The 52,839-nt window shown below is 34.8% G+C and overlaps 1 protein-coding gene across 1 annotated transcript; it reads left to right on the top strand.

Annotated features, from left to right (window-relative positions):
* Positions 1–21,557: 21,557 nt before the first annotated feature.
* Positions 21,558–49,545, top strand: LOC112835496 (transmembrane protease serine 11G-like). The gene is made up of 9 exons (XM_025886976.1): positions 21,558–21,636; positions 22,945–23,063; positions 27,117–27,184; positions 27,772–27,932; positions 41,650–41,688; positions 42,575–42,746; positions 43,949–44,208; positions 47,656–47,798; positions 49,384–49,545. The coding sequence occupies exons 1-9, from the start codon at positions 21,558–21,560 to the stop codon at positions 49,543–49,545; spliced, it is 1,203 nt and encodes a 400-aa protein (XP_025742761.1).
* The last annotated feature ends 3,294 nt before the right edge of the window (positions 49,546–52,839 follow it).

The following is a 52,839-nucleotide window of genomic DNA, read 5'->3' as shown; positions in this document are numbered from 1 at the left end:
TGTGTGTGTGTGTGTGTGTGTGTGTGTGTGTGTGTGTGTGTGTGTGTATGCGGTAAGTTAAATTCACGTGGTTTTCAGCAAAGTATCTCTGGACCAAAACAATTTTACAATTACAACAAACAACACCACTTAAAAGTATATCCATCTATATCTGGGGATAATTTTAATGAGGCAAACCTGCAGAGCTAGTTAAATTGGCAGTAATTTAAAGGCTTAAAATGGTATAAATTAAAAATCTATACTATTTTTAAATGAAGAGCAGCAAAAGATTTTGAATTCTACTAAAACAACAAATGTTTGTTTTTCTTTTTGCTCTTTTTACTGTCACATTAGAAAATCCGTTTTATAAACAAATATAACTACATAAAGCCCACTAAAAGGCAGCAAATTAAAATTTTTGATTAAGCTGTTTTTGTAAATACTTACAATAAACATTCTTTTACAGGTTTCAATATTTGCCTTGCCTTAAAGTTTTAACTATAGCTAATAAGAAATGAGAGCAATGCAATCATGTCTTACAATTAAAAGAAGAAAACTTTGCTTCCTACGGCCTTCAATCTGTGAAATGGAACGTTAATCTATCTACCTCATGATGTTTATGAAACTTTCCTGTTGAATAATAACATCCAAAAGTCAGAGAATGTTTAAAACCCATTTGAAAAGTGCAAAGTATATTACTGGGTACTGATATCAGCACAGCTGATGCCAAACTTGCTCTAAGATTATCATTAAGTTTTTATAGTGTTACCATTTTCATTTATCAATACTGTTGCTTTGTATATTTTGCAAATACTACTGTTTTGTTGAAATTATATTTAGCATTTTCTTGAAAAGAAATAATATATAATACAACTCCTGTATATTATTATTAATATTAATTTATTGCAAAAAGAAAAATAGGCAAATGAAATTGTTTTTCACTTGATAGCTTTAAGAATGATTATAATCCAGGGGCTCATGATTTCAGTTCAGGTCATGATCTCAGGGTCATGAGATCAAGTCCCCCACTGGGCTCTGCGCAGTCTGCTTGCCCCTTTCCCTTCCCCCACTTGCGTACTCTCTCTCTTTCTCAAATAAATAAATAAACAAACAAAATCTAAAAAAATAAGAATGATTATAATCCAAAGCATATTCTACTATAATATGTTGGAGAGCTCTATAATCAGTCTATTGGGAACATCTTTTTTTCTACTGGGAACATTTTAAAAGTTATTATGTAGTTGACTGTGGAAAATATCAAAATTAGTCCAAAGTAAACATTTAACAAAGTATATTTTAAAAACTCTGCTTTGTAATATTTTAGTCTATATTCTGGATTATTAAAAGTTCTTTAAGTAACAAAGCTATGTAATAAAGAGAATGCTAACCAGTTGTCATAGCTTTCCTGTGAAGTTCTATTTTTATACATTTTGTTCCATTGTCAGAATCTAATGCCCCACCTTTTATTTAAAAATGTAGTTTCAGGGCACCTGGGTGGCTCAGATGGTTAAGCGTCTGCCTTTGGCTCAGGTCATGATCCCAGCGTCCTGGGATCGAGTCCCGCATCGGGCTCCCTGCTCCTTGGGAGCCTGCTTCTCCCTCTGCCTCTCTCTCTCATGAATAAATAAATAAAATCTTTAAAAAAAATGTAGTTTCATAGATAAGGAGATCATCCTGTCAGATTTTCTTCTCTTTCAACCCCTAAAACCTAGGGATTCTCTGTAAAAGATGTTCAGATGCCCCCTTTTCAAATTTTTTCAGGAAAAGAAATTTAAAAAATGCATGGGACTGCCTTCTTAATGGTTTGAATCACCACCTCTCATCCTCTGTATTGTTGACTAAGAAGAAGAGGTTGTAAAGCAATCAAAAGTGTTTATTTGGGGTCTTAGGGAATGTAATCCAAGAGACACAGTGGACAGAAATTGAAAGTGTGCTCCAGATTGCAAGCAGGGGAGTGCAGTTACAAAGGCAAAAACCACAAGGTTGCATAACTTGTTTTGAAGGAATTATGCTGACAGAGTTAAACTATCTAACACATTTATTGACTATTAAGCTAACAGATGTTACATTATCTCTATTTTAGTCCAAAGTAGAAGGATGTGTTCCAGAAGGTGGTCCATGTGCAACTGAGAAGTTGCAATCGACAAAAGTAAAAAATCCATGGTATTCCAAAAATAGAAAGAGAAAGCATGCATAGGCCTGTTTTCTCAGTGTTTTCCTGACCCTATTTTGAATGACTCTATTAGCAATGCTTACTTCACCTTTGAAATCTTTCACAGTGTTCAAAACAAGCACTTTTGCTAAACCTCAAACATGTATTTTCCTACTTAGATCTAGGTGGAGATTACTGAATTCTTGGGTTAAGTGTTCAATCCACTAATGTTTGTCCTACAAGTGATAATCCTTAGGGGAAGAGAATTAGGAAGCTGAATGAACAGGCTGAGATGCCATGAAGAAAAGGAGAATTTAAACACGGAGAGGAGAGATCAATAGAATCTGAAAGTAAAAAAGAAACCTTTGGAAAGACAAATATTAAGCAGCAGCAACTCAATAGAAGTTTCAGAGAAAAGAAAAGAAAAGGAAATAGTTGGACTACTGAATAAAAGTAGTTTTTAAAGTAAAGGAAATGGGTGATTGATTGATTCTCTTAAAAAAATACTACAGGAAAATTATAACTAATACTTTTTGAAAGATAGAGGGCACACAATTGTATCAGCTTAACTATTTCTACATTTTTTATCTTCCAATCCTTGTGTATATTCTTACAAATATCTTACAAAGTTGATATACAGCATATATAAAATTACGTGTTTTTTTAATCTGAGATTATATTATATATTTTTCAATGACCATGTGGTTTGGTATAATCATTTTTTAATGGCTACCTTTGAGTTGTTACATCAAATAACTACACTACACAGACCTTGCCCAGAATGACAGGTTATCCTGCTATCAACTAAATTTTATACCAGGGTCATGAACTATAAACTAAGTCAGTTGACTTTGAATTAATAAAAAAGGAGATCTTCCAGATAGGTCGAATCTAATCTTTTAGAAGTAGAGAATTTTCTCTTCCTGATTGCAGAAAAGTCAGAGATTCTTAAGCGTGAGAAAGTGCACTGTTGCTGGCTTAAAGATGGAAAGAACCATGTATCAAGGATTGCAGGTAGCCTCTAGAAGCAGGGCAGCCCCAACTGACAGGCAGCAAAGAAACAAGGAATTTAGTCTTTCTGCAAGGAACTTAATTCTGCCAATGGCCTGAATGAGCTGGGACATGATTTTTCACCATCGCCTCTACAAAGGAAACCAGCTGAGCTTACACCTTGCTTTCAGCCTTTGAGATAAAAAGCAGAGAACAAAGTTGAGCTTGCCTGGACTTCTGATGTGCAGAATAAAAATAGATAATAAGTGGCTGTTGTTTTAAGTGGCTAGATTTATAGTAATTTGTTACACATTAATAGAAAAATTGACAAAGATATAGAACTTTTATGTATTAGCTAATTTGAACATTTTGTCCCTATGTTCATTTATTGATTGTAAATATCATGTGTTCCTGTCTTGCCAAAAATTCTTTTCAAAATGAAAGAGAGATGGAAATATGAGTGAATGTGGATTGTCAATCAATGAAAAGAAAGACTTAGTAAGTACTGAATGTCAAAGTGTTTGCACAGATTCTGGTAAGTGCATTCATTCAAAGACATCAAAGTTTCTGGCCTCAGATCTTTCACTCTCCAACAGGGGAAATGGATCTATAGACCTGAAAATAAGCAAAACTAAAACTAGATGCCTGCCTAAGGAAAAGCATGGGTCAGGGGTTATTCCGATAGTATGTGAGCTAGGGAAATTAGATATCATCCTGGAGGAGTCATCTTAGAATGCAGACTTTCAAAGTCTATGGACTCTATATAGACAGATTCTAGTTAAATTACTTGAATCTTACAGCCAGGTGAATTTGAATTGGGAACTGTGCTAGAAAGAAGGGAAAGTAAATTTTAGGTGTGTGGGCAAACACACAATGGGAAAAAAAAAAAGGACTGGATGGACAGAAAAGAAAACTCCAAGTCCAAGAAGGTAGATGCCTCTGTATCTACAAAAAAGAGTGTATGGAGAGAAGATAATCAGCTGGTGAAGCGCTTTAACATGGCAGTTGGCACAAATATATTTTCATTTTCCTACCTTAAGGCTGGATTCCCCTTTAGAGCACACAAACTGAACTACTAGGCCAGATATAGTAGTACAGGTACTATTGGACTAAGAAAAAAAGTTAAGGGCTATCAAAAGTTTCATGGAAACCTCTGATCTTGTTTCACACTTGCCTTTTGAGAGGAATGGCAGGGCCGGAAGACGAGACTTGTAGTGACTCAGAACAAAAAGTGACACCCCTTGAAAGACAAAATCCAAGTTTTCAAGGGTGTTGCTTTGGTTTTGAACGCAATATTGTTTCTCATTTATTTTCATTAGCTAGAACCAGGAAATTCTTACTTCCTGCAACAAAGACTTATCAAGTGATTCTTCACTTCAAGCCCTACTATTGGCTAAAATTTACCCATCCCAACTTGTTAAACTAGTTTATTCTAAATCCTTAAGCATTCTTTCTTTAGTGAGCTTACAAATCTGAAGGAATGCCCAGGATTCTACTCCTTTGACGAGAAAGCACAAGCAACACGGAGGTGGAGTGTGAATTCCCAGCAGTGTATGATGTATCAGTAAGTTTAACTTGATTTCATGTGTGAAAGAGTTGTTTCAGGTTGTGATTTCTAATTCTGAACATTATCATGAGTTGAGAATTTAATAGTTTTTTTCTTTTTTTTTTATGATTTTATTTATTTATTTGAGAGAGAGAATGAGAGAGAGCACGAGAGGGAAGAGGGTCAGAGGGAGAAGCAGACTCCCCGCCGAGCAGGGAGCCCGATGTGGGACTCGATCCCAGGACTCCAGGATCATGACCTGAGCTGAAGGCAGTCACTTAACCAACTGAGCCACCCAGGCGCCGTGGTTTTTTTTTTTTTCTTTACTGTTAAAGAAAATTGTAACATAGTAGTGGTAATGTTAATGCTTTTTATTTCAGGAAACTGTGCTAACAATTTCATATTTAGGACTTGAAAAGTTTAATAAGTTGGATTTTAATTGGAAATTTTAACGTGAAAATGGGATAATCACAGAGAGAGGAAGGGGAAACAGAGAGCCTGAGGTAACATTGTGTAAATTTGTAGGAGTGGAAGGATGTGGCAAGGAAGAAAGTGTTTTCTCACTCTTATCCAGACTCTACAGTATATAATACTGTTTGTGATCTTTCTAAAGTATGTATTTAATTGACACATTGAAGAGAGAGGAGGTATACAAGTTGTATAGTAAGTATTGTATTTTACCCTGATTCTGAAATTGATAAACATCCTTAAAACTCCAAAAAATGAATAAGAATTTTCATGTCTTTTGAGAAGTCCTTTGCTTTTTAAAATAAAACTTTAAAGAACAATATAAGAACAATCTATACCTAAGAATATAAAAAGCAGGTAAGAGCAAATAAATATCCCTAAGGTTTTATATTTTAATAGATGTGGAATGAAGTCTATAGAAAATAAATCTTAGACATTTTTTACCTTCCAGTCCCCATCTGATCCATTCTGCATTTTTCTCTATTTTGAACATTAATTCTTTATGTGCAAATATGAGTCAATTAGTACAAATTACTCAAGATAATGAGGGAATTACAAATCTCTTTTCTAATGATGTTTAACTAGAGTTGCACTATATCCTTTGTTGGCAGTAATTGGATATTGTGTATAAAACTCAATTAAGCACACGTGGATTTCTGGATCACAATCCCCCAACAGATTTTATTCTCTACAGTCATTCAAAATGTTCCCCTTTCTGCCTGCTCACTGTAGAGCCACACATTAATAGGTTTAGGCTGTTTAAAAGGCAACACAAAACAAAGGAACAAAAACAACTTTTCACGTTTAATTGATCTTATTTTTAAAACTGGTACACATTAGGATTTACTTTTTAAATAGAATGCAATAGAAGTAGGATGATGATCATTATTGATATTATTTTTATTTTTACTTAAAAATATCTCCGTTCCTTCCATAGGGAAAAAAAAAGTGGTGATCCTATACGAAAAAGATAGATCAATTAATCCTATTTTTTTCCTCTTTTTTGCTCTTCAATTTCATTAATAGTCCTATATTTACTGGAGAATTACTATGTACTGGGGCACCTGTGTGGCTCAGTCAGGTAAGTGTCCAACTCTTGATTTTGGCTCAGGTCATGATCTCAGGGTTTTGAGATCGAGCCCTGCGTCAGCGTCCATGCTGGGCATGAAGCCTACTTAAGGTTCTCTCTCTCCTTCTCTCTTTGCCCCTTCACCACCCTCTCACTCTCTGTCCCTCTCTAAAAAAAAAAAAAAAAAGAATTACTCTGTACCGGTCACCATTTGGGGCATCAGAGGCATAGGGCTAGGGATGAATAAACATACAGTTTTAATTCAGTTTCTTTTAAAGCTTATTAAATGTCAGTTGTGTATTACAGCTGGCTTAAGGCAAAAGAAATCTACCAGAAAGGTAAGGAAAGAAATGAAAGTGACATAAAGAGATGCAGACGGGAAAAACAGGCTGAAGTAAAAATCTGGGAAAAGCAAAAGACCTACCTCTGATCAATAGACTAAGAAACCATTTAGACCTCTCCATTCCTACTCCTTGCTGTTCTCAAGATTTTCAAAATTTTCCCCTCCAGGTCCAACATCCTTACAAATTCTTGTGTCCCTATTCAGATAAATCACTATGTCTGCTTTATAGAGTTTTGCCATATTGGTTTTGGTTTTTCTTAGTTTTGAGGTTCCCAGGAATAGTAAGCGGTAAGGGAGCTTGGATGAGTGGGGGCGGTGCTGAAAACTGTCCCTACTCTTCCCATTGATAATCCATGCCTCAGTGTAGTTAAATCCCAGAGCGTTTTCTCCATTTGAAATATACAAATAAATCTTCATTAGTTTTTGTCACCTGTGAGTATTGTGAAGAAAATATACCTGTTCTTTGTTGTACATGTTAGTACCTAGTAGAATTCTTGGCACATAATATGTTAATCGAACTGTTTAATTGTTCTTCAAATTTATATGGGACTAATTTCCAACTAACAACTCATCAGGTATTGGTTATTTGGAACTTCTCCATTTGACTTAACTGGATTTCATATTTCTTTCAAAGACTCTTTTTTACACAGAAATATTTTGTTTACTCTTCTAGTAAGCCACTCTGTATTAGTGATATAAATTAGATATAGTGATATAAATAGGTGTAAATACATTTATAATTTTAAGTCATTGTTTTCTTTCCTAAAACTGAGTAACTATGAAATAGATTGCTTGGATTATCTTATTCCTACAATGAGGTTTTGAATAATTCTACATTTCTCTTTGCCTCACACAGAAATATTAGTCTCTTTTTTTAAAATTGAAATATAATTGACCTATAGTGTTGCCTTAGTTTCAGGTGTACAATATAATGATTTGATATTTGTCTATATTATGAAATGATCACCACAATAAATCTAGTTAACATCCACCACCATACAGTTATAATTTTTTCTTGTGATGAGAACTTTTAGGATCCACTCTCTTAGCACCTTCCAAATATACAATATAGTTGCTTTGCTGTACAGTGCATCTCCATGACTTAATAATTTTATAACTGGAAGTTTGTACCTTTTGACCACTTTCACTCATTTCTCCCTGTCTTCCTTACTGCCTCTGGCAACCTCCTCGAGTCTCTTTTCGTGTAGTAACACCCATTAATAGATTTTAAGTTCTTTCCCACGTTGATTATTAAATCAAGTTTGGGTTTTATAACAATAGGCATAAAAAGACTGTCAGGTGATTTTTAATTTGGAAACCAAAGTTGTCATTTAAATGAGAGATTTCCCTCATCTTCTGTAATACTCTAGGAATTCAGCCCTGTCAATGTAGGACTAGGAGAAGATACAAAAAAAATGAGACAACAGTTGGCCCTTAACCTGAGTAGGAGTGATAATTATCTCTGAAGTAGCATAATTCCAAGCTTAAAAAGGCAATTAAAGTCTTATCAGAACACACACACATTATACATGGATATACATTTGTATTTTCTTTTCTGTGTATTTTTTTAAAATAAGACTTAACAAGATACAAACATCTGTTTTTCTATGGTTAAATATTTGTATAGGCAAATGTCATTCTAGATTATCTTTAATTTAAAACTTTTCTTTTTTTTTAAATTTTTCAATCTTGGTAAAATGGACACATATATTGTAAACAACACTGTAATAATGAACATCCTTCTGGCTGATTTTGCACACGTTCAAAATTGTTTCCTTAAGATAAGTTATCTTCTGCACTTTCACAATTTCTGGAATGGAATTCCTTGATTAACAAACTGCTCTATATCCTAACCTTTTTCTTTGCATATTCTCTATATCCCTGGAAAACTGAAATATAGTTTTTGCTAGGGACACATTATTTTTTACAACCATCTCAACTAAGGGTTTATTATTGAAGATTTAGTCTTTGTTCTGACTCCCTGATGCCTCCTGGGACCGTTGCTCTCCACACCCATGTAAACTGGCTTGTTCCTCTGAGGCTCACACAGTTTACTCTCTGTCCTCTTTACTTCCTCAAGTCCCACATCTACCCTAGGTAACATCAGTGCCCATGTGCTTGATCTGCAACATCTTAGGCATGTATTTCCTTGATGTCCTCATCTCTATAATATTCTCTTCAAATACTACTCTCATGTCTACACCCTAGACTTTGTCATGACTTGGAATTACTCTTTCTGAATCATAACTTTGGACAACTATCCCTATCATAACTTTCCTTCTTAAAGTCTTAGTTACTTCTAATGCATAAGGGTATTGTTTTCATTCATTGTTTCTTCTAATTTGTAAATTCTTTTTTGAAGATTTTTTAAAAATAATCTCTACACCCAGTGTGGGGCTCGAATTTACAATCCTGAGATCAAGAGTCGCATGCTCCACTGACTGAGCAAGCCAGGTGCCCCCATAATCTGTGAATTCTTCATACCCATCAGTTGCCACCATCACACACACACACATGGTTTTTTTGTTTGTACGTTTTTCTTATGATCCTTATGTTCATCATTTCAACAAATTTTTTTATAGAGGTTTTACTTATTTGAGAGAGAGAGAGAGAAAGAGAGAGTATGCGAGAGAGCACGAGTGAGGGGAAGGAGGGAAGGGAGAGGGAGAAGAAGACTCCCTGCTGAGCAGGGAGCCTGGTGCAATGGGAGGCTCAACTCCAGGACCCTGGGATCATGACCTGAGCCAAAGGCAGACACTTAACCAACTGAGCCACCCAGGCCCCCCCCCACCAAACTTTTAATGATGCCAAACTCCATTAAATTCTATTTTCCTGTGTTTTTCATCATTCATACCTGGATAAATTCTAGAGAGACTATGACTGTCTGAACAATGGCTCACCCCTGCCCAGACCACTGAGGAATGCTACAGAAAATTCACAAATTTCCAAGAGGTGCCAATTCGTCTGAGGACTGAGCTCTAACCAGCATTCCTATTACATCCCCTTAGTCTGTACTTCCATTTTCCACAACGACCATCTCCACCTCCTCCAGCCTTTTCAAATTTCTAGTTCTTACCTACTGCCCTCTCATGTTTCTACTAATGTGATTGATCAATTAGATGAAAATTCCTTCAACTTCTTGACATCAAACCAACAAACCTATCTGTATCCATTCATAACTCTAAGAGGATGCCTATAGTGTGTCCAAGTTCTCTAATCTACTAGGTTTAACCACATGAACCATCAATTATGACCACTTTTGACCCCCACAAATGGCAATTTTATGTGTGGGAACCTAAATTTAGAATCCAGGATCCTTCAAATATCCTCCCAATCTCGGGATCTCTGTTAGCTAGTCAACACCGTTGTAAGCATACTCAAAACTGTCCCATTCACAAGGGGAAGAAAATTCCTCCATCAGCCCCATATGCCTTGCTGACCTATCTCTCCCTTTCATCCATAGTCAAACTCATAGGAAAAAAAAGCTTATATCTGCTGTTCTTTCTTTTCACTCCAATTTTTCCTCAAATCCACTGACATTTGCTTTATAATGCCACTACTCTGTTCCTTCTCCTATTGTGATTCACTACTGCTTAACCCAATGGGTTTCTGAAATTTTCATCATATTCGATTTCTCAACAACATATGACACTATGGATCAATCCTTCTTAGAATATCCTCTATCCTTCATTATCATATAACATTTTACTTTCTTCCTTATTTCCCTCTGTGGTTTTCAGACTTCATTCCTTGCCCATATCTTAAATGTTAGTCTTCTTTAAGATTCTTCTCAAAGTCTTCTTTCCTTCCTATTATTTCAACAGAGAAAAGGCTTGAGCACTGCCATATTCTAGGTGCTAAAAATACAATAATGAATTTGACACAGTACCTGGCTTGTTCACTGCTATAATATCAGTTACTAGAAGTAACTGGCATTAGTATAAATTTAGTGATCATTTTTAAATGGTAAAGTAAAACTGCTAGATTAAAAAGAATGCATATTGAATGTTTTTTTATTCATGTTTGTAAGTTAACCTACCTATTCCTTTTCATATTTGTAACATATAAACTTCCAATTTGCCATTTGACATTCATTTTACTTATGGAAAATAGATAAACAGAAGATTTGATCTATCATTAGCTTTTCCCCCCCCTCCTTTTTTAAAAAAAGTTGTCAAATTACTGTTTCCTTTGATGATGTCTAGTTCTGCATGTCATTTTGTGAATATCTCATCCAAAAATACAAAAGCAAAAAATGAAAATCATCCAAGATCATGTGGAACTGATTTATCTAATTTTCTTAGCTCCAAGAAGTTTATAAGCAAAGTTATCATTTTTTTATCAATGGTTATTATCAAATAACTTAAAACAGTGAAAAAGACAAAATTTATTCCAACAAGGAAGTTTTCAAAAAGGAGAGTTCTCCTCCTGGTGTGGCATTTAAGTAAAACATAATGTTTTGTTTTGTTTTGTTTTTAGTTCTTTTGAATAGTGTTGGCATGGTACAATATTTCAAATGTCCCTGTAGGAATAAGTAGTGTGCAATAATTATTTTATTTTATAGACTTATGAAAGAACAGTTTGTAGCCTGGAAGTACTATTGCCCAACGCATCCACAGTTAATCTTATTTCATGAATTCACACCATAGTCTGAAGAAAAAACACCTTCCAAATTTCCTAGATATTGACATATTACTGAGTTAAAATGCACTCTTGATCCTCAGTTTTAGTAAATGAACCGGACATCGAATTTCAGACTCATACACAGGGATCATAGTGAGTGGATACTGAGAATATTTCTTAAGCAAACCAAGACCTGCTTTTACCACTGTACTGATATTTGAGATAAACACCATGAAAACTATAAAAGATTACAAAGGTAAAAGGTTATCATTGTTAATGGGCTCAATGAAGGTGCCACTGAGAATGTATTAGTAGGATTTTATAATGACTCTAATGCCAGACGCATCTTATAACAAATGACCAGGTGATTTTCTAGAGGTTTGTAATACTTCTTTGACTTGGATTCCTACTCAGGTTTCGGAGAACAGAGCCAATATAACAGTTCATTGTGTCCGATTTATAAGTGAATTGTCTCTTCCCCGAAGGATTTTAGGTCTCTCCAACAGGAATAATCATTTTCTGTCCTCTCCCTCTTTTTGGGGTGTTCTGAAGGTCACAGCCCAGACAGCCAGTGACCTCACTATCTTGAGACATGTGACTCAGGCATGCCCTCCTACATGGTCTGCTGACCAGCTCCACTGTAAGGCTGTGGTTGCCATGGTTACTCCACAAAGTACTGGAAGCTCTTAATTGCTGTCAGGTACTACTTTTCTGATTCTTGGGGTTCTTCCAGATCCTTGCACTTGGGCTGAAAATAAAACTGTTTTTTAGTACAACTCTGCTCAGTAAAATTTACCTCCTTGTTCCCAAGTTTCTGTTTTACTAACGTGCCCCTTTAGTCATTGCTGTAATAATTTTGGATTAGGACCTGTGTTCCACAGAGGAAAATGCTCATAAGTAGAAAACAAGGAACTTAAGTGGGCTCAAATAATTAGTACTTTTATGTTCTTGGGTAAATCCTTACAGCCTCAAGTGAAAGTGGGCAAATCATATTTACCATGTGAACCTTACATAGATGTGGGGTGGATCAAGTGTTATGGGGTATGCTCTTTAAAAACTCTAAAGTGCTATATAAATGGAAGCTATTATCATCATCATTATTATTGTTAAGTTGACCTGTGCCTCACCTTTCTACCCTTCCACTTCACCCTTTGTTCTCCCAAACCTGTTTGAAATAAGGTGGGGCATCTTTGAGTAAAGGACCACTCCCTTTCTTCTCAGGGACCCTAAGACTCTAGAACCACCCCCATGAGGCTCTGATTATACTGTGTAAATTTTATCAAACACAGACAGAAAGAACTTCCAACAATTAAGATAGCTTATCAGATACATAGAAATGCCATTTATATTTAACTGAAGTAATATAGTCATCCTCTGGCAGGTATTTTGCCACTGAAATGTGAGAATGAGTAATAGGAAACTGGAGACAAAGAATTGTCTTCCAAATGAATGTGACTTCAATGCAGTGGCTGGACTGCCTTGTCAGAGCAGAATGTTTACACTTTTCTTTCTTTCTTTCTTTTTCTTTTCTTTTTTTTTTTTTTTTACACTCTTCAAACCATCCCATTTTGTTCAGCAGGGTCAGCACTGGCCTTCATTCAAGCACTTCTTCATTCAAGCCTGATAGCAATAGCTAACATCAAGTGAGCACTTGCTCTCTCTTCATTCTCATATCTCTGTAGGGGTTATCTGCATTTTCCAGATTAATAAACTCAGGCTGTAATAAATGAGGTGAGGTTACATGACTAATGAGTGCAAAGGCATTTTGTCTGAAAACAAACAGGGCTCTTTTCCAACCCACACATGCAACCAACCTCTCTTCAGAGAGCTGGTGAGGCTGTTGTGACTAAAGCCACCTTTTTAAAAAAAAAGTAATGTGAGAAAAACATTGTTTATTTTCTGTTGAAGACTATGTGACACATACAGAATTGGCTAGAAGAGGTGGAATATCATGTAAAAATGCATAAAATAGTGTAACACTGTGTTGTCCTCAAACATCTTCTTAAGAGCCTGACCCATAATAGTGCATGATGCATGCATTAAGATGCAACCGAATAAATCAGCTATCAGCTTCTTTCTTCCTCATGAGACAACATCAACCCAGAGAACTTCTTAATATGTGACAGACCCCATACAGATCAGATTGGACAGATGAGTGGGATATTGAGAAAACCATCTGGGCAATTAAGAGGAAGTGGGAGACTGTCCTCTTAATTATCTAGATAATGTCTTAATTCTTTTCCAAGTGATTCTGACAAATTGTAGGAGGACAAGACTAGAACCCAATGTTTTCACTCCTTATTCTGTATGCCCTTCACTTAAATTTCATTGTCTCTGCAGAAAGCAGAGCAATATCAGTTCAATGAATAAACCAGAATTTGTTGCCCACATTGGGTCAAACACTGTGTTGTAAGTAGAAGAAAGGCAGAGAACAAAGGCATAGAAATAAGAGACTAAAAAAAAAAAAAGCATACTGGCAATGGCAGATGGGTTAATAGACGCTATCTTCTGATTATTTCTGTTTTCTCGGTGAAATAGTCTTAAGGCCATCAGCTGAGGGTGAAGATGAAAGAGGAGGTATTGAAGATTTGAGAAGAGAAGGTATGAAATAATCCTCTATTTCTCACAGTAGGAAAAGAATAACTAAGGAAGTATGATGGCTAGGAAGCACTGAGGCCAATTTGAAGTTAGTGCTATTACAATTTAAAATGAGACTCATCAGCAAAATTGAGTATTTTTTTCCCAGCTGTATTTGTATAAACACAACGTAGGTGAAAATTTGTTTTTAACCAGGGTTGGAGTTTTACTATTATGACATAAAGAGAGAAGACTACAGGATTGAAAGTGTATGCCAGGAATGAGTATAATTAGGGACCATGGGTTTTATGTCAAGTAAGAGAGCAATGCCAACGTGAGGGTGATGGGAGACAATGAAAAGATAGTAGGATGGGTGGTTTGTAAGTCCCAGTGAGGTTGAAGTCAGGGTACTAAGGCAGTGAGCTGAAAAAGAGTGGTGGTAGTTGCAGAGTTGGATGATTAAAATTTAGATTATGGAGAAATTGATGCTCTTGCTAATGACAAGACATAGAGCAGAGTATGAAACTGGGCAGCTGAGGTAGGGAGAAGGACAAAGTGGCACAGATAGCCAGAACATGAAATAGAGCATGACCAGTTTTGTTGTAAATAGTGAAATAGAGGAAACTTCAAGGTTGCTTCTAACTGGAATGGGATTGCTGTGAAAGGAACTGGCCCTTAAAAGAGGGAGAAGGCATTCGAGTAGCGCATTGAAATGTTTTCAGAAACGGAAATGCCAGTAGCTGCAAAAAGAGGTTAGAAACACAGAAGAAAAGAGAATATTTGAGGCAGAGGGGGTTTGTAAATAAAACAGAAATGGGTGAATGTAAGGAACAGAATAGCACATGTGAAGGGAAGTAAGAACACAAAAGTAAGACACTACCTATATTTAAAGTTGTCCAGTGGGTTCCTATAACCCTTAGAATTATCAACACTTTATCATCACCTTCAGAGGCCCCATGATTTGGTCCTTGCTTGTCTCTCTGGCTGAACCTTTTCTACTCTTTCTTGGAACCACCATGATCCAGCACCCTGGCTTGATTTCTTTCAAGGAACTCAGCGAGCTTACCCTTGTTCCAGCTCTAGGAACTTGCTGCCACCTGGTTGCTCTTTACCCAGTTCTTCTAGAAGCTTCACAATTCACTTCTCAGTTCATCTTCACAATTCACCTCTCAGCTGAAATGACATCTCTTCAGGGACAACTCCCTGCTACTCAGTTAAGCATCCTCTCCCCTCAGCCTCCATTCACTCTCTTCTCATTAATATGCTTTGTTTTCATGAGTTGAAACTTATTCTTTGGCTTGTTCTATTTTTGGTCTCCGTCCACTAGCTTGTGAGCTCCATAAAAGGAGGGAACTTGCCAGTCTTGTTTGCCACAGTTTTTCCAGCAGCAGAATCAGTTCTTAGCACATAATGAGATCTCTCTAAGTATTTCCTCAATGAATGATTGGATGAATGAATGAATACTAACCCAAAGAGTTTATGGTCTGCATAATGAGAAATATCTAAGGGTTTCTGAATGAGAGAATCACACTATTAGAACTGGAAGATAATTCTGGCAGCAATACTGTAGAATGTATTTGAGGGGAAATTATCTAGTGATAAAGAGATATATTAATGGCTACTGTGATTGCCCAGATGAAATACATCAAATGCCTGAAGTAGGATGGTGTTAAGGACATGAAAAGAAGGGGTCAAATGGAAAAGACAATTCAGAAGTACATTGACTTTGTGAAGCAGTTGTGCAGACGGAGATGTCCTATGATTTTGAGGTTCAGAGAGTGGGTAATCTAGAAAATTGTGGATAATCTTATTAACACAGGTATTTGCTTTTTAAAAATGTGATTTTAAAAAGTAGAGGGAAGTAAAGAAAGGGTGCAATAGGAAATGAACAGATTAAGGTAGAAAGAGGGTGATACAATAAGAACAAAGCAAAGAAATGAGTAGAAGGAAGAAAAGAGAAACAAAAGCCACTATGGAAAGGCAAAGAGAAAAAAAGAAAGATTAATGAAGATGTGGAGACATTATAACATTTTTACATTGTTGATAGGAATATAAAATAGTGTAGACACCTTGGAAAAGTTTAGCAGTTCCTCTAATTGTTAAGCATAGAGTTATCATATGACCCAGAAGTTCCATTCTTAGCTCTACAGGAAAAAGAAATGAAAACACATGTCCATACAAAAATTTGAACATGAATGCTTAGAGCAGCATTATACATAATAGCCAAAAAGGAGGAACAATCCAAATGTCCATCAGCTGATGAATGTACAAATAAAATATAGCATATCCATAAAATGGAATATTATTTGGCAATAAAAACAAATGAAATTTTACCTCCCACTATGGAAAACAGTATGGAGGTGATACATGCTATCACACTGATAAATTTTGAAAATATTATGCTAAGTGAAAGAAGACAAATACAAAAGACTATATATTATATGATTCTGTTTATGTGAAATGTCCAGAATAAACAAATCTATAGAGACAGTAGGTAGATTAGTGGTTGCCTAAAGCCAGGGAGTTAGGAAAAAATAGAAAGGGACTATTAATGGGTACAGAGTTTTTGTTTGGAGTGATAAAGGTTTTGAAAATTGATTTTGGTGATATTGTACAACTTTGGGAATATACTAAAAACAGTTGAATTGTACACTTTAAATGAGTGAACCATATGGTATATGGATTATATCTCAATAAAGCTGCTAAATATACAAAGGAAGGAAGGAAGGAAGGGAGGAAGAAAGACACCAAAAGGTTATGGAAGCTCAAAGTATGTTTTGATTAAATGTAAAAACTCCTGACAGTTATTGTTCACTGAAACTGTCAAAGTCGCCTGTCTATCATTACCCTTCCCTTTTGGGGGAGGTCATGTGACTTCTCCAGCAGTATCACACCTTTCTTTCAATAGTTCTTTCTGACTCAAGGAAGACTTTACTTCATTTTTTTCACATTTTAAATTTTACTTTGTTTTGTTTATTTATTTTTATTTAAATTCATTTTAGTTAACATATAGTATAGTATTGGTTTCAAGGGTAGAATTCAGTGATTCATCACTTACATGTAACACCCAGTTCTCATCCCAACAAGTGCCCTCCTTAACACCCATCACCCATTTAGCTCATCCCCCCACCTACCTCCCTTCCAGCAACCCTCCGTTTGTTCTCTATATTTAAGAGTCTCCTATGGTTTGCCTCCCTCTCTGTTTTCCTCTTATTTCATTTTTCCTTCCCTTCCTGTATGTTCATCTGTTTTGTTCTTAAATTCCACATATGAATGAAATCATATATTTCCCACTGGTCGATATAGTGACAGTAGAACTTGTTCATTAGAAAGGATTTGTAGCTAATATATCTGTGCATGCTTCAGTGTTCAAAACAAGCCCTGCTTTCTTGTGGAGGTCAAAATTTGTTGTTAAACAGTAGTAAGAAAAGAGATAATTAAGGATAAATGATGCTTAATTAAAAATATTAGTAAGAGTGGGAAAATGTACCAATAAAACTGAAGCAGTATTGGCCAAAGTGGGTGCAGTACTGCTCTGGTCAATCACCTTATCTTCAATAGCCCAGGTCAATGGCCTATGCATTCTTTTTGGTCCTCATCAGGTTTTAATTACCTCAGTACTCTAAATTTCCTTCTAGGAATAGCTTCTCATGGAACTTCACCATGTAAATTTGCATTAATGACCAGAACTTTGAAAAGTAGCACTCTCTGACCTTGATTATCCCCTTTTGAACTCTTATCAACTAAAATACTAGTTATTTTAATTATGACATCGGTCAACTTTATTTGCATTATTGGCATAATGTGGAGTTATAGAAATAAGACACACAGCTTGTCAGAACATGAAACATAAAAGGAAGGACAAATCTTTTCATTTAATCTTTTGCACAACTTTTAGTTAGTATTTCTACTCACATCACAGATTTTTATGTAAGTCTCATCATATCTGGTGGTACAATTAAAATCATCATCATCATCATCACCAACACCGCTGATATTTTCCATCACCATCACCGTTGGTGAAAAACACCATCACCTCCTGATATTTGCATAACAACAGCTTTCTTCCAGAGTTATTCTGCCTTCCCTGGGCAATGGATTAAAACCCCAGCCACATGAGTCACCCATCTTGTTTTGTCTTAAATTTTCTCATACCCATTATTGTAATTTTCTCCCTACTGATGCTCCAAAATGTGACAATCTGATAATGCGTGCTTCTGAAACTTGGGATTTCTCTTGAAGGCTCTGGTAGCCCCCCCTCCTCAGAAAGAAATCCCTTTATCTCTCATCTTTGAATCACTGAGGGACGATATTTCAGTTAAATAAAGCAATTAAAAAGCTCCAGGAAAAAATAATAGATGCTAAGAGAGCTATCTAAAGGGAAGGACTTGAATATATACCTTGGTAAAAAATTGTGACATTGAATGGCTGACATTGATAAGAGCAAGAGTCCATTCCTTTCTGCTGAGTTTTGGTTCAGGAAATACCTCCGCATGAGAGTCTGGATAATGAACCACTCTGAATGTAACCAAAGGTAGGGGAGGGATCAAAAATGCTTTGACTCTTTGTGAAAGTTTTCTAGATTGACCTGCTGAATGAGTAGCTTTTGTCACTGCTCATCTTTGTTTGGCATAAATACCTCAAAGGTGAGGTCACTTATATTTTTTTGTTTGTTTGAATGTCAAAGGCTTCTCTAAGGCTGGATTTTCCTACACTACAGTGAATCTGTTTAGTCACCTGGCTGGGATAAGTCTGACCAAAATCAAATTATTTGAATTGGAAAGATTAGGGGGAGGGAGAAGCTAGAAAAGAAAGAAAAGAAGAGAATTGTCCTTTAGAGATTTTTAAGTGCAAAATTTGTAATTGTATCTTGATCCCAGGTAAATATTTAAGCTCATTTTTTCTCCTACCATATTTGAAGAAATTCAATCTAGCAAAACTCTCTGGTAAAAATAGTTTTTGTGTTACAAATAGTTTGTGACACATTATTTTATTTAGTAGACAAATATTTATCGAGTACCTATGAGGTGCAAGCCCCACTAATCTGGAACTGCCACTGATATCAGCCATTGAAATTCATCAATGTGTAAGTTAAAATTAGATTAGTACTGAAAAAATCAGTAAGAAAAAATTATTTTATATTTTTTTAAAACTTCTAGGAATGAATATTTAGGGCATGTCTACATAATTAAGAAAATGTACTCAAACAATTTTCATTTGTGACCCATACATAAGACTGTAATTCAGTCACAATGATGTTCTGGTGTTAGAAGTTCAACAGGAAACCACACCCTTTTGATGATGAGTTCTGTTGTGAAATAAACTTCCTCTCTATGAATGGTTTTTCATATCTGACTCAGAAGAGAAGACAGTGAGAACATGGGCCCAGCATTTTCAAGCTTTAAAAAATTGTCATTATTTTTCAAGCATTATTCCCTCCAAAGAGAAATCATTAGTCCTTCTCGGAAATTCTCTTAGAAATACTCTACAACTCTAGTAGCAATTTGTGTACATTGTATTCCTTCCCTATAAAACAATAAGTTCCTTGAGAGGAAGATCTATTGATGATTCTTCATTATATTCCCATTTTTACATAAAAACGCTCAATAAATGTTTACTCAGTTAACTAATGAACACATGCATTAATTAGGTTTACCTCTATTCTCATTCATAAATTCTACTTTCTCACGTATGTCCTTGAAAAATCCTTGTCCTTGTCTCATGTCTCCTTGTCTTTGTTTATGCTGCTCCTTCTTCCTGTTGTACCCATCATTCTTGCTGATTCCTCCTCAGCCTCCAAAACCCAGTTCAAAGGATAAGTTCTCTAACCAAAACCATTCATACCCACTCATCTCTCATAACTTATTGAACATAATTACATCATGACATTTATCACTTGTATTTTACTAGTTACTTAGTGTGTCACTAGATTACATGTTCTTAAAGATGGGAGACTGTCTTATTCATTTTTGAATCCCAAGCAGAAAGTGTTTGGCACACAGAAGAGACTTGATAAATGTTAACTGAATGAGTTCATGATTGCCCATGATCTTCTGTTAATAAAGGTGGTGAATGTTTTTGTCAGCTCTTTCCTTGCCCCAGCAGGACCCCAGCTCTTCTAAAGATACTTCAGATGTTTGTAGACTTTAATACTCTTATCTTGCTACCAACCAAAGAGTGGCAAGCCAGAGTAACTTTAGATCCTTCCAGAAACACAGCAGAACTCAGAATTAGTGCTACCTGACTGAGATACTTATCAGAGCTCAGGCTGATGGTTCTGGGATGAGGAAATTGCCTGTAGCTTCTTTGCCCAGATACAAGGATACAGAATTATCCCCACTTTTTCCAGATTGTTGATTCCAAAAGGCCCCCCTCAGTTGATATCTTCAATTATTTAGTGGGGGTCTACTTTCTACTTTTCCACAACCAGCTACCAATCCAGAGAAGGTAATTCTTTCTCCTGCTTTTTCATGTATAATTTTAACAGAACGATAACTGGCTTTCAGAGACATATTCTTGCGCAATTCTCCTGTAAATTAGATCTTCCTGGACAACCTATACCAGTCTCATTCTAGCCTGCCTCAACTCTGTAATTGTTCAGATTTAGTCTTTAGGTTGTGGGCTCTGACTCTGGGATAGGGACAGAACTTTGTCACATTTCTCTGCCTCCACATAGGTTTCCCAAATGTCAGTCATTTACATACAACTTTCATGCTTTTGCCATATTTACATACTACTGGTACTATTATTGCCTTAATATTTTTCTTTAAATTGATTCATTATTTACTCAAGTAAATATGGCCTTACCTTATCCAATACCATCTATTAAAAATCACAGGTCTGAAATCTTATAACACTATGAAATAGATATTCATCAAATACACCAATGGTTCTCACACCATGAAGTTCCTGGGTCCAAAGCTCTGAGCTGTCACTATATATTTGTTTGTTCATTATATTGATGATCTCTTTTTGGTTTACTTATTCTTTCTTCTTTAGAGTTCTATTTTCTTTTCTTCAACCTGTTTTATATTAGATGCTCTTCTTATGCATGATAGATTACTTGTTATAAAACAAGTGGATTTTAGGATTAAGTATAGAGTTCTGAAAAAAGTCCCCAAAGCCCAAAACCTAGTTCCAACTCCCTCAACATCCAATTTTGAGGTTTTATCTTTATTATTGTTTTTTATTTGAGTATAGTTGACACACAGTGTTATATTATTTCACATATACAACTTAGTAATTTGACAAGTTTATACATTATGCTATGTTCACAAGTATAGCTACCATCTCTCCCCACTACATTGCTATTACCATATCATTGACTGTCTAACTCCAGGGTTTTAGTAATCACTCTGAACCTCTATTGGTTCATGCTAGAATGAGAGGAGTGACCCAGAAGCCCTCATTCTTTGAGGCTTTTTGGATCTGAAGCACATGAACCAACTATATGTTGTTAGTTCATTTACAAAGAAGAAAATATTTCAGAACACTAGCATGATGAACCAGGAAGTACATGAAGGAGTAGTCAACTGCAGTATAATTCTGACTTTTTAAAACCAAAATATAAAGTCAAATGTCAATCAGTGATATTTTTCATTGACAATATTTTTCTTTTTATAGAACAATATATTTAGATGTTACCAAATGCAATATGGGCTAACCATGAATTCTAGAAAAAAAACCATTCTATATCAAAGCTATGAAAAACTAAGATTTTAGAATTTAAGTTCTGTTTCACTTTAATATACAACTCTCTCTCAAAAGGCCAGCAATACTGGGTAGAAGGACAAGTTCACTAAGACCATGGATGACAGTCTTCATTGTCGCCACTGTTGTGTTGGTTCTAGCAATAATCATCGGTCTCCTTGTTTATTTTTTGGCATTTGGTAAGAATATATCTCATTGTATTCTTTTGAAAATTTGAAGATTTACTGGATTTATTTCCAAACCTAATATTTTGGAGTGTAATTTTCATTGCAACAATAATTTGTTTAAGTGTATGTAAGCTTTGCATAATGCAGTATTAATTTGCATAAACATATCTACCTTTGGGAAATGATCATCCTTTATAAAAATTAATTCTAGCATTTAAAATTTGAACTGGTTCACATAATATTATCTCTTGAACAAGCAATACATCTTATGTTATTATATGGTTTAATAATATTTAATGTACTGAAAGTAAAAACATTACTTTAGTAATAATTCTGACTTCCAGGTTAACTTATGAGAATATATTACATTCTATCATGATCTAATTAACAGCTTAAATTTATGAATTATCACTAACAGGTAATAATTTTGTCAGAAAACAACTGACGACCACATGACTATGAGAACATGTAATATTAAAAATGGGTTAGAAATACTTGCAAATCATATATACGATAAAGGGTTAATATCAAAAATATAAAAAGAACTCAAATAACTCAATAGCAAAAAGCCAAACAATCCAATTTAAAAATAGGCAGAAGACCTGAATAGACATTTTTTTGAAGAAAGGATACAGATGGCCAATAGGCACATGAAAAGATGCTCAACATCACTCATCATCAGGGAAATACAAATCAAAACCACAATGAGATATCACTTTATACCTGTTGGCAAGGTTAGTATCAAAAAGAAAAAAAAAATAACAAGTATTGGCAAGGATATGGAGAATAGGGTAACCTTGTACACTGTTAGTGAGAGTATAAATTGGTACAGCCACTATGGACAACTGTATGGAAGTTTCTCAAAAAATTAAGAATAGATCTACCAGATGAGTCAGCTAATCTACTTCTGGGTATTTACCTGAAGAAAATAAAAACACTAATTTGAAAAGATATATGCACCCCCAAGTTCACTGCAGCATTATTTACAATAGCCAAAATACAAAAACAACCTAAGTCCATCTATGGACAAATAGATAAAGAAGATATGATATATATGTATATATATCACATATATACACACATATGGAGTATATACAAATATCAAACTATTATGTTATACACCTGAAACTAATATAATGTTATATATCAACTTTACTTCCAAAAAAAAGTTAGAGGGAAGTATTGGCCACAACTATTTCATGTTTAATTCCCAGGAGCTCATCATTATAGGACTTTTTTGCAAGTTATTCCTTCTACTGTGATATTTATACAACTCAAATGAACTAAAGAGAAACTATCCATTTTTGTTCTCCCTTCCAGATCAGAAATTTTACTATTACCAAACCTCCTTCCAGATCCCCAGTATTGAATATAATCCTGACTTTTCAGTTGAACACTCAAAAATGAAAAGAGACCTGAAACAAAAAGTCAATAATGAGGTAAGTCTGTCATCATTCCTACTCTGACAATACTATGGTGAAGAAGAAGGCTAAAATAAAGTTAGGGGTAAGTTGAGAACATATCAAATTGTACCCAGGTTGGGGATGCCAGATAAAATACAGAATTCTCGGTTAAATTTTAATTTGAGATCCTCCTGAAGACATATTTCATTCAACATTTTAAACATGCCTCTACTAAAAATTATTCGTTGTTTATCTGAAATTAAAACTTAACCATATTTTTGTTTGTTAATCCTGGCCACTCTAACCAACAGTATCTCAGGAAAATTGGAAAAATACATTGGGCAAAGAATAATTGCACTGAAGACTGAATAATAGAAGCCCAAGAGAAAGATTAAATAACTCAAATACAAAACGTAAAATTATTTGAGTTATCTGGAAACATAGCTCAATCATTTAGGCATAAACATTACCATGTATCACTTATGAAGCACCTAATGTGTGTCTGACCCTGATACATTTCCCACTAGACAGCTTACACAAAACATTTATTCCTGAAAATATACCACAGAAACATACAGACAAGGTCTTCCACTGAAGACTTCAGTTGTGTATACAGCTTCTACTGAGCCTAGTACTGACCAAAGATGACAGATCATTCTTGCCAGGTTCAGAAATATTTCTTTATCCATTTCCAACCAAAATGAGCTGATGAAATGAGTTAAAGGATGCAACTGAGTGGGGTTGGCATGTCTTTTCAAAAATACATCTGAAGGAAATTTTGATATTGATCAGGGCAAGGTGTATTTTGTTGTAGGAAGCAATATACTGAATTACAGACAGTCTAAGCTTTGAAGTCAGAACATCTAGATTCATATCCAAATTTTACTTCTTGACATTTTATGAGCTTTGGAAAAGCTACTTGAGCCCTAGGGCTTCAACTACAAAATAGGATAATTTCACCTACCTCTCTGAGTTATTCTGAAGACTGGTTTATGTTATGAATAAAAAGTATGAAAAATTATGCCTGAATAAACATTAGCACCTGTTTCCTGTGCTCTCACAGAACTTTCATACACCTTTGTTAATGCGCTTACCACCTTGTTACATCATTATTATTTTGTAGGTCTATGCCTCTCTGACTTCGTGAGGGGCTAAGTCTACTTATTCTTTTATTTCTGGTGCCTGTAACAGTGTCTGCTATATGGGAGGACTATAAAAATACACTTCAAGGAGAAGACTAGTAAATAAATGGCCAACTCCCTAGAACTGGCTCTCTCCTCTAGAGTATAAATAGAGGCAACAGAAAGAAGGAAAGTACTAATTTAGACCAGAGGTTGGCAATTTTTTTTTCTAAGACGCCAGATAATAAGTATTTTCAGCTTTGCAGGCTATGTGGTCTCTGCAACTATTCAAATCTGTCATTGTAGTGCAAAAGCAGCCATAGACAATACATCAACAGATGAGTATGGCTATGGTCCAATAAAACTTCTTTATGGACACTGAAAGTAGAATTTTGTTAAATGTTTAGATGTCACAAAACAGTCTTCTTCTTCTGATTCTTTTCGACTATTAAAAAATGTGAAGACCATTCTTAGATCATGGGCCAGACAAAAACAGTGGCTGTCTAGATTTGCCCTATAGGCTATAATTTGCTGACCCCTGATTTAGATTATAAATCACAGTCCTAGGAAATATTTTCCTAGAAGAAATGATTAAAACCAGTGCATAAAATGAATTTTAGAAACTTCTTATAGAGTTCAATAATCTAAACTTTATATGCTCAATTGCCATGAATAATACATGGTTCACAAAGCTGTGATTTCAAAAGAAACAACAACAAAATGATGAAGTTGGAAGGAAAAATGGAAGGAGGCAGGCAGAAAACTTATAATTATATATAAGATATATAAAGATCATATATAAAATATATATAAATGAATGTAGAAAATCTGGAAGTATACAACCAAAAATGTAAATAGGAAGTTCACTATGCAGTGATTTGGAAATGATTTTAATGCTTTTCATTTTACTTTGCTCTATTGTTTGCTTTTTATAACTTTCTACAATGAACATATATTTGTTTTGTCAAATACATGTACATGTGTATATAAAACTATTTCCTTAAAAAACAAATTTCCCTCCAAATCAAAACCTCAATGAGATACCACCTCACACCAGTCAGAATGGCTAAAATTAACAAGTCAGGAAACGACAGATGTTGGCGGGGTTGCGGAAAAAGGGGAACCCTCCTTGGTGGGAATGCAAGCTGGTGCAACCACTCTGGAAAACAGTATGGAGGTTCCTCAAACAGTTGAAAATAGAGCTACCATACGATCCAGCAATTGCACTACTGGGTATTTACCACAAAGATACAAATGTAGGGATCCAAAGGGGTACGTGCACCTCAATGTTTATAGCAGCAATGTCCACAATAGCCAAACTGTGGAAAGAGCCAAGATGTCCATCGACAGATGAATGGGTAAAGAAGATGTGGTATATATACACAATGGAATATTATGCAGCCATCAAAAGGAATGAGATCTTGCCATTTGCAACAACGTGGATGGAACTGGAGGGTGTTATGCTAAGTGAAATAAGTCAATCAGAGAAACACATGTATCATATGACCTCAATGATATGAGGAATTCTTAATCTCAGGAAACAAACTGAGTGTTGCTGGAGTGGTGGGGGGTGGGAGGGATGGGGTGGCTGGGTGATAGACATTGGGTAGGGTATGTGCTATGGTGAGCGCTGTGAATTGTGCAAGACTGTTGAATCACAGATCTGTACTTCTGAAACAAATAATGCAACATATGTTAAGAAAAAAGAAAAAGAAGAAGATAGCAGGAGGGGAAGAATGAAGGGGAGTAAGTCGGAGGGGGAGACGAACCATGAGAGATGATGGACTCTGAAAAACAAACTGAGGTTTCTAGAGGGGAGAGGGTGGGGGGATGGGTTAGCCTGGTGATGGGTATTAAAGAGGGCACATTCTGTGTGGAGCACTGGGTGTTATGCACAAACAATGAATCATGGAACCCTATATCAAAAACTAATGATGTAATGTATGGTGATTAACATAACAATAAAAAATTTTTAAAAAGCACCACCACTAAAAAAAAAAAAAATTCCCTTCATAATCAGAAGGAAAACACGTGGTCATTCATTTTTTAATAACTATTGATTTTTCAATAAGCATTCTCACCAAACTATGCAATATGACATGGCATTTTACCAGAAAAAAATTGATAAATCAAATTAGTTGAGTGAAATGTATTTGTTCAACACATAACCAGTTTCAATTTTGGCAGCTCTTCTGATTTGTGAAACTAATTATTGAGATTCGGGTTCACTTAAGTTTTGGCATGTGGTCGGTCCTTTTTCAAGAAGTCAACTTGATGAATCAATGGTAAACAGGTTTGTAAAACCACAGATTCTGTAATAAGTTGTGGTTTTGGTAAGAAATAATTTCTTCTAGGATCTTATACTACAGAGAAATTATCCCATAAAGGAAGTCTAAAATGACATACGAATGCCACATATAGTTTTTTTCTTATTCTAAGTTATCATTTCATGTATTTTTCTTGATAAGTATATTCTTTTTAAGGAAGTACCTGATAAATACACATTCTCCTCCTCTCCTCCATTTACTATAGGATCAAAAGATGGCCTAAAAAGTTTCACTAAAGCCTACAGAAATGATCCTTCAATCAGAGCCATGATGATGATAACTAAGCTTGAATGATAATGGCTGATAATTCCATACACATCAAATTTTCAGAGAAATTCTGTCTCAGCACCTCCATCCCCATGTATGGTTTATATTGGCTGCTGAAATATATAGCTTAATTCAACTCTTGATATATATCAGCCATCCTTGATCATGTGACAAGTTCAAATATCAACATCCAATTATAGGGGTGACCTTTATGACAAGAGGATTATGTCCAAATGAGCTTTTTGACAATAGTTGCAAACAAACTTAGAAGTAAATGCTCTTCCTGCAGATTTTATACAGGCATTTTTGTGATATGCTGAAATGTGTGAATTATTTTAAAAAGGTCTATACTGTTGTTTTTTTTCTTTTCTCAGATAGATAAGATATTTCGAAGATCCAGTTTAAATCATCATTACATCAAGTCTCATGTTGTTGACCTCAGGTAATCACAACTAATTATTTTTTATGATGAAAGGAAACTTTGTATTACTTAGTTATTTTTCATTGATTTGTGGACAGGATCTAAAAATCTTAGATTTATCAAGAGCAAAAATATTTTAATATTATTACATTTAATTGTTATTCCTGCTTTACAGAGTACCTATAGGGAGAGAATTTCTCAGCCTGGGTAGTGATACAACATATTCTACTGGTTGTCCTCTTAAAGACTGTTGCATTTAAAGAATCTTACAATCCTTGAATACTCTTCTGTTTTACTTACTTTACACACACATACACAAAGCTGATGGATTTAACAAGTGTTTTTTATGTATTTTGCCAGAAAAAAAAATTATAGAACTCTTAGATACTCAGCTTTCTCTGAATATGATCAAGTTTTACAAGCAGGGGATAATTCCAGTATTAACACCTATATGATACAGGAAGGAGGGAAATCCATGACAATAAAATATATAAAATATTTATGTTGCATTTTCTTGAAGATATAACTAATATTTAAATACTAAAGTATAAAATAATCATAAGTATGGCTATTACTCACTCATTGATTCTGGTGTTTTTCTTTTTCAGGTCAAGTAATGATGGTTTGAAAACAGATGTATTGCTTAAGTTTCAGTTTGTTTCTAACAATGCAAACACGATAAAAAGGCAAGCTGACAACATTTTGCATCAGAAGTTGAAATCAAATGAAAGCTTCTTGAAGATAGATACTTCATTACCTTATCTTAAAGGCAAGAGATCCCATTTTCCTTCCCTTGTTAAAGTTTATCATTTTAACGATCTTCTCATTTACAGAGAAAGCTTTATTTCACCATAAAATGAAACCGCTATTCATTTTTAAGTTTCTCATTTACTTGATAATAAATCTCCACACAATCAACACCAAAGATTATCTTCCTTTGATTAGTATGGAAATAATTATGAAACAGAATTTGTATGATAACGCAAATATAATATTTCTTTTTTTTTAAGAGATCTTGGTGGAGTTGTTTGAATTAATTAAGCATGTATGAGATAAAAACCTACACTCTGTAGTGCCTGGCTCTTTCTGTTGCAATACTCTCTCCAATCAGAATCCAGAATGTAAGAGTGGTATGAGCACAGAAATCATATGTGGGGCGCAAACCTGATTTGGCTCCTGTGAAAGGAGACACGTCATTTTTTTCTGACACTACCATGAGCCTTCCTAAAAGCATGCAGGATAGGATTGGCCCAGGGCATGGAGGAGACAGAAGAAGAAAAATGCGAGACCCTGATGATACCTTCCCTGGCATAAAGGCACAATGTCGTTTGCCACGCAAGCATAAGGAACTAGGTGATAAATATTTGGGGTATGAGATTAAACAAAGCTCATTATAATTCCAAGGTTATTTTTAGCCTTGCATATATTAACTTTGAAGTTGCCATGTTTTACAAGAATTTGTGTAAGCTATGAAATGAGACTCTAAGGCTGACAGGTAATTACAGTTACTAATAAGTTTTCCCTTGGTACTTTTCCCCCCAAAACTGTTCCAGAGGGCTAGAGCAGATATATTATAATATGCTAACAGAAGACAAAATTGCATTATAGGTTTGGTGAAAGTCAAAAAGAAAAAAAAATAGCTTGAAGAACTTGAAGTTTCTGTGAGTAATGCCCAACATTCAGTTCTGTTAATCATGCAGTTAGAACAGAGTAGACTCTGAATCCAATGCACTGTGCTTTAGATAGCAGAAGTAAGACTTTCTGAAGAAAACATTTTGTTGAAGGATGTAGTGGTATGTGCGAAATTTTGATTTTATAAAAATAATAATAATTTAATCTTGAACTCCCATTAAGCTAAATGTTACAAACTTAAACTCCATCATTTCTGGATCTATCTGCCCACCCTGACCCGCACTTTGTGGTGTTAGGGCACTTAGGTCCTTCATAGCGTTGCTGGATCAAGGTGAGGGGTTGGCCCATTCAGGCATCTGCTGGCAAACCATATATCATCAGATCTTCTGTTGCCTATCAGAGCAAGTTACTGTTAAGACATTCCTCATTCCTGTGGAAAGGTCTCCTCAGATTCATCATTCATCCTGAGACTTCTGTGCTTACCAAGGGTATTCAGAAATAAATTTGTATATTTTTTATTTCATCTCTTTCTGCAAAAGACTGATAATTCCTTGAATACAGGAAATACGTTTTCTGTACTTACAGTCATAACCCCAAGATTAGCACAGAACTCAGCACAGTGCAGGAACTTGGTATTTGTAAAATGTTCTGTCTTTAACTCTGTAAACTAACTCATTCTCTTGAAAGTGGGCAGGAAACAAAAGCAATCTTAAATTTAACAAACACCACAGAACACTGAGGAAACTAGAATCATTCCTCTTTCCATATGGAGTTTTAGGACTACACAAAAATACATAAAAATTTTAAAAACAAAACTTGAGTTTCATAGGGTAAGAGTAATCATTTCAGTATATACAGTAAAAAGAAAAATGCATGGAATGCATTCCAGTGGAAAGTCTGCAGGTAGTGGTGGAAAGAACCCTAGACTAGAGCTCAGGGGATCTGTGTCTTAGCAATAACCATAGTAGTGCAGCCTGGGGTAAGTTGCTGAAACTGTCTTAGTTCCTGTTTTGCAAAATGAAAATAGTAGCAACTATGAAACTTATCCTTTGGAAAAACTTAAAAATGCTTTGAAAGTACAAGTATAAACATATTAATGTAATGTATTATTTTATGGACTTTCTCAGATATTTTTAGCAACCCAGATCCTAGGGAGTTGGAGAATTGATAACATGTCTTGAAAAAGGTAGCTGAAAAACTAAAACACACACATGGCTCCAAACCACAAATATTGGGAAGCGTTAGTTGGCTAATATCTTAAGTCTAACACAGAAGAAACAATGCAGAAATGTATTGGGTATAATCTTTCAAAAGCAATTTATACAAGATTATAATAAAGCTCAACGGGAAGCTTTGAGTCTAGCTTTCAGAATTAATAAGTTCAAGTTTGCTAAATAGTTGTCTATGTAGATCTTCTTTTTAAAAATTGCTGAATTTAAAATGCTCATGGATAATTAGGTGAATTTTTTTCTAAAATTTATAGCCTTGTGAACATTCCTTCTCAGAATTCTCTCCAGTGATTCCAAGGGACTAGGGAAGGGAATGGAAGGGAAGGGAAGAGAAGGGAAGGGGAAGGGAAGGGAAGGGAAGGGAAGGGAAGAGAAGAGAAGGGAAGGGAAGGGGAAGGGAAGGGAAGGGAAAGGAAGAGAAGGGAAGGGGAAGGGAAGGGAAGGGAAAGGAAGAGAAGGGAAAGGGAAGGGAAGGGAAGGGAAAGGAAGAGAAGGGAAAGGGAAGGGAAGGGAAGGGAAAGGAAGAGAAGGGAAGGGGAAGGGAAGAGAAGGGAAGGGGAAGGGAAGAGAAGGGAAGGGGAAGGGAAGGGAAGAGAAGGGAAGGGGAAGGGAAGGGAAGAGAAGGGAAGGGGAAGGGAAGGGAAGGGAGGAAGGAAGGAGGAAAGGATGGAGGGCAAGAGGAACGAAGGAAAGAAAAAGGAAAACAATTAGTTAAAAGAACAAATTAGCTAAGATTGTCAGTGTCTCATAAAAATGTGCTTTTAGTCTTTCATTTTACTCTATGACAACCTTTCATGAAATCATTAAGTGATTCTTTTATGATCCCCAAATATGTCTCTATTTCTGTTTCCTTTCATCATTTAAATACAAAAAAATATAAAGAAAAATGCATGGAATTTACTTGTAGGGAAGAAAAATAATTTTCCCTCTAGCCTTTTGAGTTCTTGACTATAATAATAGACCCCTGTAATAAAAGATGGTTAATAAGAAAAAAAGAAACAGAAGTTTATTAACATGTATACATGGGAAATAACTGGAGGGAAATGAGTAACTCAAAGATGTGGCTTAGAATTTAGCATATAGCATCTTTATCAAAGAACAATAGGGGTGCCTGAGTGGCTCAGTCAGTTAAACGTCTGCCTTTGGCCCAGGTCATGATTCCAGGCTCCTGGGATCGAGCCCCACGTCAGGTTCCCTACTGAGCAGGGAGCCCACTTCTCCCTTTCTCTCGACCTGATGCTCCCCCTGCTTGTACTCTCTCTCTCTCTCTCACATCATTGCAAATGGCAATGGCAAAATAAATTTCATGTTTTGATGACTGAGTAGTATTCCATTACATATATATATATGTATATATATAGCATATCTTCTTTATCCATTCATCAGTCAGTGGACATCTGGGCTCTTTCCATAGTTTGGCTGTTGTGGACATTGTTGCTATAAACACTGGAGTGCACATGCCCCTTTGGGTCACTACATTTGTATCTTTGGAGTAAATACCCAGCAGTGCAATTGCTGGGTCACAAGGTAGCTCTATTTTCAACTTTTTGAGGAACCTCCATACTGTTTTCCAGAGTGGCTGGACTAGCCTGCATTCCCACCAACAGTGTCAGAGGGTTCCCCTTTCTCTGCATCCTTACCAACATCTGTCATTTCCTGACTTGTTAATTTTAGCCATTCTGACTGGTGTGAGGTAATATCTCATTGTGGTTTTGATTTGTATTTCCCTGATGATGAGTGATGTGGAACATTTTTTTCATGTGTCTGTTGGCCATTTGGATGTCTTCTTTGGAGAAATATCTGTTCATGTCTTCTGCCCATTTCTTGATTGGATTATTTGTTCTTTGGGTGTTGAGTTTGATAAGTTCTTTATAGATTTTGGATACTAGCCCTTTATCTGATATATCATTTGCAAATACCTTCTCCCATTCTGTTGGTTCTTTTGGCTTTGTCGACTGTTTTCTTTTCTGTGCAAAAGCTTTTTATCTTGATGAAGTCTCAGTAGTTCATCTTTACCTTTGCTTCCCTTGCCTTTGGCGATGTTTCTAGGAAGAAGTTGCTGTGTCTGAGGTCGAAGATGTTGCTACCTGTGTTCTCCTTTAGAATTTTGATGGATCCCTGTCTCACATTTAGGTCTTTCAACAATTTTGAGTCTATTTTTGTGTGTGGTGTAAGGAAATGGCCCAGTTTCATTCTTCTGCATGTGGCTGTCCAATTTCTCAACACCATTTGTTAAAGAGGCTGTCTGTTTTTCCATCGGATATTCTTTCCTGCTTTGTCAAAGATCAGTTGACCATAGGGTTGAGGGTCCATTTCTGGATTCTCTATTCTGTTCCAGTGATCTATGTGTCTGTTTTTGTGCCAGTACCATACTCTCTTGATGATTACGGCTTTATAATATAGCTTGAAGTCTGGAATTGTGATGCCATCACCCTTGGTTTTCTTTTTCAACATTCCTTTGGCTATTCAGGGTCTTTTCTGGTTCTATACAAATTTTAGAATTATTTCTTCCAGGTTTGTGAAAAAAAATGATAGTATTTTGATAGGGGTTGCATTGACTGTATAGATTGTTCTAGGTAGCATAGACATTTTAACAATATTTGTTCTTCCATTCCATAAGGATGGAATGTTTTTTCATTTATTTGTGTCATTTTAATTTCTTTCATGAGTGTTCTATAGTTTTCTGAGTACAGATCCTTTGCTTCTTTGGTTAGGTTTATTCGTAGGTATCTTATGGGCTTGGGTGCAATTGTAAATGGGATCGACTCCTTAATTTCTCTTTTTCTCTCTCATTGTTAGTGTATAGAAATGCAACTGATTTCTGTGCATTGATTTTATATAGGATGCTTGATTTTTAAAAATATATTGAAATAATTATGGATTTACAGGAGGTTGCAAAGTAATTTACAGAGAAATCTTATGCACTTGCATGCTTCCCCCAGCCTTTGGTAATGTTAACATCTTATACAACTATAGCACAACATCACAACCAAGAAATTGGTGTAAATACAGTCCATAGAGCTTATTCAAATTTCACAGTTACATATGAGCTCATTTGTGTGTGTGTGTGTGTATGTGCATGTGTGTGTATGTGTAGGTATAGCTCTGGGCCATTTTATCACATATGTAGCCTTGCATAACTACTACCACAGTCAATATATTCAACTGTACCATATCAAGATTCCCCTGTGTTACCTCTTTATAACTACACCCATCTTCTCTACCTATCCCTAGCCTCTGGCAACCACTAATACATTCTCCATCTCTATAATTATGTTGTTTCATGAATGTCATGTAAATCACACATTTTGTATCCTTTTGAAATTGACCTTTTCCACTCAGCATAATTTCCTTGAGGTTTGTCCATGTTGAAGTGTGTACCAATCATTTGTTCTTTTTCATTGCTGAGTAGTATTCCATGGTATTCCACAGTTTGTTTAACCACTTATCCCTTACATTTGGATAGTTTTAAGATTTTGGCTATTACAATGAAGCTGTTATGAACATTCATATACATGTTCCTATGGGAAAATTAGTCTCTATTTCTCTGGGATATGTCTAAGAGTACAATAGCTGGGTTGATAAAACTATTTTGGATTTTGAAAGGAACTACCAAACTACTTTCCAGAGTAACTGTATATTTTTGCATTCCCATTGGCAATGTATGAGAGACCTAGTTTTTCTGCATCTTTGCCAACACTTGGCGTTATCATTATTTTTCAAGGTGGCCTTCCTGATAGGTGTATAGTGATATCTCATTATGGCTTTAATTTTATTTCCTCCAATAGCTAATAACATCAAACATCCTTTTATGTGTTTGCCATCTATACATCCTCTTTGGCAAAGTACCTGTGCAAGTGTTTTCTAATTGAGCTGATTTTTATTTCTTAAATGTTGAATACTGAGAGGTTTTATATATTCTACATACGAGGCCTTTGTCAGATATGTAATTTGCAAATAATTCCTACTAGTCTGAAATTTGCCTTTTCATCCCATAAACAGAGTCTTTCAGATAGGAAAAGTTTAAATTTGATGAGATTCAACCAATTGAACTCTAATTTTTATGGATCTGTTACTGGTAATAAATCTAATTCTTCTCCTAGTACTGGATCCCTGACAATTATCTCCTATGTTCTTTTATGTAAATTTTATAATTTTACATATTATACTTAGATTTTTTAACATTTAAACTTATTTCTATAAGTTTTATGGTTTCACATTACATTATGTCTTACATTAAAGCCTAAAATCCATTTTGAGCTCATTTTTGTATAAGCTGTGAGGTTTTTTTGTCATTGTTCTTGTTGTTAATATATATTCAATTGCTCCAGCACTGTTTATTGGAAAGGCTGCCTACCTTCCACTGAATTACTTTTGCTCCTTTGTCAAATAGTAATTGGGCATTTTTGTGTGGACCTATTTTTGGGTTCTCCATTCTATTTCATTGATTTATGTGTCCATCCTTCCACCAGCATCATACTCTCTTGATTACTGCTGCTATATAGCAAGCTTAACAATAAGAAGAATGATTCTCCCACTTTATTCTTCTTTATCAAAATTATTTTAAATACTCTAGTTCCTTTCTAAATAAATTTTAGAATAATCTTGTCTATGTCTACAAAAAACAGATTTTGATAGAAATTTTGCTAGATCTATAGATCAATTTGGGGAAAATTGACATCTTTACTATGTTGAGTATTTTTTTTAGGTAAAATTCACATAACATAAAATTAACCATTAACCATTTGAAAGTGTACAATTTGGTGGCATTTAGTTCACAATGTTTTGCAACCATCACCTCTACCTAGTTTCAAGACATTTTTATGACCCCAAAGGAAATCCTATACCAATTAAAAAGGAAATCCCATACCAATTAAATAGTCACTCATTCTCCCTTCAGACCCAGCCCCTGACAACCACTAATTAACTTTCTGTCTCTATGGATTTACCTATGCTAGATGTTTCACATAGATGGGACCATATAATACGTGACATTTGTGTCTGGTTTCTTTCACTTAGCATATTATTTTCAGAGTTCATCCGTGTTTTATGATGTAGCAATACTTCATTATTTTTATGGCTGAATAATATTTTACTTTATAGATATATTACATTTTGTTTACCTAATCATTAGGTGATGGACATTTGTGCTATTTCCATTGTTTGTCTATTGTGAATAGTACTGCTATAAATATTGGTGTATAGTATTGATTTGATTACTGTTGGATAGATACCTAGGAGTGGAATTGCTGGGCAATAGAGGAACTCTATGTTCAACTTGTTAAGGAACTGTAAACTGTTTTCCACAGTAGCTGTATCATTTACGTTCTCACCAGCAACGGATAAGGGTTCTAATGTCTCCCCGTTCTCATCAACACTTGTTATTTTCCAATTTTTTTTTATTGTGACTATGATAGGTTGGTGTGGTGGTGTGATAGGTGCCAAATTTTATCGAATACATTTTCTGTGTCAATTGACATAATCATACAACTTTTTTCTGCAGCCTGTTTATATGGTAGATCACCCTAATTGATTTATAAATATCTAGCTATCCTTATATACCTGGAATAAATCCACTTCTTCACTGTATTATTCTTTATATACATTGTTGGATTCAATTGGTTAAAATTTTCTTGAGAATTTTGCATCTAAATTCATGACAGATATTAGTTCATTTTCTTGTTTATCTAGTTTCAATATCAGGATAATACTGGCCATATCAAATGAATTAGGAAATGCTCTCTTTTCTTATAGTTCGAAAGGATTGAGTAAAAGTGGTGTTCTTTGAATGTTTTGCCAAAATCTCCAGTAAAGCCATCTGGGCCCAAAGTTTTGTTTTGTTTTGTTTTGGTTTGGTTTTTTTTTAAGCTTTTATTACAAATTCAATTTCTTTAATAGTAGGGCTATTCAGGTTATCTATATCATCTTTGCTGAGTTTTGGTAGTTTATGGTTTTCAAGGAATTTGTCCTTCTCTTTAAAATTGTCAAATTTATGAATGTAAACTTGTTCAAAGTATTCCTTACATTTTTTTTCAAGTTTTTGTGTGAACATTCATTTTAAATTCTTCTATGCATATACTCTCAGGTCAGTGTGGTAACCCTATAACTTTTTTTTATTAGTTTCAGAGGTAGAATTTAGTATTCATCAGTCACATATAACACCCAGTACTCATTACATCAGGTGCCCTTCTTAATGCCCATCACACAATTATCCCTTTTGCTCCCCTACCTCCCCTCCAGCAACCTTCAGTTTGTTTCCTAGAGTTCAGTGTCTTTTATGGTTTGCCTCCTTCTCAATTTTCATCATATTTTATTTTCCTTACCTTCCCCTATGTTCATCTGTTTTGTTTCTTACATTCCACTTAAATTCTGACTTATTTCGCTTAGCATAATACCCTCTAGTTCCATCCAAGTCATTGCAAATGGCAAGATTTCATTCTTTTTGATGGCTAATATACCATTGTATATACACGTTACATCTTTACACAGGCTCTTTTGTGATATCCCCTCAATTAATTCCTGATACTGGTGATTTGTATCTTCTCTATTTTTATCTTTGTCAATCTTCCAAAATTTATCAATTCTATTGATTTTTTTCTTACAACCAGTGTTTTTGTCTCATTGATTTTTCTATATTATTTTTCCGTTTTTAATTTTGATTGAAATTTTGATCTTCATTGATTTTTTTTCTTCACTATTTCCTTCCTCTTCCTTACTTTAGGCTTACTTTGCTCTTCTTTTTCTGTTTGTTTATTTGTTTATTTGAATTAGGAACTCAAGAATATTGATTTGAGATCATTTCTCTTTTTTAACATAAGCATTTAGTGCTACAATTTCCCTTTCTGTAATGCTTTATCTGCATCCCATAATACTTGCTATGTTGTACTTTCATATTCACTCAATTCTATGTAATTTTTTTTTAATTTTCTTTGGGAATTCTTCTTGGACCCATGTATTATTTAGTAGTCTGTTGTTTAATTCTCAAGTGTTTAGAGATTTTTCTCCTTACCTTTCTGTTATTGATTTCTAATTTGACACCACTATGAACAGAGAACATATTCTGATTTCAATTCTTTTAAATATGACTCAGGATATGGTCTATTTTAATGAATGTTCCATGGGTGTTTATAATATGCTTTCTGTTATTGTTGGGTGGAGTGTTTTATAAATGTCAATTAGATCTTGTTGATGGTATTCTTTAATTCTATATCCTTACTGACTTTCTGTCTAGTAATTACATCAATTGTTGATATTGGAAGATGTTGAAGTCCCCAGCTATGATTGTGAATTTTTCTCTTCCTTCCTTCAGCTCTCTTAATTATTGCTTGGTGTATTTCGAAGCTCTTTTATTTGTAAACATACATTTAAAATTGTTACATAGTCTTAGTAGATTGATCTTTTTATCATTATGTAATGTCCCTCTATGTACCCAGTAATTTTCTTTTCTCTGAAGCCCAATTTATCTGATATTAATAGAGCCACTACTGCTTTTTTTTAGATTCATATTTGTAAGATCTTTTTCCATTCTTTTACTTTCAATTTAGAAATTTCAGTGTAAAAAGAAAATAGCTGAGTCATGTTTTCCAAATTACACTCTGCCATTCTCTGTCTTTTAATTGATGTATTTAAACCATTCACATATTAAATATTGACATGTTAGAGCTTAAGTCTTTCATTTTAATATTTGCTTTCTTTTGTGCTGTTTCTTGTCCCTCTGTTCCTTTTTTTCTCCCTCCCTCCCTGTGGGTAATATGAACATTTGTTTTAGAGTTCCATTTTGATTTATTTGTAATGTTTTTGAGCTTATCACTATGTATAGCTGTCCTAATGGCTATACTAGATATTAACACACACACACATAATATCACAGCCTACTGGTGTCAAGATTATACCACTTCAAATGAAGTGTAGAAACTTTACTTCCATTTTGGTCTCTTTGCCCTCCCCATTTTTTAGATAAATTTTTCTCTATATATATTTTGCACATCAGATTAATATTTCCTCTCTATATATTCTGCACATCAGATGGTGCTGCATCTTTTGTTTCAACCATAAAATATGTTTAAAGAAACCTATAAGGTGAAAAATAGTCTATTATGTATATTTGTGTTTTTATACATTCTGTCTCTTTCCTTTCTGAAGGTACTAACCTTCTTCTATTATCATTTGCTTTTTGTTTGGAGAGCTTCCTCTAGCCATTATCCAAGAGCAGGTCTTTTAGAAACTAAAATTCTTTTCATTTCCCTTCATCATAGAATACCTTTATTTCTAAATATAGTTTCAATGGATACAGGATTCATGGCTAATAGTTTTTTCTTTCAGAACTTGAAAAGTGCTATGCCACTTCCTTTTGTCCTCCACGGTTTCAGATGAGAAAACTGCTGTTATTTGAATTGGTGTTACTTTATAGGTAATGTATCATTTTTCTGTTTTTGAGAATTTTTTCATTGTGGTTAGTGTTTAGTAACTTAATTATAATGGGTCTTGGTGTGGATTTGAGTTTTTCCTATTTGAGATTTTCTCAGCTTCTTGAATCTATACATCTCTGTCTTTAGCCAAATTTGGGGAGTTTCCAACCATTATTTCCTTGAATACTTTTTCAGTCTCACACTCTTTTTCTTCTCCTTCTGGAACTCTGATAATATTAATGTTAAATCTTTTGTTATTATCCCACAAATCTCAGAGGCTTTGTTAACTTTTATTCGATTTCTTTTCTCTCTGTTCTTCTGAGTAAATGCTATTTAATTTCATTTAAATTTACTGTGAACCTATTCCCCATCTCCACTCTGTTATTAAGCCCATCCAACAGGGTTTTATTATTATTATTATTAATTATATTTTTCAGTCCTGTAATTTTCCTTTTTTTTGAAATAGGCTCCATGCCCAGTGTGGAGCGCAAGATGGGGCTTGAATTCACAACCCTGAGATCAAGACCTGAGCTGAGATCAAGAGTTGGAGCTTAACCAACTAAGCCACCCAGGCGCCCCTTTATTTGGTTTTTATAACTTCTATTCTTTGCTTAGATTTTCTATTTTTTCACTTGTTTCAAGAGAATTTGTAGTTGACTGCTAAATTATTTTTCTGGCATCTGCTTTAAAATCTACATCAGATACTTCCAACATCTTATTCATCTCAGTATTGGCATCAGTTGGTTGTCTTTTCTCATGTAGATTGTGATTTTCCTGGGTTTTGTATTGCAAGTAATTTTTGTATTCTAAACATTTCAGTTATTATGTTAGGAGACTCTTGATTCTATTTAATTCTTTTATTTTAGCAGGTAGTCCACTTATTTAGATTTGGAGTGTAGATTCTCACTTACTTTCACTGTTTCAATAACAATTTAGTTTTCAGAGTCCTTGCAGTACTATTCTAGTCTCCTGGAGCTTCCTCTCAACCCTTGCTGCCAGCAACATGTAGGAGTGGAAAAAGCTTCTCTAGGCTGCCTTGCATCCCTGGGCCATCCCTTGTGGAGGGGTGCAGTGGGCCTGAACCCATTTATGTCACTGCGTATATAAAGGTTGATGTTGTCCCTGTGGGTGTCATTCTACAAGCTGGTACCCTGGTTAGGAAGTGGGGATTGGGAAGGTCAAGGGCTTGTTGCTATCACTACTGCTGGCAAAATGGATAGCCAGCCCTGTGTTGTGAAGCAGGAGGTTTGGGATCCTCACTAGGTCTTTGTTGTGCTTCTTCTTTTCCAGTATTTGGATGGAGAGAACAGACTATTCTTAGGATTTTTTTGTCTATGCTTATTGATGGTTCCAGACTGTAGGCCTTCCTTGGTCTCCAGTCCAGAATATATGTGAGGTGAACATAAAACTAGGAAACGCACCACATTTTCCTTAAAATACTGTAGTCTCTAGCCATTTTGCCTTCCACCTTCCAGCTTTCAGAGTTCTTTTATTATTATCTGCTAGATAATTTTCAAGGTATTTCGTTGTATTTATAGGAGAAGAGCAGAAAAAAGTGAGTCTACACAATCTTGTTCTAGAACTGGAGCTATTTAACTTTTACCCTGCAGGTGGAACATATCTACTATAATGTTTACATATGAGATATAACATCACCATGGAAGTTCATCAATAGTTTCTGCTGATAGAAATGAGCCCAGGCTAAAGTTATCTGTGAGGTAACCATAATTCCACCCCTCTCACTGATCCATAACCTACAGATGGTGACACTAGACTATAATTGACTTTACAGTGAAATGGTTGTAGGACAAGCTTTTTACCTTGATAAGTATTTAAATCATGTCCTTAATGGTTTTACCTCATATTATTGTGAGGATATAGCAGTGCTTGGTATAGTCCCTGGTATACAGGACTCAGTAAATTATTAGTTATCATTACTGTTCACTATTAATTCAGCAATTATTTTTTGAGAACTTATTTGTGCCAGGAACTAAATTACCTGTCCTCATGGAACATTTTAATTGGAATAAAAAAGATAACGGCCCACTAAACAAGCAAATAAACAAAGTAATATCAAGTAATATGAATTTCCATACAGAGAATAAAGAGTAGGAGGCTACTTTGATTTGTCATGGAAAGCCTCTCTCTGAGGAGAGGATTTTTAAGCTAAGATCTGAATGGCAACAAGGAACCAACCATGCAAATGGTCAAGGGAAGAGCTTTTTTGGCAGAAGGGACAACTAGAATAAAGGCTGTAGGAATACCTTGGCACAGTCAAGGAACAGAAAGGCCAGGGTGGGCACTGAGTAGTGGCTGAAAGCAAAAACAGTTCAACATGACAACAAAGACATAAATAGGGACCATGTCATGCAGATCCAGGTAGGAAGTTTGGGGTTATTATAAAGATCAGGGAAGCCACTAGGGAATTGTTACTATTGGCAAAACCTAATTCTAAGGGATTTATTCTAATAAACATAGTAATAAACATAAGCATAGTTCCTGGCAGATGAACACAATGTTCCTCTTTAGAGTCTGAGTGAAAGATTCATTAATTTGCAAGCTTACCAAAACTCTACACTGGTTTTCTTCTTAACAAAAACATGGATCTGGATTGCTTATTATACTATCTGGCTTAAGGAATAATTCATATAATTTTTGGGAATAGTCATTGATCATGCTTTCTTCTGTTTTAGTTTATGATAAAATGACTAACATGTTTTAAGGATTCGTTAGTACACTGGTGGATCTTTATTTCAGTTGGAGCCTCTATGGAGATGTCAGGCATCTAAGATGCTTTGAGTGCTTTTACCATATCACTAATGTATGAAATGAGGACAGAAAGAAATGGTGTCTACCATATAATAATACATACACGAAAGTAGTCCTAGATCCGCTTCTGCTTAACTTGCATTTTAATAAATTGGTATGGCTAAATTAATTAGATGTAGTCATCCTTCATGATAAACAATATCCTTCTCTATGCCAATGGTTTTAAAATCATAAACCAGAATTTTCCTAGAGTCCACAAATAGTCAGAAGAAGGGTTTAATTTATATCCAGGCCTCTCCTTTTTGTAGGATTTTATTTTATTGCCTTTAAATTAAGAAATTCCTGAATAATTCAGTTCATCCTAACCAGAAACATTCATGTCGTGTAGGCATAGTATTTTCAGATTATAATTGTTCCATTGCTGAGCAATCATCTTATTTTTTTCCAGATATGAATGAAACACAAGCAGAGCACATTCTGAACAGCTGTAAGTTTGAGACTATCACTGCAATATTTGCAAATTGAATGCTAAAACTCAAAATACTGCTAGAGATTCTCTATCCCCATGTTTTCTATTTCCCCAAAGTATATAATATCTCTGAATAGATACATGACTTAACTCTCTATCAGGAGAAAATTACTACTAATAATTGGGAATGTCTATATGAGCTCCTTAGAAATAACTTGTTATTCCTCACAGAAAGTTTCACTGACAACTTCTTTTAACAATTCTTTATCATTTTATCATATTTATTTTTATTTGGCTCACTTTGTTAAAGTAGAAAATTTTGCTTAGAATTAAATGACACCCATTAACTTTAATGCATGAACTTTGACACTTAACTTATAGTAGGGTAATGGTTATAATATTAGACAAGTATTTTAAGTGTACAAATGGCATTGTTCTGTAATAAATAGTGTACATTTGACACTCAAAATTGTCAAATATCACTGGAATAAATTGCCATACATAAGAAAATGACCTAGAAAGATATGAAAAAAAAAAACAAACAAATCTTAAGCTGAAGTTGCTTTAAATGTACCAGGGAGGATATTAAATCATTTATTTTTTTTAAGTTAATCCTTTTTCAGTGTGAATAATCACTATTCCTATTATATAATTTCAATTAACTTTTTAAAAGCAAGGCAAATCTATATATGTTTCCATCTTTAACTATGTGCCACACAGGCTGACACATGTTTATAACTCTGGTTATAAATAACCATCCTATAGCTATATTGTGAGCATAGCATAATGTCTAAAGAAGTTGCATCTCTGTGTTATACAACTAAAAATAATGTAATGTTGTGTGTCACCTAAAATAAACAAACAAACAAAATATATAAATAACTACCTTATTTCCTCCGGACAGGTTGTGGAAGAGGGAGGGAGTTTCTGTTCATGGAGAGAATTGCTGAGGGTTACCCTGCAAAAAAAGCTGATTGGCCATGGCAAGCCAGCCTGCAAATGGACAGCATCCATTTCTGTGGAGCTTCTTTGATCAGTGAGGAGTGGCTCCTGACTGCCGCTCACTGCTTTGACATGTAAGTCCTCAGTCTGTAACAAAAGGATCACCAATTTCACTTTCTTTTTTCACCTTCAGTTCCTATAATTCTTTTTCATTCTTTTTTTTTTAAGATTTATTTATTTATTTATTTGAGAGCAAGAGCATGAACAGGGCGAAGGGCAGACTCCCCACTGAGCAGGAGCCTGACATGGGCTCCATCCCAGACCCCAAGACTCCCAGAACCCCAAGATCATGACCTGAGTCAAAGGCACATGCTTAACTGACTGAGCCAGCCAGGCGCCCCTACCTTTTTCATTCTTTTGTGAGCATCTTAGTATCCCACTGGAACGATTTTGAAGCAGGCTTAGGAACAGATGACAGTTACTAAAGAATAGCAGAAAAGTTAGAGAATCTTCATCTCCAACTGAAAATATATTCTGGAGAATATATTTTCCTAACTTTAAGAACAAGCCAACGCTGTCAAAAGTTAAACACACTCAGCAGTTTTCCAATATATCCTAAGATATATTGTAGAATTTTTAAAAAAACTCTGCTAATATAGTATCCCAACCCACAAACTTACATCAGATTATCCCACATGAATATCTTTAGTGCTGAACTTTTTTATCTTTTTTGAAGATTTAACATATGGGATATATGGAGATAATAAAGAGATAATAATAACTCTAGTGAAATTCATATAATTTGGGGAAATATTCTGGGTAAAATGTTAACTAAAAAGAAAGGATGAGAAAACAATATATAAGGTGTGGCCCCAGCATGATACCTTTCACTCTCCTTTTCCCGTCCCTCCCTCTCTTTTTCTCCCTCCATAGTTATACAGACATATATATAACTGAATGCATATGAAAGTATACATGTGTGGATGTGTACATATGTGGGTACATATGTCTAATTTTTATTTATTTATAGTCTCTTCAACAAATCTGTAGTACTTTTATAATCAAAAATAGCAATTACATTTTGTTCCCTTTAGAAAATACAAACTCCCTCTCAAGAGAAGTAATTTAAGCTACCTTAAAATGAGGGCATTTGTATCAGCTAGATGAAGCAAAGCAGTCCTGAAGGGAGAAGCCTCAAATAAGGTGGAAGACCCATCAACTATCGCCTTAAACCATTTGCCCTTCTACCACCCCTATGTCCCATGCTGATTCAGAGTCCTGGGCAACTTTAGATCAGAAATGAATGAACCATAATCCTTTTAAATCTGTGATTCAGTTACAAAAACCCCAAACTCTGGATGGCTAGTTTCGGAACAACTCTCAGTCCTCCACTGATGAGAAGAAAGATACAATCAATTATCATTCATGAAAACTATGCTGCCCATAAGCACGACGATGACATCGCTGTGGTGAAGCTCTCCACCCCCGTCCTATTTTCCAATGATGTGGGCAGAGTCTGTCTCCCAGATGCTACTTTTGAAGTCTTGCCTCATAGTCCAGTGTTTGTCACTGGATGGGGAGCATTAAAAGCTAACGGTGAGTATCTCAGTGAAAAAAAAAAGCTAAGCAAAAAATGCAAACCCATTTTCCATTTGAATGGAGACATAAAATAAGATTCAAAATCACAATATTGAAAATAAGAGATGAAATCAAGATGTCCCATGAAAAATGTCACGAAACAACACATAGAAAAACCTAGATATGGTGACTTATGGAAACTTCGGCTAGAACTATTACACAGCATCTATGTTTAATGCCTTCTTTATGGGCTACTTTGGAAACTAGTTATAACTTTCTTTTCAAAAATTATTCAAACATATTTTTTTTCACATCCCTTCTTTCTGTTGCTGTTTTCATATGCAGAGATTCTGCTATGGCTGCATGAATCTTAAAGTATGTGATTTGTGAACAGTAATAATGATAAACTTCTGTAATGTGTCATTCAACTAAACAAAAACAGCCTTACGCAAACATTTTAAATGGCACGCATGATATGCTAAATATCAAATGGGGCCCCTCTGATCCATGTACTTATGGAGCGGTTTTTGAGCCTCAGGATTTATAAAGTTCACAAGTATAACATTTTACTACATTTAATAACACACAATAAACTGCAAAGACAGACCTTTAGATCCTGTTGTGTCTCCAGTTTCTACCTCTCTTAGGTGAAAATTTACATATAGTTCAATCTGCCTCTGAATTTCTGATTCTTGTTCCACACTCTTGTTAAAAAGTGTAGTAGTCTTGTAGTCTTGGGGCATCTGGGTGGCTCAGTCGTTAAGTGTCTGCCTTCGGCTCAGGTCATAATCTCGGTGTCCTGGGATCAAGCCCTGCATCCGGCTCCCTGCTCAGCAGGGAGCCTGCTTCTCCCTCTCCCACTCCCCCTGCTTGTGTTCCCTCTCTCGCTGTCTCTCTCTCTGTCGAAAAATAAATAAAATCTTTAAAAAAAAAAAACAAAAAAAGTTGTAGTCTTATTTATGCACTTCCTCCAAGTATAGCTTTTATCTGTTGAGTCTTTGTCACTTCATTTTTATAGAAATTTGCTTCCCTTAAATATGTACTTCAAAATTCTGACATTGGGTCCAGCTTGTTATACCGTCATTATAATCTGAGAATTCTTTTCCTCATCTCTGGGGGTTCTGCCTTGTTGTATAGGGAATGGTGATGAGTACAAAGGAGAATCAAATCCTTTGAGATTAGACAGGCCACTTACTGATTGGAGTAGAAATGGATACCATCTACCACTAGGGCAATATCAGTTACACTTCCTCTAGACCCTAATTAAACTTAACATCACCCACTCCCAGAGTAGTAGAGTGTGAGTGATTTGGGACTTCATCATGAATCATTCAATGCCCAATAGTGTGCAGATTACTAAGCCTTGATCTGTTTACTCTAACAAGATACATACTTTTCAGGAATAACATTATGAATTTATAAGACATCAGTCAAAAGTTAAGTATTAAATATTTGATTATGGTTTTCTCTGCACTTTCAAACTGAGACAAAGACTAAAGTTTTCTACTCCTACCTGCCAAAATTTATCCAGTTATGTCTAATCAGAAATCTTGAAACCAGGCAGCTTATAAAATGGAAACTTCTTTTTAGTCTGGATAATTTCTTCCTTGAATAGTTGATAATGTAAAATAGCTTATTATATTGTTAAGCACTTGAATTGACTTTTTAAAAGTTGAGATTAAAGAATGTAATTTAAAATTTAAAACCTAGCATCCTAGACCAATTAACATAAAATAAAACATAAATGTAGGCACACAGAAATTATAAGTAGTTGAAATACAGTTGATTAAAAGCCTAGGAATATCTATACATTTTAAATGTCACTTAGAACAAAAGAGATAGTACTGAATACTGCTGAAGCAGCTACACAAATAGTTTAGATTATTCTAAAAATTTGTATAAAGAACAGATGGTGAACAGACTCTTTCCCTGGGAGTATTTCAAGGAGAATCAGAAATGAAGAGACAATGGTCATATAATAACCCTCTCATGCTTAAAAATGGTGAAGAAATTCACTAGACCTTAGATAACTTTAATGACTGTAAAGGATTTAGGCTTAATTTCTCAGCAAGATGGTCAATCCTAGGTAAGTGAATTTCCTAGTGTTAATATAGAGGATTAGATTTATTTATACTTAGTGACAAAATCCCTAGAAACCTAGATCTTCTCTTATAAAAGCTCTAGCACTCACCAGCCATCATTAACATTGAAGTGCATCTTTGTACCTGGAGGGTTTTAAATATGTAATCCTGAACTCTACAGTTCACTCCAATAGCTTCCATTGACTGAAATCTGAATATGGAACAAAGCACTATCACAACTGATTACATTAATGATTTTCTAACCCTCACAATAAACATGTGAGATAGGTATCATTTTCTCATTTTACAGGTGAGTAAAATGATGGTTAGTAAGATTAAACAACTTGCACAAGGCTAAATAGCACATAAATTGTGCAGTGTTCAAACTCATATGTGCTAAGCCTTTAGCACAGAATTACCCCAACTAGTTGATCAAACTGACAGCCCTGCCCTCCTTCCTTGTCTCAATTGTCTTTGAACCAGTTGTAAACAGAGCACCCATCTTTATGTGAAGGACTAATATAGTCTTTAAAATAAAAGCTGTTACACTTGGTGTTATATGCAACTAATGAATCCATTGAACACTACACTAAAAACTAATGATGTACTATATATTGGTTAACTGAATTTAAATTTAAAAAAAGAAAAAATAAAATAAAAGCTGTTAAATGGTAATGAGGAGAACACATGACTAAAACTGTACAATACACAATGAAATAGTACTTTTCATATAACAAAACAATAAATGGGTGGGTCATTTAAAACATGATCTATTTCTTTTCTTGGTATTTGTTACTTACCCTGGAATTAGTTTTGGATAGCCATTTAAGATCAAAGTAGACATGGTCTTTCTGATGAAGCAATAGCATTCCATTTATTCAACATTAAAATTACCTTCTAATAGTACAACCTTGTTCTATACTGCTTTTCTTAAAGGATTATCAATTCCCAGTATAGCTGTGTCCTTTTTAGAGTGATGTGGCAGATTTCCAGGTAAGTTAAGGTGAACTATTACAAATTATCCAAGGTGGTGAGAAATGCCTTGGGTTTAAATCTAATGTTATTCCCCATTTAGCTATGTGATCATAGCAAGACTCATAACTGGGTAAGCTTTGGTTTTCCCATCTGAAAAAGAGAATATTCATATCTTTGTTGGTTATTGCAAGGATTAAGTAAGATAGTGGAAGTAAATGTGACAAGAATGGTACCTAGCACATAGAAGACATATAAAAAATAGAATTTGAACCTGAGCAGAGTCATAAGCACAGAGTCAACTTCAAGATACATGTTTTATCACTGATCCATCCTTTGTAAGATACAACACTTAACTATTATAAGCAGCAATGTGAAAATTCTTCATCTATTAATTTTTTTTCTTTTTTAGGTCCCTTTCCCAATACTCTGCGACAAGTTGAAGTAGAGATCATAAGTAATGATATATGTAATCAAGTTAATGTATATGGTGGTGCCGTATCATCAGGAATGATATGTGCTGGATTTTTAACGGGAAAACTAGATGCTTGTGAGGTAAGAATAGACTCAAATCCACAAAAATGAATTTGTTGAATAAGGGTGGCCGTACTGACCATAGACCAGTGTCATTTCATATGACTCCATAAAATTAAGTTGTGGAGGAGAGAAGAGAGTGTAAAAAGGGGGAATGGGAGAACTATAAGAAATACTCCTCATTTAACACCCTCATATTATCCAGAACCTTTTGTAAAAAAATGACCATCAGTTGCAAATTAGAACTTTAATTAGAGAAAAAAAAACTGGAAGCAGATAGTAGAAACCAAGCCAGAAAGCCACACAATCATTGCTTCAAGTCACAATGATAGCCAATTAGGTATCTAGTCCCTACTAGGCACTATGGAATGATGTCTTCAGATACCTCCATGGACAACAGAGCATCATCCTACCAGTGCTTAACACTTTGACCTTTAGCAGTATACATTCAGATAGAATTACACTATTAAGAAAAAATATATTTATCTACACTAGTTCATATTAAAGCGTTACCTCACAAATTATATCTAAAAACTAATTAAATATATAGCATTTCCCCAAACCATACAAAACTTTAAGTGTTAAGCATTTAAGGAGAATACCAGTTTTAAAGTCAGGCCACTTAAAAGGCTAAAATTAAGTAATTAAAATAATAAAGACTTTGACATGGGTCCAACAGTTTAGCAATTCTTAAAGGATTAGGAAGCATTTGAGAATTTGACACATACACCTGCTTTTCCTAAATATGAAGGTGGCACTACTGATATGCCATTGGATGTTTGTAATGTGATATAATAAACATTCATTCACTTATTCATTCAGGGTTTTTGGTTTTGGGGGTTTTTTTGTTTGTTTTTTGTTTTTTGGGTTTTTTTTGTAAATTGCAAGGTAATATGGCAATTACTAAAGGAAATATAAATAAAAAAAAACAACCTACACTGAATGCATATGAATTTACAATCTAATAAAAAAGTCCTCAAGATTCATACACTTCAAACCAGTTCATGAGGTCTAGGGATTAAATCTTGATTTGGAAATAAAAGCCTGTCTGTAATAAATAATGCACATTTGCCTGGAGTGTCCTTCACATTATATTTCTCATCTTAAACCTATTACTACACAACAATATAACATCCAGGACAGTTTCCTATCAACTGGTGTGAATGGAACAAGATGCAATTCAAATTCAAAGCAAGTGATTATATCTAGCTAACAGGACAGGCTTCATGGAGGTGACATATAGTTGAGCCTTGAGGTCATCAATCATGTAAGAATTGTATGCCTGGACTTAGGTTCAGTTTGTGCTTCCTATTTAGATAGAGCAAAACTAAAAACTACACAAGATAAAACTGAAACTTTAGCTTTATTCACACTGCCTTCCAAATGAAGACATTAACACAGATAAGCAGAAGTAGTAAAATAAAAACAGAGATAATAAGTAATAAACTCTACTGTTACATTAATACTAATGGGAAGTAAAAATAGAACTCATTTTACATACCTTGATTTAAAATATTAATTTAGTAGGCATTCACATGCTCATTAACTTGCTTTTTTGACTTCCCTTCATTTATTTTATTGACAATGTACATTTCTTCTTCTCCAGGGTGATTCTGGAGGACCTCTGGTTATAGCACGTGATAGAAAAATCTGGTATCTTATTGGAATAGTAAGCTGGGGAATAGACTGTGGAAAAAAAAACAAGCCTGGAATTTACACCAAAGTGACTCGTTATCGGGACTGGATTAAATCTAAAACCAACATCTGATGCAACAATCACCTCTACATGCAAAATGTGAATATGGTCTCTAACAAATTGTGTTTAGTATGTGTTGCCATGTATATCGTCATTGAGTTCACAATGCAAATAAGCGTGATCTGACAACATTCCTTTTAAACATGAGGAAAGCCGACTTTCTTTTACATCATCTGAAGTGTTTTGCTAACCATGAGCATACAAGATACTGTCAACTCCACAAAGATCTGCCATTGCTGCTAAGTGTCTCTCATCATTTTCTTGCTCATCTTTCTGTTCCTACTACAGACTTCTCATTTTAGAATAATCCCGTTTAATCAGACAAGTACTAACTGGCTAAGCGTTCTCTATTCTTTTCCCTGACAGGGCATGCTGCCTTTCCCTGACTCCACAGTTTTTATCTTCTTCTCTAAATAATCCTCATTAAGAATCTGTAGGCTCACAGTACTAGACAAATCAAGGTAATTCGTTTGAACTAATGCTAATACAAACGATGGAGAAGCTCTAGATGTGAAAGTGGGACTTACGAGATGGCACTACTATGAGTCCTCTCCCCTTTGCCCTCAGATGCACATGTACCTCTCTCTGAAACTTGAAAAATATTGACATTTACACTTACCCCTGATAGTACAGATTTTAAACACTTTAAACAACTACCTAATATTTACTTTGGAACAATGACTAAATCTGGGGACCTAGGAGCTACTTTCCATCTCTAAAAATGAAAGAAGTTCCAAACCTGATATAAATTTACTTTCCACTTCTCTTTTATTAGTTCTTAATGCATTTTGTTTTCTAAATAGTTTTATTTTCAATCAACTTCAGAACAAGTAGGGGACCCACAGAATTAGAAACCAATAATAATTAGATATTCATAAATAACTTAAATGAGAGGCCAATATAAAATTAGACATTCATAAACAATTTGATACAAGATTTTGAAAAAGACCTTATTGTCTAATATTTAAATTTCCTGTTAAAAAATGGCTGGCATTCTTTGAAGTATGGTATTTTTAGAGAATATTCAAATAATTTAGAAAGCATCTTTGGAGAGATTTAACTTTTATGATAAAATAGTTATTTTCATATGTACTTAAATGTATATTTTGTGACACTATATATGACCATGGACTAGTTTTGAACAAAATTCAAGCCTTTTCTGTGCTTCGAAACCTTTGCTCCCCCATTATGATTAATTTGGCTAATGAAATAACTGCTGTGCTAAGATTTTCTTCTGAGTTTTATATCAGCTGAGAGTCTCTCTTGTCCTACATACATAATATTATATTGTATACATTAAAATATATTTATAAAATAAACTCAAACTCATTTTTTTTGAATTATCACTATACTGCATTATACTTTCTCAACTTTTGCCCTACTGACATTAGTCAGAGATAATTCTTTGTTGCGGGGGAAGATGGCAGCCATCCTGTGAATTGTAGAAGGTTTAGCTATATTCCTTTCCTCTACACACTATGTGCCAGTAGTAATCTCCACTAAGTTGTAACAACCCCAAATGTATCCAGATATTGCCAAATGTCCCCTGGGGGGCAAAATCACCCAGCTGAGAACCACTGACATGGGATCAACAGTCAGAGGAAAAAAGTCACTGTTAAAAACCTTACAACCACAATTTCCTTACATGGGTCTGAGAATACCTTTCTTCTCCCTTTTTTTTATAATGCTGATGTGTTGAGAATGCTAAAAGACTCATCTCACATGATGCTCACACTTATATCTAAACAATCCTAGTCAAATTAAGATCATTTGGAACCTGAACCTGTTTGGGTGAAGGAGGCTGTTTATATAGATCTATTGAGATAGATATCTATCTATAGATAGATCTCAGTTGATCTATATAGATATAGAGAAACCTATATAAATCTCTCTCTAGAAAGAGATTTGTCAAATATCTAAATCCGACATAATCATACCATGTATATTCTATTTAATATTCTCAGAATGCATAAATAGATACTGCTGGAAAAGAGATTTACATATTCAGCTGAGGCAGAATGGCTCAGGCCTTCATCCACTAACACTGCAGAGTGGAGAATAGGAAGTCGCAGAGCATCCCCATCCACTAAAAGCCGCACCATCTGATACTGAAACCACTAGCCAATGGGACTATTTAAATTTAACTTAATTAAAATTAAATACAATTAAAATTCATTTCCTCAGCCATACTAATATCATTTCTAATATAAAATAGCCACATGAGGCTAATGGCTATCATACTGAGCAGCACAGATATACATCATTTCCATCATCATCAAAGTTCTATGGACATCACTGGCCTAAAGCATCGTATGCAACTACTTACATAAATCACTTACTCATTCATCTAACAAACATTTCTGGAACTTCTACATGTCAGACATTGGGTATTCTAGACATTGGGTATGCAACTGTTCATAAAACCAAGTCCTATTCTCAAGACCACATAGAGGTAAAAGTATTTTTGATAATGGCTGTTGAAAAGAGCAAAGCCTTTGGGGACTATGGTTGGCCATGCACAGCATGATGACTTCTAGACTCTTCTTCCTCCAGTGTCATTGGTCCACTAGCAGAGAGGGTTCTCTATAAGCCAAATCAGGCCCACCAGGACCCACAGGTAGATTGAAGTGGTCACAAATGGGTTTTTTATCCTTCCTTAGACAAAGATCCCAGAACTTCCTCAAGTAACAGTATAATATTAAAGAATCAAAAATAGTATTCTGTTGCTTTTTAAATCAACAGGAATTTCTTATCACCCAGAAAGATATATTAATGGCAACCAAACAAAAGAGTAGCAGATAATAGAGAAGCATTGGAGTGACTTAGTCACAAAGATTAAAAATATCAAATAATATTATAAGCAAGAAGCCAACCCAAGTAAAACAGGGACTGAATTACACAATCTGTTAATATTGTTTCATTCTAGAGGAAATGTAGAAACAACAGACCACTATGATCCAAATCGATGTTAATTAAAACACTGTAAGAAAGACACTAAGAAACATAGACCAAATGTGTTACTATGCTGCCATCTCCTGGTTTACATATTTTTTTAAATATACCTTACTGTAATCGCTTTTCAGGCTCTAAAGTTACACAAGCTATTTTCCAATATATAGTAGTACATAGAAAAATCTGGCGATCTCTCCCCAATTTAATATACAAAATAAAATTTTGTATATCCTATCATAAAAGTATAAAGAAATATATCTATTCACTTATAAAGGGCTTACCCACTTTTTTTTCAAAAATGGCATCATTTTACATACACACACATACATATAAGCATACATGTATATGCACTAC

Source organism: Callorhinus ursinus, unplaced genomic scaffold (assembly GCF_003265705.2).
Source record: "Callorhinus ursinus isolate GAN/ISIS: 27379988/994484 unplaced genomic scaffold, GSC_fseal_2.0 scaffold4, whole genome shotgun sequence".
NCBI lineage: Eukaryota > Metazoa > Chordata > Mammalia > Carnivora > Otariidae > Callorhinus > Callorhinus ursinus.
Note: the sequence above shows the minus strand (reverse complement) of the source record. Positions and strands in the feature narration are given on the sequence as shown.

Bases quoted from the DNA above. Each gene is read 5' to 3' on its own strand.
- LOC112835496 (XM_025886976.1), top strand. From the start codon at position 21,558: ATGACAGTCTTCATTGTCGCCACTGTTGTGTTGGTTCTAGCAATAATC. The intron at 23,064-27,116 runs GTAAGTCTGTCA...TTCTTTTCTCAG, and splicing joins AACAAAAAGTCAATAATGAG to ATAGATAAGATATTTCGAAG. The intron at 47,799-49,383 runs GTAAGAATAGAC...CTTCTTCTCCAG, and splicing joins GAAAACTAGATGCTTGTGAG to GGTGATTCTGGAGGACCTCT.